This window comes from Panulirus ornatus, chromosome 56 (assembly GCF_036320965.1).
Source record: "Panulirus ornatus isolate Po-2019 chromosome 56, ASM3632096v1, whole genome shotgun sequence".
Lineage (NCBI taxonomy): Eukaryota > Metazoa > Arthropoda > Malacostraca > Decapoda > Palinuridae > Panulirus > Panulirus ornatus.
The window spans coordinates 19,946,675-20,018,763 of NC_092279.1; the positions used below are offsets into that span (position 1 = coordinate 19,946,675).

Sequence of the window (72,089 nt, forward strand, 5' to 3'; positions counted from 1 at the left end):
TGAAAGAAATGTATATGCTCTGTGGAAGGTATTAAGAATATATGGTGTGGGAGGAAAGTTGTTAGAAGCAGTGAAAAGTTTTTATCGAGGATGTAAGGCATGTGTACGTGTAGGAAGAGAGGAAAGTGATTGGTTCTCAGTGAATGTAGGTTTGCGGCAGGGGTGTGTGATGTCTCCATGGTTGTTTAATTTGTTTATGGACGGGGTTGTTAGGGAGGTAAATGCAAGAGTTTTGGAAAGAGGGGCAAGTATGAAGTCTGTTGGGGATGAGAGAGCTTGGGAAGTGAGTCAGTTGTTGTTCGCTGATGATACAGCGCTGGTGGCGGATTCATGTGAGAAACTGCAGAAGCTGGTGACGGAGTTTGGTAAAGTGTGTGGAAGAAGAAAGTTAAGAGTAAATGTCAATAAGAGCAAGGTTATTAGGTACAGTAGGGTTGAGGGTCAAGTCAATTGGGAGGTGAGTTTGAATGGTGAGAGGCTGGAGGAAGTGAAGTGTTTTAGATATCTGGGAGTGGATCTGTCAGCGGATGGAACCATGGAAGCGGAAGTGGATCATAGGGTGGGGGAGGGGGCGAAAATTTTGGGAGCCTTGAAAAATGTGTGGAAGTCGAGAACATTATCCCGGAAAGCAAAAATGGGTATGTTTGAAGGAATAGTAGTTCCAACAATGTTGTATGGTTGCGAGGCGTGGGCTATGGATAGAGTTGTGCGTAGGAGGATGGATGTGCTGGAAATGAGATGTTTGAGGACAATGTGTGGTGTGAGGTGGTTTGATCGAGTAAGTAACGTAAGGGTAAGAGAGATGTGTGGAAATAAAAAGAGCGTGGTTGAGAGAGCAGAAGAGGGTGTTTTGAAATGGTTTGGGCACATGGAGAGAATGAGTGAGGAAAGATTGACCAAGAGGATATATGTGTCGGAGGTGGAGGGAACGAGGAGAAGAGGGAGACCAAATTGGAGGTGGAAAGATGGAGTGAAAAGGATTTTGTGTGATCGGGGCCTGAACATGCAGGAGGGTGAAAGGAGGGCAAGGAATAGAGTGAATTGGAGCGATGTGGTATACAGGGGTTGACGTGCTGTCAGTGGATTGAATCAAGGCATGTGAAGCGTCTGGGGTAAACCATGGAAAGCTGTGTAGGTATGTATATTTGCGTGTGTGGACGTGTGTATGTACATGTGTATGGGGGGGGTTGGGCCATTTCTTTCGTCTGTTTCCTTGCGCTACCTCGCAAACGCGGGAGACAGCGACAAAGTATAAAAAAAAAAAAAAAAAAAAAAAATATATATATATATATATATATATATATATATATATATATATATATATATATATATATGTATATATATATATTATAATAATAATTATAATTATTATTATTATTATTATTATTATTATTATTATTATTATTATTATTTTATGAAATAACGTATCCAACTGAACTTGGGGCGTACCGTTTTGGAAACGAAGGTAGAGTTAAATGATTTGGGTCAAGATTAGCAAGAGGATTACCGCATATATACATACATATATATAGCGTTAATGGGATGGCCTTGATTGCTCTAGGTCATCTGCTGCCCGTGCCGTGCCGTCTCAGCTAACACAACAAATTTCGTTGATATTTCATCTACATATCGCACGCGTGGCTGGGAAGTTAAAAAGAAAAAAAAAAAATGAATCTGTGTTGTGCATTTTCTCTCCGTGTCTCCTGTCAGACTCGTCCGGACTTTCAACACCTTGTTATTGTAAAATTTCGTCACCTGTTTCACGGATTTCTGTCAGCTCGGATGAAAGTGGTGCATTATTCTTTAGAAAATACCCACATTTTTAATTCTTTTTTTTTTTTCTCTTTCTTTTTTACACCATGGCCCATCCCTGGGAATAGAATGATAATCCTAGGATTAAAACGTTTTCACATTTTCAGAGTGTTGTGACGTCATCGCCCACCGTTGAGAACCCAGCCCAGCCCTCCTCCCGCGTCGTGCCCCCGCCGGAGGCGTGAGGTTAGTCGTGTTCATTTAAAGTAGCTGTGTACGCCATAGGGGACAGTAGTTTGGCCGCCTCGTATGCCGGCCAGTGCGTTCAGCACGCCTATACTACGTCCGTAGAATCGAGTAAAGGTTTCTGAGAGGCTACACTTGTGATAGAAGTAATTTGGTACATCTATTGGAATTTTCTGTGTTTAGAAGGACGTGCTTAAAGTAGACACCTGCCAGCTTGTGGCAGCTTACTTACACCGTGGCTGTTTTGAATTATTTCTATCTGTGGAGCCAGTGGCATAAGTGCCTATCTAGTGTTATATAATTATTTTCAATCAGTTGATAAACATGTTTGATGTATTTTACTGACTTAAGATACGAATGTTCGTCATCCTCCTCAAAAACTAGTACGCTTCATAAAATGATATGAACGTTTTTAGAAAATGTAGTGGGGAAGAGGTTGTCCGATTTTTTGGGATAGAGTGGTTAGTTGGGGGAAGGAATGTTTTGAAACGGAAGAGAGAAAAGTATACAGATATATCGCGTAGGCTTTTCTGTTTGTGTGTGTGTGTGTGGGTAGCCTGTTGGAAACGTATTTCTGGTGCTTTATCTTATATCCCCAACAGACTGGGAGCATGTGTGTATAGTCATGTTTTTGCTTGTTTATCTGGGAGGGAAAATTAGATGAAGTACGATATGTACACCCATGGCTGACTAGCAGTTTCTCTCTGAGCACCGCGGTTCCCTGGGACCTAAGGAAGTTCTACATTTGTACTGTTGTCGAGGTCATGTGGTCAGGTCTCTTAACTTGAGTCGTTGCTCTGTTCTGTGCCATACTTTCTCACATGCTTAAGTATGTGCCTGTTACTTTTATCCCCACTTCGTAGATTACAAGATAAAAAAGCTTCAAGATTTTTTTTTTTCCTTTTCAAGATAATTTTCTTGATCATTTTGTTTTACTGTTAGCACTGGGCCCTCATATGAGTACTGAACATGTTCTACGTTAGAATGCGTTTTCTTCGGTGAACAAGCCTTCAAACAGACCCTTCGTAATTTGCTTATTCTTCTCTTTAGTTTTGATAGTGGTACACGTATTATGAGTGTCATGTGAGCTGTGGCCCGGTTAACTGCAGTGGCTTTCCAGCGGCGTAATTAAAGTCTCACATACAGTAAATCTGTCTTTTTTTTTTTATATATCATTAAGCGCTTCAAAAGTACTCTATTTCGTTTCTACTGCAATAGGTTGAATCTTTTCAGTACAGTTCCACGATATTGATTTGCAATTAATTTGAAGCCATCAGGGGTTTGCTGAGCTCGTTGTATTAGGGTTTGGTGCATCGATGTCACCATTGGCTAAATTTTGAATTCGCGTTTCATTTCGGCCTGAAGTTTAGATTCAGCGTGTATACTGGTGAACACTTGAGTGTATTCAGGTGCAAGTTCCGTGCATTCTCACAGTCCAATACTTGTCCGAGCGTTGTGCCAAAAGTTGAACCTGACACCATTATGCAGTTTATAAGCCCAGTCCGTCAGTTCTCCAAGTGATGTCTATAGAAGTGAAGTCATACATCCGATGGTATGGACATGATCTGCGCCATAGGTGAAAAAGTTTGTTAAGAAAAGCATCTTGTGTTGTATGAAGATAAAACATCGTTTCGAATTACAAGTTTATTCCATATTAGATTTTCCGTGAAATGCGTGAGATTTAAAGCTAATTTGAATTGAGATCGACAAGCCTCTATGAAACAGTGGGATTGTCAACTGTAAGTTAAAAAGAGAGGCGGGTATGTGGGGTTATACTTTATATGAACACAACGTAACAAATTTTTTTCTCCTTGATAGGACCAAAAACTCCTTTGCATGTTGGGTGCCTATTTGGCTGCCTATATGATATTAGATTATATGATATTCATGATATTACGAAAACTTGGGAATATTTCTCAAGTTACTTTGAGAAACATAGACGAAGAAAGGCCGTATTCACCCACATCCTTTCTCTTGCTGTCATGTGCAGTGCGCCCAAGCGACAGCAGCTCCCTACCCGCAGCCGGTCCCCACACATCTTTCCATGGTTTCCTCCGGCCGCTCACATGCCCTGGTTCGGCCCATTGGCAGCACGTCGTCCGCTGTATACCACTTCGTTCCAATTCACTTTATCCCGTGATAGGGTGAATATATATATATATATATATATATATATATATATATATATATATATATATATATATATATATATATATATATATATATATATATATGTATAAACAATTATTTTGATCGTTTACTTAACGTCTTTATAGTTCTGGCCGTACATGCTATTTTTTTTTTTATTTATCCATCTGATTCATATACTCTCGTTTATCTATTTCTTGCAACTAGCGTGTTATTTCGCTTTAAGCTGCAAATAAAAGACTATACCACAAATCATATGCTAAACACTGAAGGATCTTGTGAGCATTTGTTTTACTTAACGTGGAATTTATCCTCATTAAAACGGGAGTCGCTACTTTCTACATAGACAGTTGCCAGACAGAAATATCCCGCTGCAATGTCCCTCGCGCTACCTATATATCTTTCTCCTGGTTTCCCCCCAGTCAACGCCAATGAGAGGGGAGCATCACGCGCTACACCCCAGGTTGTGGCTGCTAATGGGTAAGGTAGGAAGTAACGGTGGCTGAGTGGAGAGAGAGAGAGAGGCGTCGGTGACACGGAAGAAAATGTGTAGGGGGAGGTGACTGTGGCGCAGAGGGAACCTTTGAGAGATGTTGGGGAAGGGGCGAGATGTAGGAGGGGAGGTGAGGAGTGGCATTGTGGGAGTTGAAAGACTAAGGGGAGGAAGGAGAGGCGTCTAAACTGCCGCGATAGGCATGGGTGACGATGTCCCCGGAGCAGAGTGAGAGAAGCGACTGGAGTGATATCGAGAGCAAGACTTTAAAAGAGACGACGGTGGAGAGTGAGTAATGAGAGATATATTTCCGCGTCAGAGGAGGGAGAATGAGAATGTAGTCATGGGAAGATCAGAGGGGCGAAGGAAAGCTAGGATAAAGCTAAGAGAAGCACCATTAGTGTGGTGGGGAGAAAAATGAGAGAGAGAGGCAGGGGAAGGAAGGAGCGTGGGTAAACACATACTGTACACCAGGAGCTCACGGAATTGTGCCCCAGAACTCGGAGTATTTGCACACGTGCGCCCCATGTTCGTTATTAAGGTAATATTGCCCGAGTTTATATATTTACCGAGATATTTTATGCTTCGCCATGCTCTAGGGAGGTGAGGTTATAGTAGTTCCTGTGTGCGAACATCCTCTGTTACCCTGAGTAGCCGATGACTTCGGATTCATCGAGATGAATTTCGGTAAAATTCTATCGATTCGGTCGTTACTCTCGCATGTGGAACGGAATCGTTTGTCTGCACCGATGTCCACAAATGGAACGATCGCTCCAGCATATGGTTCCTAGGCTTGTCATGTGTGGTTTGTGAGGAGATACACAGGACTTGACATCCAGCATCATATGTGTTAGTAAGCTTCCATGGGGTTTGTGCACACGAGCTGGCGCCAAGGTGAAATATCTACTGGAGTGTGTGAGTAGAAGATTACCTGCGGGGGGTGGGGACCTTCGACGAGGCTATGCCATTCGTAGGAAGAGAAAGAAGTACCATTACAAGTTAGTTTTATTTCGTAGGGATATGTATTACAGTAGCCCAAGAAACTACGAGTGTGCATGACGTAGAAACATAGTCGCGCATGTAAATGGACTGTACACTGGAGCCTCGCACGCGTGTTCATGGGGCTAGCGGTGCTTCAGGCAAGAATTTTAAAGCTAAAAGAAGTGGTGTGGTATTTACAGCTTCGTAGATCCTGTGAGGGGGTATTGTTCGAGGCAGTTTATAAACACCGTTGAATTCTGTAGCCGAGCCTTGTTTATGGTTTTGATAAATGAGTGAATAAAGAACGGTTTATTGAATTCAGGCAGCCATTCGGCTGGGAAAACACAGTTGGGGACTTTATACAGTGATGGTGGTCATGATAGTAACAAAATAGCATACGATCAAGGAGTGGCCTTAGATAAACACATGAGTGAAGTCTTATTTTTTACATGATACTGGAGGATTTACAGAGCAAATTCTATGGTTGATATGCAATGCATTTAGTGATTAATTGAATATTAGGTGATGTGAAGTTACATATAGGTTTAATTGTAATGAAGCTGTGTTGATACATTATGTATTCAATGGTGAACATTACGTTATGTAAAGTTACATACTTGTTGAATAGCAGTATGACTGTTGAAATCTATTATGTAGTTAATAGTGAACATAAGTGATGAATATTTTCGTGTTCGTTGCGTTACAGTAATACAGTAGTTAACATACACATAACCATGGGAAAATAACTTATTACCCTCCTTAGGTGTGCCCTTGTTCATGGATTATCTGTGTTTTTCAGTGTTCAAAAGTTTGTCCTCAACAGAAAATGGACCCCGTCCACAACACTGTGAGGTGCCTGCTGTCTTCATTTTCTTGTCAGTGTCTGGATTACCGTACAGAGGAACCCTGACAGCAACAGACCACTGGATGGGTCCCTCTCGAGAATGATCGTGTGGGTGGGGGAGATCAGGAACGCAGGCCTTCCAGTAGAAAGAAAGAAATGCAAATAAATTACTTAAGGAGAAATGCCTGTGATTTTTTTTATTTCATTTATTCATTTATTAATTTTCACTACAGTGGCGTAGATAGCATAAGTCGTGGACTTGTGGCGAGGTCTGTTTTTAAACGTATTGACAGCATCGTCTTCAAATACTCTGGTTTGTATTTTCATTTATTAGCATTCCTGTAAGAAAAGGATTGCATTTTGCATCACCCACTGTAGAATGCGTACCTTCGAATTGGTATCCATTACTACGGGTGTGACTATTATATTTATAAAAAAAGGAAAACATTCGTTTATAAAGCCTCATCCATATTATGGTTGTGTTCTTCAAGTAATGACCAACTGACTGGGTAATGAATCTTGAATTAAGCTTCGTAATGACGTGTACTCTTGCCGTACAAGATTTCATTCTTTTTAACGTAACTTAAACGTAATCTAACCAACTCACTTGATCCCCTTGAGTTGCTACTACCGGTATTTTATTATTTCCTTTTAAACAGACGGTTCTTCATTTAAGGCTTATATTTTACAGTTTTAGCTCGGGTATACGAAGCAAACCTACCGCTACATATTGGTGCACAGCATTTGAATGACGCGCGTCAAAACTAACTAGTTAATCTAAGACGTGTATCTTGAAATTCACTTTTGACGCAAACGTAGATTTGACGTGACAGTTGGAAGTAATGAGTGCATTGCAGATCTAACTTAGATTTGGTTGTTTTGACTTTGTCAAGCATGACCATACGGCCCTTACGTGTATGATGGCGTGACCTTTTGCCCCAATTCGTAAAGGGGTTGGCTGCAGGCCGGGTCCTTACGTCCAAGGGTCATTACCGTCTTCTTCAAGGGTCGTACCGTCGTTGTCAAGGTCGTGCCGTCTTGCTCAAGAGTCGTACCGTCGTGCTCAAGAGTCAGTACGCAGTGCATATCTAGACGCACAAAACATTGTAGAAAATAGACAAGAAACAAAGGCAAAGAAGAGTAAGAAGAATGTGAGCATAGACGAGAGACAAGGACACAAGATGTAAAAGAAAAGAAAAGATCAAGGTAAGAGAGAAAAGAAATAAGTTGGCCTGTATCAAAGGCACCATTTTACTGAATATCCTCAGACCGGCGATCCCATTCAAATCATGAGTCCACTGCGGCAGCCCCGCACATCCCACAGGAAGCTGTGGGAAGACGGCAGGATCCGTCCAGGGCAGGAAGGACTGAGGGGAAGAGGAAACGAGAGCCACAGAAGGAAGATGAATGTAAGGGGGAGATGGAGTGTGAGGGGGAGGGGAGGTGAGATGAGTGAAAATATTAAAAGGCTGGAAGATGAAGGGAACGACTGAGTAAGAGAACAAGTTGAAGGAGACTGAGGAAAAAGGAAGGCGGAGTGAAAGAGAACGAGATGCGTAGTATGAAATAGAAGGAGAATTAGGAGAAAGAAGTAGAAATGGTGAAGGAGAACGAAGGCGGCTCTATGACAGAGCGGAAGAACATGGGGAGTGGCCTGGTAGGCAACATCGGCTCGACGGAAGTGGTTGTGGCGGATGTTGTGGGCGTCTTTGGCACTAAATGGTACTGTCGCCGCCACGCCCCTTGGCCTCGTAACTCACTCTGACGCGCGTGTGTGTGTGTACACTCCCAGGTCTTCATCTTCTTTCACAGTGAGGATATCTGAGTGAAAAAAAGGGGATGGGTTGGTTTCATTTGATCCGCCCCATGTAAATGGAAACGGAGCGTCGAAGATTTATTTTTTTTCCCTCTCTCTCTCTCTCTCTCTCTCTCCCGTAACATGTGTGTATCTTTGATACCGAGATATTAAGCTCGAGATGGAAGGGGTAATCCTCAGGCTGCACACGAGGCGAGACGAGGCCGAGCTTCTGGGAGATATACCCTAAAGGTCTGTTTATGTTTCCTTTAGTGATGAAAACCTGACACGTCTGTAAAATTGCGGAGGAGGAGGTGGGGAAGAGGACCGTGTGGTGTGTTCTCGTCTTCACCCAGCCATCATAACATGTCTTCCATCACCTGTCGCTCCCTCACTCCCTCTTTTTTTTTTTTTTTTTTTGAACTCTCCCTTCTCCTACTTCCCTTTCGTCTCGTCTGAGCTGCTCTTGCGTCTCTGCTTTCCTCCTCTCTCCCATTATAACCGCCGTCATTGTCTGCATATTTTTCCCCCCACTTTTCCAGATCTTCTGAACCATTTTGTTCTGTCACAGTTCCCTCTTCGTCTGTGTGTGTGTGTGTGTGTGTGTGTGTTAATCCAATCACCGCGTCCTGATTTTTTTGATGTTTGATGATGTTGTCTTCCTGCTTGTTCTAACGGCCGTTGCTCATCAGCACGTCTCTCTATCCGTCGCCTCGCAATTTTTCTTGCGTCCGACGTCACTAGTTTTACCGTGCACTCTCCGTTTGTTCACACCTGTTTCTCGTTACTTTATACAGTTTTTTTTAGTATTTTGTTCAAGCGAGTTTTACGTCTCGTTTTGGTTTTTCTTGTCCTGAAGTGAGACCTCGCAAAATGGTTGTGTGCATCCATGATACACATTCGTGTCACACTGTGATTTTTGACGCTACGGGTCTCGCCGAACTCTGCTGACGCTGGGAAAGTCAGTTTTCTCTTTTGTTCTACTGTACATTGTATCTGGTCGACGTACTGTACCGCTTCCTGATTCTGTCTCACTTGACCTTCATCTTGTTGATAGACTTTATGTCTCACCACCACCTGGTCATTTATCCACTACCAATGATTATGTTCGTCAGAAATAAGAAAGTCTGCGGTGCAGCTAAGCTCTGTGATTCCTAGAACCTGAGAGCACATGATCCATGCCCTGGAGTGAACTGTGGTGCTTCAGGTTATTATATCGGAGGTCGGGGATTACTGTGGTCCTAGAAAATGCGCTGTAATTTTCAGTGTTGTTTGCAGTTCAGCATTTCCATAAAACCTTGCTATTACATCCGTCATTTCTCGTGCATTATGTGTATATGTTTCTTTCTCTCCTCTTCTTCACTTTCTCACCTTTACGTTGACCTTTCTCGTACCTCTTCATCTTTCTTGGTTCCTCTCTTTCATCTTGCTTGCTGATTATCATGCTCTGTTATCAGTGTTATCTTGCTTGTCATCGCTTCTCCATCTCTCTTTTCCACCATCCGCCACACTGTGTTTTCCCTTCTAGTTGATCACACACACATACACACACACACATTCCCTCTCTCGTAATATATTTCCAACAACGTCTCATTACCATTACCTGCACTTTCCCTGCCCCCCCCCCCCCCCTCTCTCTCTCTCTCTCTCTCTCTCTCTCTCTCTCTCTCTCTCTCTCTCTCTCTCTCTCTCTCCCTCTCTCTCTCTCTCTCAGTCTGTATATATGAATTGTTGTGCTTCTTATCTATTCCCCTCACTCTCCCCTCACTACTCAATTAGGTTATGTTTACTTACTCATTGTGTTCATGTCACTTCCGCCAGGTTTCCTATTGTTGACTACCATCAACACATTTTCTTCACCACGTTGATGGTTATGTCCCTTCGTTTTCTTATTTTCCGGCTCCGTTTTATTTCTTTTTTTCTTTTACCTCTTGTCTTATCTCTCTCCCCGTCTCTCCATTATCTTCTGTATCTTTCCTTCCACTCCTCAGTGCTGGTTTAGAGGCGCTGGTAAGTAGACTGTGATCTTTGGAGAGGAAATGATTGTAAAGAAAAAGCGTTCTCTTGACTTACGACCATTCTCTTTATTGTCCACATTCACTTGTTATCTTTATTATCATTATCTTCACCTTCCTTATTCTTCTATCGCTCACTTTACATTCCCACATATCATTGTCACCCGCATCTGCTGTTCTTATATATTCCTGGTGGCGGTGTCTATAGCCGTCCCCCCAAAAAAACTCCTTCCCCAACCCCCTGTTCCCCTATACCTCTCCGACGGAAACAGATGAGGGCGCCACTTGCCTCTCCCTTACAACCACAACAAACCCAGGGGCGCGTCTTGGCCCAGCTCCTCGTCTTACACACGTCTCCGCTGACTCCAAACCTTCCTGACAGCCCCTCCTCTCGTCTCATACACCACCGTGTGTGTGTGTGTGTGTGTTTCCGGGCTACGACTACGAGTGTCAACATCGCTAGTGAGAAGCCACCTTCGTCGAGGCTGTGTCATCCTTAGCGAACTTATGTGTAAACGAAAAGAGTACACCGTTCGTCGGGGACCTTTTCGCTCCAGAGAGGTCCACCTCGACCTGCTCCTGTGTGGAGAGCGACCTCAGAGGTGCAGTAGCCACGTAAAAAGGGGTCCTGGGTGTAGGGGTATGAATATGATTTTTATGTGCCAGGTTTTATACCAGCCGGAGGATATTGTTCTGCGAATTCATGGACTGACGCACATCTCTCCATAAATACTTGAAAGAATATGTATGTCGTTTAATTTCGCTAAGGGACTGTGTTGGCGGCTGTCCCTTTCATCTGACCCACTCCCGCTTCCTTAAGCGGCCTTTTATGCTAATATGCCAGTTTTCATATTTCAGGACGCATAATTTTGTGTTGTCGTTCATGCGTGTGACCTGCTTTCCTTACCCAACTTATTTTTTTGTTGATATTCTACTCTAAAATTGATGAGACCGCAGTGCGAAACTATATATGTAACTCAAGTCTGACTTTGTCTTTCTCATCATAATGCGTGTAGTTAGAATCAATGTACTGGTACACACCAGAACTAGAGAGCGACGTCTTTTTAAGGGGGTCCTTCGTCTGATTGGTGGAACTGCTTCACATATCGCGTGTGGTGATGTTGTACAGTCGTGTGTTGCTGAATGCCACCAGTAGGTGTCATGTCCTACGCTGCTTCCTGTATCATCATCAGCTGTTCCGCCACTCTCCGTCTCTCAGTTGCTTCCTACCTTCAGTAATCTGTGCTGTCCTTTCAGTCCAGTCTTTCTGCTCCGGCATCTTCCCTCCTCTGTCATGAATGGTCGGGATTCCTCAAGCGTTTGCCCTTTACATCCAGCACAGTCACATCCCTCTAGAGTCCTGTCTCCAACGCCTTATTCTTAATTTCTCTTGTTTCCAGCACCTTACTCACTCGTCAGGAACAGTCTTCTCTTCCTCTTCAAGCGTCCCACCTCCAACAACCTCCTTTGGGCACGTCTTATTTCCATCACCTTCGACCACCATCAGCAGTGTCTGTTCCCTCCAGAAGTCTATGCTAACTTCATCCAGTGTCTAATCTCCACCCACCAGAATGTTCCTATTCCTCACACAGACTTTCCCTGTCTGTCTTGTACCAAAAGCCCAGTTATAACCTGTATCTTCGAAACCCTGTAACATCATACCTCTCCAGACTGATTATATACATTGTCATGTTGACCAGCTCATTCCTCACATCCTACAAGGACTGATGTATGAACAGAAAGATAGATAGGGTACTTGTGAACTCGCAGTACCCAGTTAATATGTACTGGGCCAGCGTTCAAAGAGGTGGAGGGCTTGATACTATATACAGAGCTGATAATTTCACCCACTCCCAGCAAGTTCCTTATCCAGCTCCACCCACTGAGGGATGTGCTATATTCTCATGACAGATGGCTACGTACATTCTAATGCTTGGAGTTCATTCTGTAACTCTCGCTGAACATCTCATACCAGCTCTAGTATTCTCTCTCTTAAGAGATTGCCCCAGCCAGAAGCCGCTCCTTCCTTTCTTCATTCCCTGCTTAATGAAACATTAAGTATTGCCTTGAATACACACACACACACACACACACACACACACACACACACACACACACACACACACACACACACACACACACACACACACACACACCCCAAGTTCCATGGATATGCCCCTCATGTTAGACGTGAGCCTCATACCCACGATGATGATGACCTTGTCGTCTCCCGGGCCCTACCGCCAACCAGATTCGACATGACTTAACACCACAGTTATATTATCAACTATATACCTTCAAGAAACACCAGTGTGGGGAAAACATAAAAATCACACCAGGCCCTGTGATGCTATGGCTGCCATGAATACCCCTGGTGGCAAGGCGCGAGGCGCCATGCTCACTGGCAGTGATATTGTTGGCTCTGCATATGGTATGTCTTCTGTATGAGGTATTTTGACCTTCCTCTGTACTGCTGCCATCATACGTTGTCAGTCCCGTGCCCAGCTGCACACCTGATGCACAACGCTATTATAAAGCTTTCCTCTCTTTTCCGATGGGACGAGGTCTCTCTACGTCCCGCAGGCCCGCCTCCCACCCTCCCTCGTTGATATACACCCACTCCACGCTGTGTGCGTTCCTCCGCCTGTAGACACTCCTCACTCATACTGTCGCACAAACTAGTTTACTCTGCGTCTGCTCAGAGAAAGTATTGTGAACCCAGGGGCAGACGTTTCTCTCCATCATACCCAAAGATTTCCCTTCCAGATCCCACATTTGTGCACGCACAATCACCAACACATCTTTCCGACGGCCGCTGGCCCACATCAGATGGTGAGGGCTGGCTGGTGCTGCTGGCCATCATGTGGGTCAGTGTCATTCGGCCACTGTAGTGTGAACTCTAGTTAGCGCTTTACCATCAGTGCTGTCATGCCATGACGGACATGTTTGTTAATGTTTATGGTGGTTGATAATGACATTCTTTAAGACTCTAGCGTAAAATAATGCTAAGAAATAAAAGGACTTTTTTTTAGGGTAATAAAAGATATCAAACTTTTATCAGATTTACTTAAGCGTAAGCAACACACAAGCACAAAATATAGACGCCATAAACATCTGCATTACATATATAATTTTTTTTTTTTGAATGGATGTGTAACATTAGGAACTTTTCGAATTCTACTCGTCTATAGAGCGTAGTATAAGGAAGGTTATTTATTGATTGCATCACCATGACTGGAGGGAGATGATATATATATATATATGTATGTATATATATATATATATATATATATATATATATATATATATATATATATATATATATATATATATATATATATATATATGCTGAAGCTGCTGTACTCACAACTAATGGGAGGCAGGCTAGTGGTCTAGAAGCCTACGCTAGTTCACGAGCGTATCATTACAGTCTCCACATCATCATGGAGTAAAGCAAGTTCCTCTGAGGAGGAAGAGACATGTTCAAGCCTTCTCAGTCCAGCGCACGGCTGGCTGGAGGAATTGCATGATCAAACAACACGGGTGGCAGAGACAACAGTTCAAAATAGCCGAAAAATACCAAGATTGGAGATCCTTGAAGTAGATATATATATATATTATTATTTTTTTTTATCAGATTTTAAACTGTATCAGTGGAACAATATATACTACTATACTACTGGGAAAAAATATAAACATATATCTAATAAGACCTTGAGGGAAGGTCTTGTTAACATCTTTCAGATGAATTTGAGAATTACAATACAGCAGTGTCGAGAACTATTCTAAAAGGACAGATAAATATATATATATATATATATATTTATAATCTTTACCTAACAGGCCTCGAGGAGGAAAGGGTGGTGTTTCTATGGTAAACATTAGGAAGACAGTTCTCCGTCCGAGAAAAATTGTAAACGCAGAAAATTGCTACGAAGCTGCTACATTCACATGTTGCTTTCATATTTTCGTTTTTTTTTTTTTCCTTTTAATCTCTACAGAGGAACTAGTTAAGGTGGCTGCACTGAGATGCGGGAGCGGTGGGTGGGAGGAAGAAGAGCAGGAGGAGACGTCGTGTAGTTACGGCGAAGTGAAAAGGTAGTTCTATAGATGTGAGGGTTTTTTTTTTTTTAGCCTTTCGAGGTAACGCGACGGTTGCGTGGGTATCCCTAATGATCTAACCTTCACGAGAACTCAGCGGCAAGGGACGCGCCGTTGGGGCAATAAACCGACGCACACACAAAAAGGGAAGTCTTGTTTATATTGTCCAAGCGGCCCCGAGCTTCAACCACCCATCCCTTCATGTACACACACACACACGTACATCACAAGCACACACACATATACAAGTGGGGCACTACGAGTGTAGAACTCCCTCCCCGTACTATTAACACAGGTAGGAAGATACGTATATCAAGTAAAAACGAAGAAAATGGTTCAATGATCGTTACTCTGATGGTTGGTGGGGGGGAGGGTTAGAAATAAGATTAAGCTTTACTCTAGCAGGGAGGAGGGGAAAGAAGTGAGACTAAGCTTAACTTTAGTTGGGAGGAGGGGAAAGAAGTGAGACTAAGCTTTACTTTAGTTGGGAGGAGGGGAAAGAAGTGAGACTAAGCTTAACTTTAGTTGGGAGGAGGGGAAAGAAGTGAGACTAAGCTTAACTTTAGTTGGGAGGAGGGGAAAGAAGTGAGACTAAGCTTTACTTTAGTTGGGAGGAGGGGAAAGAAGTGAGACTAAGCTTAACTTTAGTTGGGAGGAGGGGAAAGAAGTGAGACTAAGCTTTACTTTAGTTGGGAGGAGGGGAAAGAAGTGAGACTAAGCTTTACTTTAGTTGGGAGGAGGGGAAAGAAGTGAGACTAAGCTTAACTTTAGTTGGGAGGAGGGGAAAGAAGTGAGACTAAGCTTAACTTTAGTTGGGAGGAGGGGAAAGAAGTGAGACTAAGCTTTACTTTAGTTGGGAGGAGGGGAAAGAAGTGAGACTAAGCTTAACTTTAGTTGGGAGGAGGGGAAAGAAGTGAGACTAAGCTTTACTTTAGTTGGGAGGAGGGGAAAGAAGTGAGACTAAGCTTTACTTTAGTTGGGAGGAGGGGAAAGAAGTGAGACTAAGCTTTACTTTAGTTGGGAGGAGGGGAAAGAAGTGAGACTAAGCTTAACTTTAGTTGGGAGGAGGGGAAAGAAGTGAGACTAAGCTTAACTTTAGTTGGGAGGAGGGGAAAGAAGTGAGACTAAGCTTTACTTCAGTTGGGAGGAGGGGAAAGAAGTGAGACTAAACTTTACTCGGGGGGGGGGGGGAGAAAAGTCAGATTAAACTTTAGTTGGTGTGGGGGAGAGAAGTGAGACTAAGCTCTATTCTAGTTGGGATGGTGGGAGAAAAGTGAGATTAAAAGCTTTACTCTAGCTAGGGGGGGTGGGGGAGGGAGAAGAAGTGAGATTAAGCTTAAGTCTTTTTACGCTAAGCTGTCATGATCCGGTGATGATAACGTTAAGCCTACGTCATAGCTGCCTCGACGCTGTATTATATCGGAGACACGTATGAGGCGTGGTACCGGTTTCTATTACAGCGCGTGATATGACATACACACGTTCGTCTCTTATCTGTTAAGGCTGTCATGAGAAAGGAAATACCTTATTAGAGTCTTTATACAAAGCAAGGCTTTTCAACTCGAAGACACCACCACAGCACCCCACCCCGCAGAACAGGTTTAGTGAGCGTGAATGTTGGTAGCGGGAAGCGTGGACCAAAGAGGTGTCGAAAGGACTTTTTTGTGTGTGTTCGTGTGCGTGTGTTTATTTAGATTTACGTTCGAGGAAATACGGCGGATTTAGCGAATTTCAGGAAATCGTCAGTCTCCTGCCTGTCGCTTCCCCCTACAATGCTGAGGGAAAACATCTGCAAGCGTGTAACAGAAAGGATCTTTTTTTTTTTTTATGAACGAGCAACATTGTTTTACAACCAGCGGCACACACGATGAAAGACAAGAAAGTAAACTGCATGTGGTTGTTCTTTGCTGAACACTAACGTACTCCGATGTTCCACGTCCAAGCATAAAGATGTGGGTCGGTGAAAAGCTTTCCATCACAGATACTGACAGATGGGTTTTTCATATCGCGGCCCCACTGTGTGTGTGTGTGTGTAGGTTGTGGTGAAGTCATGTTTGATGAACACAGTCCACATGTACCCTTGACTCTCTTCCTCTTCCGCAGCGTTACCGTCTAAATATAAGTTGTGGTCTGTGATGACATTTAATCCTCATGCCTTCGTGTGGAATCTGGGCAGGATGTTTTGGGGGGGCGATATATATATATACTGGGAGATGAGACACGATATGTTTGCTTGGAGCGTGAAGGGTGCGGTCGCGCTCGCCTCCTACACGGGGCAGCTACGAGACTACGATATTCTGGGGGTGATTGTGAGGGTGGGGAACATACGGCTCTACATGGTAACACAGACGTTGACACGTAGAGACACACGACAAGAATGAGGCTGCGAACGTAATGCCGCATTGGCTATAGCCTCACTAACGTCTACTTAGGCTAAAAGGCTCTAAAGTTCTACGACTCCTCCAGTCCTGGGCAGGTCTCACTAGAAATTGGCAGTGTTAAAGACTTGCATTAACTTTGGCAGTAAATACGTGTGTGTGTTCGCCAGGAACTGGAAACTTGGCGTTCTTGTTCACAGGTCCTCTGAATTACCTATCGACACTTGTCACACACACACACACACACATCTGCTAGTTCGCTTGAATATGAATTATCACCCGTCGCCATATCCTAAGGTCCTCTGTCATCACTCGTGTAGGTTCTGTTTTTTCCATCTCTAAAAGTCATCTTGTCCACCTGTCGACTCTTCTCACTGCTGCCATTGTCCTCTGGTCTAACTGTCATCACTAGATCCTGCAGTTCACCTGACACTGTATGTCAAGTACTCCAATCGGCCCTCTGGATTTACTCGTTAACACTCGGCATCACCTATATCCCCTCTGTGTGTCTGTCGACACGTCGTCTTTCCTTTAAGTCGTCTGGTTTACTTGTCGACATTTATCCTCCAAGTAGGTCCTCAGGTCCTCCGCTATAACATCATAAATCCTGCTCTACCTGTCGATACAAATCCTACTTATTATCCTACAGGTATGTCCTCTGTCGCACAAGTCTGACACTTATACTTAACCTCCTACAGGAAGTTAGGTCCTTTGCCCTAACTGTCGACACACCTATCTTACTTGTCATCATACAGATAGGTCCTCTGCCTTACTTGTCGACACTTTAACATCCTACAGTGAGGTCATCTACTCTGCCTGTAGATACGTATCGTACTTATCATTCTACATGTAGACCTGTCCTCTGGTCCACCTGTCAACCCTAGTATACCATTTATCATCACCTATCAGAGTCCTTCATCAACGTGGCCACTCGCGCGCACCACCACCATCACTCACAATCGCCGTCTCAAGCAACTAGCAGACACCATAACTGATCATCATGTCAACACCACACCTCCCTCTCACCATATCACTGTGCGAACATCAACAACTCTCACCATCACTTGATGTCACCGCGAACATCTTCACATCCTCCGTTGTCACCAGTCACCAGAATCCATCCCTTTCGCGCCCCCTTCATCATATAGTTATAAGTTATAACCTAAACTTACGCTATTCTTGGGATGTTTGAAGACATCACAATCGCGGCCGAGGTTACCCAAACCACTGCCGTTTGTACTTTGCATGACACGCGTTTGTGCCATTCTGGCTGAGAGTCTCCAGACATTAAAAGGGCTAGTTGATCATCCTTAATGCATATATATATTCATGCAGAACATGGGGGAATCATATGTTGGTTAAAGACATAAAAAATGACAATTCACTTACATTTTAGGGGCCACTACACTAACAAACACATATACGTATCTACAATCCAGTGTTATCAATACAGTGTAATTAACAGCTGGTTTAAGTAGTCTTTTCACCATACTTGTAACAGTAATGTCAAGACCTAACCAAAACGGAGATGGTTTCTGAATTCATTTCATCCAACTATTATAAAAGAGAAATGCAATTTTTTTTTAAGGCCTAGTTGTGGTTTGGGCCTACGGGTAAACATAAATACAACGGGTTGATTAGGATTTTGCGACGATAATTATAATCATTTGGATACCCAAACACAGGTTGACCATTCTGCACTGTGAAAGACATGGAGCTTTTGTGTTACCGCCTAAGTAGTATCCCATGGTAAAAACGATCGAAATAAACGGAATTTACACATCTAAGAGGCGAATAGAACCCCTCGCTTAAACCCTACAAGAAACTCCTACCTTAACCAGACCTTGTCCTCAAAGCACCCTGGCTAGCACCACTCTACTCCCCCAGGAACTATGACGCCAAGTTGGGGCGACCACTATCCTAGTACAGCACTGTTCTAGGAATCAGCGGTCGCAGGACGTGCCAGCAAGCGGGCCTGTTTGATAGTTTTCAGAATATTGCTCAGAACGTGGATTTAACTGACACCTGTAGCGGTAGTAGGGTATTCCTGAATGTACATATGTAAATATTACAGTTACCAAGCACTGAAGTGAGAGTTGGGGTGGATAGGAAGTAAAGCAGGTATCTTTGTCCTCGCAAAGACATGTTTCCTTTGTGAATCTACCAGTTCATAACCTCTACGCCCCACCTCCCTAACTTCAGTCGGTTCACTTAAGCACTATAAATACCTCCCTAAACTTTCAGTCGGTTAACTAAAGCGACGTGATCAACCCTTAAAAGGGTGTACGTTGTGTGACGAACCACACTGAAAATAATGCTTCTGTTTTGAGTGACAAGCAAACACTGACAACTTTCACTTAAACTTTGTTTAATATCAGGGAACTCGTTAAACTGCAAAACACATCGGGTAGGCCTTCCGCCGACAAACGCGCCATATAAGCTGTATACAGATTGAAAATTCATGTTTGGTAGAGAACGAACTTCGCTCGGCCTCGGCATTTGGCTCGTGATGTTCGGTTTCAGTCTATCTACAAGCGCATTACGTGTGAAGACTTTATAAGTAAACTAATGTTAAATGTTCTACGAATACAATGATACTCTCTCAGAAAAGCTCATCATGTGTTTTTAAAAGATTATGAGAATAAAATATAATTCACGTGATATGGTAACTCAGTATTAACATTAGTATTGCTCTATAATATTAATCATATATCTTGTACTTTTAAGGAAACAGGAGTGTATACAAAGACATGATGTATGTTTGCAGGCACACCTTTTGACCTTTGCATAGCAGACAACTCGGTCCGGTTCCAGCATTATTTCTCCGATTGATTTTGTAACCCGACAAAGTGGCTAAGCGTTCCTAGTAGTCACCAATTTAAGTTTTCACGTTCGGTTTATACCGTATCGAACACCAACACACCGTTACTACAGTAAGGCTGTACTTGTAGGTCGGGAACCCGATTCTCAAGTGATTGGTAGATATTAACTGGCCTCTCTTAAGTATATGTTCTCGTTCTCTCTGAGAAGGAAAGGGAGGACGGGATATTTTTTTTTTTTTTCTTACCGTCAAGTGAAACATTTTAGCTACAAGGGTCGAAAGTTAGGATATCACGGTACTCCATCCGGAAAAAAAAAGCAAGCGTAGTTTTGATTCAAGCGCAAGAATAGGCTGATCCTCAGACGCAATGAACAAAATTATCATATCATGTCAGTAATTCTTTGCATGTAGACGTTATACATCGTACCTTTAAGTCTTTGCATCTCTGTTGCTTTTTTTTTTTTTAATGTATTGCTCTTTTGGATGTCGACCGTCGGAGAATTGGGCCGCAACCCGAACTCCCAGATCCATCACCGAAATTACAGCCAGTTTGGCCACGTCCGCCAGACGCTACAGTTACGGTGACCAGACAGACACAGCGAGACGGTTTTCATCGCTCAAGTTAATGACCGTAGAACACAGTCTTTCCTCTTAAGATGACGGGCAATCAGAGAAGTGTGTAGCGGTATCATACAAAAGCACAGAGGATAATGTAATTCATTTACAGTCGATACTCTCCAATCGACAGTGTCGTAGCCTACGGTTATATCAACACATGGTATTATATTGTTACAGACAGACACACACACGCACACATATATATATAGTAATACATATTTCTCAGTGTTTCCGTACAGAGTAAGAAAAAAATCTTATATAACGGAGCCCATATATATATATATATATATATATATATATATATATATATATATATATATATATATATATATATATATATATATATATATATTTGAGGATATTCCCTCAAAGGTCCAGTCCTTTGTTCTTAACGCAACCTCGCTAATGCGGGAAATGGCGAATAGTATGAAAGAAAGAAAGATATATATTTAAAGATATTTCTCAGCCTCCTTACAATCAGTAAAAAATAATTCTTACGTAAGGGAATCCTTATATTAATGTTATCAACATTTCTCAGTTTCACCATACATTAAGTGAAAAGATTCTTACATAACAGAGTTCCTGTTTACGGTTATACAGTATTTGTCCCCCTCGTTTTAAGATAAAAAAAAAAAATCTTACTTGACCGAGTTCCTCTAAATAGTAATAAATATTTCATTATTCATTAAGTAGAAAATAACTCTGATAAAGGGAATCCCAGTACCAATCGACCTCGATTTGAAATAAGTTACTGAAGGGTTTACAAAATCAACCTCATACGACAGCTTATGTAACAACGTCCAGCTGCCATGTATTGACAGCACCCTCTAGTTCCTCCAATGTTTTCAGTTATATCTCGCATTACGGAAAGGACAATTTATTCTTTAAGAGTTTTACTTCATTGAAAATCATAGCACCTAAGCAGTGGCTACTCATGCAGGTAATTTGGTGTCAATTTTGAGTTCTCAAAGTAGTTGTGAACGTTTAAAATGACTGAATGTAACTTTTTGCTTGAAATGAGAGGTCAAAACCACAACGATTCCCATGGTGGATCAAAATTTCCACATCGCGTCAAGACAAAACAGCCTACACGCCCAGTGTTGATTTATCAAAGTCCCTCCTGCCGCGATGGTCATGAAGATAGCTAAATGATAACTGAATGTCCTATGATTATTGATCTTATAATTCCCTGATGAATCCTTTTTGTTAACTGAATGTCCCATGATTATTGATCTTATAATTCCCTGATGAATCCTTTTTGTTAACTGAATGTCCCAAGATTATTGATCTTATAATTCCCTGATGAATCCTTTTTGTTAACTGAATGTCCCAAGATTATTGATCTTATAATTCCCTGATGAATCCTTTTTGTTAACTGAATGTCCCATGATTATTGATCTTATAATTCCCTGATGAATCCTTTTTGTTAACTGAATGTCCCAAGATTATTGATCTTATATTTCCCTGATGAATCCTTTTTGTTAACTGAATGTCACATGATTATTGATCTTATAATTCCCTGACGAATATTTACTGTGTCCATTAAGAGAGATTTTGCGCGTTATTCTACACAAACACATATATTAGCCTACAAATAACGTGATTGTATTAGTCAAACACCTGTTAGGAACTATCAGCTAACACGTACATGTACCAGTTTTAGTTTTCTTAGGAGTTGTTGGTGAAACAGAGCCATTTTTCAGAGAAAAAAAAAAATCTTAGTGATATAAGCGCTAGTTCGTTTGAAATTGTAGTTTGTTGCCGCCTTTTTTACAACTAAGCTAAACATTGTTTAGAAGCTACACATATCCAGTTTAGCCATCTCCAATGTAGTTTACATACAGCTTAACTTTATGTAATGCTTATTACTATTATTATCTTTATTATATTTATTATTATTATTATTATTATTATTATTATTATTATTTGCGTGTGATTTTACTGTGATTCAAAAGAAAGTAATGCTTATGATATTATTATTATTATTATTATTATTATTATTATTATTATTATTATTATTATTATTTGCATGTGATTTTACTGTGATTCAAAAGAAAGTAATGCTTATATTATTATTATTATTATTATTATTATTATTATGTGATTTTACTGTGATTCAGAGTATTCCTAGAGGATTTGTTCAAGAAAGACTACGAGATTCTTTAGTAGATGATCGAAATGATACGTATGAGAGTGAAAAAAGAAAGTGATGCAGACTAATTTTTTTTTTTTTTTTTTTGCAAAATTCCAAGACCGAACATGAATGAACCGCCTGTTATGAAGCTCCCTCGCAGCTTTTAAAACTTAAAAGCCTATCGACATCGTGTTTATGTGCGTTGCTCCAGCTTCACCGACCATTGGAGACGCAAAACTACCATGTTTTATCCTGCGTCTGACAACATTTGCACGTCTCCATTACGTGTGAAGGAGCGAGAAACCTACCTATTTCCATAGCTGTTTGTGCTGGATGGAAAAGAGAACCCGACTTATATAAATGTCCAATGTTATGTTGTGTGAATGAGAGAGAACCCAACCTAAGATGTCCATTCCGATCATGTGTAAAGGAAAAACGAACTTACTCGATGATTAACCATCTTGTGAAAGGTCCATCGTTTCTTGATTCAACTTGCGGTCATTTAATTCGCTTGTTTAACAAGTCGTGATCCCCACCGTTACATTCTCTGTAAGCCCCTTCAACGCGTTTATTCTGAAGTGCCAGACCCACCTTTTCCAAAGCCTATTTTGATCATCTTCCATACCTTTAACCACCACACACACCCCTTAAACCCTCGTCCTAGTCTTTTTTTAACTCTCCAACATCAAAAACCCCGAAAGCCCATTACCCTCAAGTTTCAGAGCCCTTCAGTATCTCAAAAGCCCCTTAATGAACTTACGAAGCCTTATTACTTTTTGAACTTCACATCCCTCGAGCATTTCGACCCCTTAGGCTCCGAACTCAACAACAACTTCATCCCGTATGACATCTCAGCTCCATAAGACATGCCATTCCTTAACTCGCGTTTCCCAGCCTTGCCATCTCCAGTTCCCCAAACTTTAGCACTTCATCCCTGTTGTGTATAACTTCGAAGATCCCAGTCCCTTAGGTATCCTAGTATCTTGATCATTTACCGTAACTCGCCCCACTTCCCTAAAGCCCTTAACCTCCCAACATCACAGCCTTCAGACACTCCGCATCCCTCACAAGGAACGTCCTTTTACCTTTTTAACCTCTAATATCACAATTCTCGACATTCTAACATGTCAGACTTTTTAATCTGTGTTGTCAAACCAACGGTCTGACCTCTTTCACCACTGACATCACAGCCCTTCAGCGTCACAGGCCCCTCAACCTTCAGTATCACAACTCCCGTCTTAGACATCACAAGCCTTTCGAAATGAATGTCTCCAGAACAACGTACCTAAAACTATAACTTCCTGAGTCGTTTTATCTGTCAAGTGCAACAGCATACAGGTGTCAGTTTATCTCTTAAGTGTGTGTGTGTTTTATTTTTGTAAAGTTAGTTACAACTAGTTCCAAGTCTTAAACCTACCAAGAGCTCCTGTTGAATTAATCGTGTGAAACTATCCACACAAGAGCCAGGAAGATGCTCTGTGAAGAACACCTATAACGTCAGAAGTTGGATCAATTATTGATATAGTTTCTCCTCATACCATGTGTGTTGCCATTCCTGAATCTGCTGGCATAATACTACCCCTTAAGGTGTTACTACCGCAGACACCTGCTTCTCACTGAACACCGATCACTTTTTTCTCGTTGAGACCAGGTTTTTTGTATTAATATTAGTCCCAAATATTTTCTCAGTTAGAACCTGAACTACCAAGCTTTCTGGCTAGTATGAGAGAGACCCCCTATTTCTCATCTAAGACCAGAATTCAGATCTTATTTAATAAAGAAACTTGGTACAGTGGACTTTTATATGTCTCACCGTATGAGACAATTTTCTTATCAGCCCTCATACAGAGAAACCGGGGCATCTTGTCCCTATTTTTTTTTTCTTTTCGGTTCGTACCAGAGCTGACCTGTTTTCATTTGACCCAGCTGGTACCAAGCGCGCCACCTGGCGGAGACGTAACCCAGGCTTGTATTTCATGCCTGGCCTGCTGATGTCTCGTGAAATTCGCTTGATCTTAAAGTGATCTCCTTTGATATTGCTGCAGATCCAAGACACTTACTGTGCTAAGCGTGTTCTTGAGGTATATTATAATTAACTGTGCATATAAATGTTTTAAGCTACCATGTGGGAAATATATCATCATTCAAGACATTTAAATGAAAAATTATTGATATGAACACAGACGATGATGGTGCTGTATAGAGGGTCGTGGTGTATATATATATATATATATATATATATATATATATATATATATATATATATATATACTTGTTTATATATACTCAATTTGCATACTGATATCCTTAGAGTAAGGAAGAGGCGCTGCTGCAGAACGAGGCGACTATTCTCAAGCAGCTGCTTCCAACCAAGTCGTAATGATATTATCCTCATCCTAACTCTCGCACTTACAGCGAAGACCCAAAGGCTTTTATAATATTATCTCTTTTTTTTTTTTTACACACACATATATATATATATGTACCTTTAGATCGACCTATCAAATAATGAACACTTTAGTAGTAAATGAATATGGTTGAGGACACCCAACGTCGCCCAAGTCCCGGAGAGAGACTATAGACCAAAAGTCGCCAGGACTTGTTCGTGAGAGGACACATGGAAGCCCGAAGTGTTTCCGAAGCTATACGCCGACGACAAACCACAATCATTAGCGGAGTGAAAATATGATTCTACTTTTTTCTGTTTGTTTGCTTGTTTTTTTTTTTTTAAAGCCCAGACTAGAACAAATGAAGCTGTATTTATCGTGAAGTTGTTTTTATCTCATCAAGAAGAGCAAAATGTCTTAATCAATTTTTTTTTTTCAACACATGGCATTGAATGATACGAGTTTTTATATGTAGTTTTTTCTTATTTTTTTTTTTCTTTTTCTTACCGTGAACGATTGTTATAGGCAGTGTCACATTGATTCGCTGGCTCTGTTACACACAAAGGGTATCAGAGCTTACAACACCGTGTTATTCTATGCCATGTCTTAAAAAAATATATATATACATATATCGTTAATAGATGGGTATTATGCATTGATATTATTAGTTATTATTATTATGATTATCGTATTATTACTATTATTATTATGGGATGTACCAGTCTATGTTTGTAGGAAGAATCTTCATGGAACGGTCGACTGGATGAGACTCTCTCTCTCTCTTTCCCTCTCTCTCTCTCTCTCTCTCTCTACGGCTTGATCACTCCTGTGGCTTGTCGTCGCTACTCCATCACTCCAGCGGCCTGATCTTGATGAGGAGCGTCTTCAGGGAGTAGTTGGAGTCCTTCCAGTGCCACCAGGTGATGCCTCGCTCGGGCCCCTGGTAGCGTCCGCGGCGGTACTGTCCTGTGGGCTGTGTGCACGCGCAGCGGCCCCACCACCAGCCGCCGCCGCCGCGTCCCCGGGCACAGCTACCCCCTGCAGGAGCCACACCAGGAAGAACCCTTAGTCGGAGGTGATACGCTGGAGGGAGATACTGAAATTTCAGCAGCCATAAAGGAGAAGGAAAAATGTGGGAAATGGGTAATGCCCAGCTGGAAACCCTTTTAGTCCAGGATGGTATGGAAAGAACATTTAAAAAAAAAAAAAAAATATTCCAGTAGACATGGAAAACAATAGAAAAATGTGAGATTATCACCACAGGGGTATATCCTTTAGTTCAAGGGAATTTAATTCAAGGAAATCCAGAGAGTGAAACTTCAGTTAAGTACGTGGGAGAAGCAAGAATGAGAACTACACCCGTCAACTTCAGCCTCATGAGTAGTTGTATTTTGCTGTCATGCAAAGGAATGATCATCACCAACAGGTGTTTTAAGTACGAGGCGTATATTAGATATTATACATTGACGGCCTCAATGACCATGGCAGTTGGTAGGCCAAAAGCCCAACCAACCCGAATTATAATTGGAAATCCATAGTATTACACCTCTCTGTCTATCTATCTATATCATTCTCTGTCCCTGTCGGTCTATATCATTTTCCTGTTTCTTATACCTTTATGCCCTTCATCTCTCTATTACCTTTGTGTGTTGCATCCTTCCTTGCCCGCCCCCCGTGTGTGTGTACTCACAGTTCTCCTGGTCGTTGTCCTGGTCGACGGTGGAGAACATCTGGAGGTGGGAGTGCCTCATGCTGTCCCCTGCCGTGCCCGTGTATCCGGAGATCCTCAGTCGGTACTTGTCCTCAGGACCCGCCACGCTGCAAAAACCCCAAGACAACAGTTACATCAGAAACGACGATTACATGTGATAACAATTGCTTATAATAGGGATGAAATGGAGATTGTTGTTATGTGTAGGTCTGGAAGAGTTGAAGAGATTGAACTACTGTCGTTCTTAAAAGACTTTTGTTGATATATCGTGATCAGACTGAGAATCGTTATTATCTGTGACGTTGAGGAGGTATATTTTCTGAATGAATCCTGCACATATAGAGAGATGTGTGGTATTGTAGTATTCAACAAACCTTTGTTACAACATGATGTACCAACTTGCCTGAAGATGGTCTCTGAGACAAAATATATATATATATATATATATATATATATATATATATATATATATATATATATATATATAATAGAATTGCAAATAAAGTCCTAGAGACTGCAGCTATTAAAGTCATACAATGTCAATAAGACACACTGCACCAACATTGAAGAGTAAGACAAAGCAAGAAACTAGCCCAAGAGGAAGTGGATGTTGACTCTGTAACAACAATGACCGAGATGCTCATTGCCTAGAAAGACTCACAAAGGAATACAAAACGAACGCAAACAGTAACAGACCACTGGGTCCTTTTGAGACCATCTGTGATGATGGAAGAGTCCTGGAACACAATGCTTAATGTGAAGAAAGAGAGAGAGAAAGAGGGGAGGACGAGGGAGAGAGAGTAGAAATGTAAATAGTTGAGAACGGAGAAGTGACCTGGAGACTCGAGGGTGATATCTGGAGGACAGTAATGTTTGGGAGAAATAGAGAGACAGAGGGAAAGCTGTGGAGTTCCTGTATGATACGGGAAAGCTCGTGGAACTATTGATGCGCAGAAGGAAGGATGAAAATATGAACTGAAGGGACAGACGGGAAGAGCTAATGCTGTACGTAAACCCGCTATAATCATGGTAGGGATGAGGTATGAAATTAATATAATGGTGGTGTACCTTAAAAAAACGATATGAGGGGACTAAATCGTGAGAAAGCGACGTCAGAAAACAATGGGCAGGGTAGATAAACTGAGCAGGAGGTGTAAACTCAATAGGACGAGAGAGAGAGTGAAGGAAATACTGACACGATGTGAGTGGCAGATGAATCTGAGGATGGACTGATAGGATGGAAGAGGGAAAGCCACAGAGACGAAGGTGAGGATACTGACGTGGTGGAAGGATGAGAACCAGGGGAACAAAACTGAGGATACTGACGTGGTGGAAGGATGAGAACCAGGGGAACAAAACTGAGGATACTGACGTGGTGGAAGGATGATAACCAGGGGAGCAAAACTGAGGATACTGACGTGGTGGAAGGGTGAGAATCAGAGAGACAAAACTGAGGATATTGACGTGATGGATGGGGGAGAACCAGGGAGGGTAAAACTGAGGATACTGACGCGAAGAATGAGTACGATGCCCAGGCGGTGTTGCCCTCCCAGTCTTCCATGTCGGCTCGCAGCTGGTGGGGTCGTCCGCTGGTGAGGGCGTGCAGCGCCTTCAGTCCTGTAGGTGGAGGCAGAAGCAGCCGCGTCAGGAGAGGACGAGGCGCAGTGACGGTGTGAGAGGGTGTAGAACAGTGCGATTACTGACGATGGTGAGGAGAGAATAGGGTACAGTGGCGATGGTGAGAGGACACGGTTGGGCTGCGGTTGTGATGAGAATAGGACACTGGTAGGACTTACAGTCGGTAGGAGAGGACTGTGCGGTGACACTGAACGAGGAGAGGTCATGGTAGGACTACAGTGGTGGTGAGGGGAGGATATGGTGCAGTAATTGCTGTGAGGAAAGACTGGGAGCCATAACGCAGTGTGTGTGTGTATGCGTGTGTTTTCATGTATTTGTTCGTGGTCGTTGAGAGTGTGTTTGTTGATGGTGTAGCGCTTGTTTGTGGAGGTGTGTTCGTAGAGTGCTGACACAGACACACTGATTCGCTTTTATAAACTTTTCAAATAAATTCTAAAGAGAGCTGAAATACAATTCTCGCTAAGGATTATGAATTAACAACTGTTTCGTAAATCAATTGTACAGAAACCGATTTGAAAACTGCGCTACCTTTAGCGAAAAAAGTAGCTTTTTTTTTTCATTATATAAAAAAACCCATCTCAGATAAAAGAATATCCGAAAAAATAGTTTTTTCCCCATTCTCTAAAAACTACCTCAGATACAAATATCTGATGATAGTGGATACATACGATACAGCATATGCTGTACTAAATTCCTTCACATCGAGTCATTATTACTGGCAAATATATATATATATATATATATATATATATATATATATATATATATATATATATATATATATATATATATATATTTATATATATATATATATATATCAATTTACGTTTTCTTTTTTTCTTTGTATGTTATGATGTAGGGTATGAAGACCGGCATGATGATGACATTTAGCTGTAGACAGAGCTGGTGTACATAGACTGGATACCTTTGTCAAATTTCCACCCATACCTTACGCTTCGCATAGCCAGTGAACATAACCGTCTCATGTGCTTGTATCCTCTGGCCGATCTCAATCCCTCTCTCAGTGCCCCTCAGATTTAAAGCAAAACATTTTAGATTTTACTCAAATGACTTAAATTCTCATGACCCAAAACGTCTTTGATTTTACTCAAATTCTCATGACCCTACACTGAGTATACTGCTACATAGGTGCAATATAAAACAGCACAGAGCTCGAAACCTGATTTCCAAGTTGATAACTTGTGAAGATACATAGACCCACCCCTTACACGTCCTCACACCACTGTGGACGAATGGAACAGACTCGGTAACAAGTTGCACAGTTATAGCTTTATGCTTCTTCATACGCTCTCATTTGGCGCACTGCGGCTTCCACAGTCCAGCCTTGTCGTCACTGCTCGTTCAACCACTCTCACACAGGGCTATTCTTTGTTGTTTTTCATTATTTTTTATCTTTTAGGACTTAAAATTGTTCAAAACTTTTGATTCACTTACACAGGAACTGTGATATATATATATATATATATATATATATATATATATATATATATATATATATATATATATATATATATATCCCCCTGCCTACCGATTATAATAATTGAACGCTTTCCCAATACCTTAACGATCGTATGACATGCAAATTATATTTCATGAATAACACATAAGACTATGTGTAACTGCCATTATATTCGTGGAGCCGTTTCATTATTGTACGACACAGGCACTGCTACTATATAAACGTTTTACGACACTAATTGCCCATTTTACTTTGCATAAAAGTTACGTGTTTCATTATAGTCGTGAACTGTCGCCAGCTATATGCTTCTCTAGCCAGGGCTTAGCAGGAGTGGTGTATTGATTGGCCACATAATATGATGACCTAGTCTTTGACCAGACCCATTAGGGTCATATATTCATATATATATATATATATGACCATTCTACAACAACACTGCTGCCACGGGTAGCTGGTAACACATCGCCGACCACACAGTTCGGGACAATAATCTTATAAATCCCTTCAGGGGGAACTGTTGTAAATCACATCTTTACAAATCAATTTAATGATGCGCAGTTGAAAAAAATATATATATACCCGATGCATATATATATACCTTTGAAAAATATAAGATAAAATAGAAGTAATTGTCCTATTATTTTTGTTTACTTCCAATAAAGTAAAGAAATCTTCTTAGGGTTAAATATCAAGAGACTATAGCTCATGTATCAAGTGTTAGGTAAATGTAAACATCAACGCAGTGATACGGTATCGGACTGGACTCGATCATACATTGAACACTATAATGGGAAACTAAGCAAGTCATGGAAGCATTTAGGCTATTGTGGTTAACGCTGAGAAATGAAAATTGTTTAATGATATATATATATATATATATATATATATATATATATATATATATATATATATATATATATATAATGAGAAAGATAAGATAAGATACTTTATTCGTCAAATTGTTATACAAAATGTAATACAAAGTGAAATTCTAGCTGACGAAGCTAGACTGATGGAGTGTACCTGAGTTAAACAAGTTTTTTTTAAACAATTTCTTACTTCACATCTCTTACCTTCCCCCCCTCTCCCTAAGCCTGACCCCACACTATACCATCATGTCTACACAACTATGCACACACACACACACACACACACACACCGCACATACCAGAGCTCAGCAAAGCATACCAGCGGCTTCCCTTTACCAACCACGATTTTCATAAGAGAGGTTTGAATTTCCCGTGTTGAAGAAATATGTCTACTTGTTTTTTAACTTTCAATCTGTATTCAGTTAAGGTAGATTTTTAATTGATTTTATATTTCATTACTTCGGAAGACATAGAGAATTATTTCACTTTGTTAATCAAATACTTTTATTAAGTTATGATAAAGGGTTTTATTCTGTTTGCCGACTTACTATTTATTTTTTTTATTTTGTTCTGCATTATTTCATGATACTATGATATAACCAATGGGAACTGCACCTTATTGAACGATGGGAAATGGTGAATGATGGTCGTAAGTAATGATGATAATGTAACGACCAGTTTATCTCGAGAGGAGCCTCAATTTGCCCACTTGGCAGTTGATGTTATCCAGCTCTCGTGAGACCAACAAGTGCAAGACAGGAACTTTTACAAGTGTTCCCTCCGGCAAGCTCTTACTCTGGAGGCACACTTGATAACTCCTGTTACATTATATAACAACATATGAAGAGGATGTTGGACTGACTGCAGTAACGCTATTTGGAGAGGGATGATGGGATCTTGCACCTTACACTTATTGTAGAGGATCAGATCTCAAGATCACAAGCGTGTTAACATTCACAACAACCACACTTTGCAAATGTACACTTTATACTAGAGCATTAAGCCGTTGGATAGTGTAAACAGGTTTCGTTAAAACCAGGAGAGAAAGTAACATTTAGGTGATCTAAGAGTATAAAAGAAATATATGATTTTCAGTTGAACGTTATGTTGCTATATCGTCTTTGATCTACGTAATTCATGCATTCAATGTTTTTAGATAGTGTTCTGTCTTTACTTTAGCCAACCTGTGAATATTTCGCAAAATACCGCTGAAACAAGTTGATAAAATACTTTGTCATACGGGATGCGGACTTTATATTTCTTATGGGATAGAGGTTTGCTTCATAGACTTGTAAAAGACACAGAGGCAAGCAGACAGATGGCTTCTCCCACTTAGTTCATATGTTATTATAGACGACACCACCACGACCATCCATTCCCACCGCCTCTACCAAGACGACGGCCACCAAAGCCAGCCATCTTCCAGGGATCCGTGCCAACACAACCTGAGTCTGACACCAGACACCACCATATATATCCCTCACACACACACACCCACACACACATATTTCTTGACTTTTGTTATAAACCCCAGTCTGTCCTTCACAGACATTTCTAATTCGGTTACGTGACTCGTCTCACTCTACACACGTCCCTCTCATATCCCCTTCATCGAGTTCGTTTTGTTTTAGAGATAAGAACAACATATGGTTCCCTAGCTCGTCCACCATCAGTGGGGTCAGGAGGTACGCACCGCACCGTTAGGTACCACATCCCGTGTTCTCTGTAGTTATGTATGGAACTAGAAATACGTTCCAGCAGAAGGGAATATCAGTCAGTATTTTAGAATTCCTTTCTTTTTTATGCTTTTCATACCTGATCGCCGTTTCCCGTATTAGCGCCAGGAACAGACGAAGAAAGGCCGTATCCGCTCACATCCATTCTCAAGCTGTCGTCCGTAATGCACCAAAACCACACCTCCCTACCCACAACCAGGCCCCGGAGGCATTCCCACGGTTTACCCCGGAAGCTTCAGTCCACTGATAGCACGTCGACTTCACTATACAACATCGTTCCAGTTTACTCTATCTCATGAACGCTTTTCACCCTCCAGCAAATGCGTTCAGGCCCCGATCGCTCAGAATCTCAATCGCTCCAACCTTCCATCTCCAATTTGGTCTCCCATTTCTCCTTGTTCCCTCCACTTCTGACACATATATCCCCTTTTTGTCAACCTTCCTCACTCATTCTCTCCATATGTCTTAACCATTTCAACACCCTCTTTCGTTCTCGCAACCAAGCTCTTTTTATTACCGCACTTGTTTTTCATTCTTTCATTACTTACTCGATCAAACCACCTCACCCCCACATACTGTCCTCAAACATTTCATTTCCAACACATCCACCTATCTCCTCACTGGCTCATCTACAGCCCATGCCTCGCAGCTGTAAGATATTGTTGGGACTACTACACCTTCAAACATACCCAGGTAAAGTTATCTCCTTCCACACATTCTTCAGCGCTCCCAGAACTTTCGATCCCTAACGCACCCTATTATTCACATCTGCTTCCATGTTTCCAATTGCTGCCATGTCCACTCCCAGATATCTAAAACACCTCACTTCCTCCAGGTTTTCTCCATTCAAGCTCACACCGTAACTAAACTGTCCCTCTACCCTGCTGAACCTAATAACTTTGCCTTTACTCACATTTACTCTGAAGTTCCTCTTTTATACACCCTTCCAAACCGAGCCACCAATTTCTGCAGTTTCTCACACGAATCTACCACCAGTGCTGTATCATCAGCAACCAACAACTGACTGCGTTCCCAGGCCCTCTCGTCCCCCACAGACTCTTCCCTCCCTCCGAGACTCGCATTTACCTTCCTCACCACCCCAACTATAAACAAATTAAACAACCACGGTGACAGCACACATTCCTGCCACAGACGAACCTTCGCTTGTAACAATTCACTCTCCTCTCTTCCTTCTCGTAAACATGCCTTACACACTTGTGAAAAACTTCTCACTAGCAGCTTTCCTAACATTTGCTTCTTCCTGATCCATAAATGCCACGTACAAATTCATCTGTTTCTTTATATATTTCTCACATACATTCTTCAGAGCAAACAACTTATACACACATCCCTTAACCACTTCTGAAACCACACTGCTCCTGCTCAATCTGATGCCCTGTGCATAACTTCACCCTATCATCAGTACCCTCCCATACAACTTATCAGGTACATTCAACAACCCCTATACCTCTGTAGTTTGAACATTCACGTTTATCCCCCCCCCCCCCTTTGCCTTTATACGGTGGTACTATACATGCATTCCGCCAATCCTCAGGCACCTCACCTCGTACAAAATGTCATACATAGTTAAATTCCTTGGCTGATTCTGCTTTTAAACGCAAGGAACCCACCTGAGATTGAACTTCGTTTCTTCTGCCGGCCAGTTACGATGGCCTTTGTATTTTACATGTTTCGCCGAACTTAGGTTAATTTTCATAACTATCAATGACCGTAGTAGAAAAAAAAACATAAGCATACATAATTTTGATTATTCTAGTGTAAGGTCGAGATAGAGAAGCATAACAGATTGCCCAGAAGTATACATTATTACACCTATCTTTTATATAAAGATAAAAGTCCACAGGCCTTTCAACTGGTGAATCTAAAAGTAGAATTATATCGATTACCAAACAAGAATTATTTTTTCCCAAGGTTTTCATGATGTTCTTAGAAACATCTAGGTTTAATATATCGCGGGAAATAGTGAATAGTATGAAAAAAAAAAAATATATATATATATATATATATATGAGCTGACTGTTGTATTTCTCTCTTGTGTCTCCCCTGATGACGTGATTATTACACGAAAGTGCACTTGGGAACTTATCGTGTTTCATTTTCCCCGTGGACTCATAGGAATATATATATATATATATATATATATATATATATATATATATATATATATATATATATATATATATATATATATATATATATATATATAGTGTGTGTGTGTGTGTGTGTCAATTTGTCTGCATTCCTCTGTCTTCTCCTTTGTTCATGGATTTGTATGTTCGTCCAGACTTTGGTGTTCATCTATCTACATATTTGTCAGCATACCTTTACACATCCCCCTCCATCTCTCCTCCCTAGAAGGAGAAAGAAGTGCGTGGTTCAAACAGCAAAACAACACACAAGACAATCATCATCAATAGATACCCTCCTCCTCCTCCCCCAACTGACTTGGTGAACTGGTAGCAGAGGCAGGACAGAGTGCACTCTCCTCGTAGACTTAAAGGTCAACAACATCTGGCCAATTTGACCTCCTTAGTGTGGTAGTGGCGTTGGCGAGATCACACCCGCCCACACTCTTACTGCAGCAGTAGCGCGGATCGAGTGTACTCGCTTAATTGTTGCTCTTAGGCACACACAAACACTCATGAGAATTAAGACCCATAGGTAGACAAATCATTACTAGTGCATATGTAAAGATACATATTGTAAATTAGGATTATGTAGATGTGACTAACTTACACTTGTCTATACACACATCCACACACACACACACACACACACACACACACACACACACACACACACACACACATACGCACACACACACACACACACACACACACACACACATACGCACACATCGAAAACCAAAAAGCGATCGGACTGCCAGACTGACCTATCCAATATTCCTTGTTGGGTTCCCCGAAGCCCACCTCGTACTCGTGCCAGGAGCGGTTGAAGGAGATGTGTCTTGGCAGCTTACGGCGGGCCACCATCACTGTCCAGCCGCCCCCGGCCGTGTGGTGGTCGCAGAAGACCTCCCTCGAGGACAGGCCCGGCGGCTGGATGCGGTACACCCCGTCTTCCATGAAGCCCAGGTCGAACACGTCCTTGCAGTCTCGGGGCATCGGCGGGTACTCGAGATACTTCTTCCTGTCGTCGTTGCAGTCCTCGGGCATGGTGGGCAGGAGGGTGTCCTCTGGGGAGATGTCCTCGCTCCCCCAGGTTTTGTCTCCGTCCACCCCTCTTGGCAGCCCCGGGAGCGAGTCATTGAGATAGGTCCTGTTGAGGGCATCCAGTCCGAGTTCGTGCGTGTCGAGCGGGGTGTAGGTACAGCCGGGCAGAAGCCTCTCGCCGTAGTCCTCGCTGTTGTAGGTTCTCGGCTGACTGAACCTCCTCGAGACCACGTCCATCATCTTCTTGTGCTCCTCCGAGATGAACGCCAGGTTGTTGTTGATTTTGTACAGCTTATTACGCAGGTCGCTAACGTGGCACACGAGCGTCCCGTTAGTGGCATTTACCTTACGTAGGATCAGGTTACCCTTGTCCAACACCTCCTCTCGGGCGTCATAAACGCTGTTCCTGACGGCGAAGAGCTCGGCCTTCTGCGATCTCAGCTCGCCCTTGATGTCGTCGTTCTGCGTGCCGACCCGCCGCAGTCCCCTCTTGAGCTTCTTCTTGAAGTCGGTCATCTCGAGGGCAACCTGGTCCACCTTGGCGCTCATCTCCTCCCTCTCCTTCGTCAAGGCCTCCTTTATGTTACGGATCTCGCACGTCAGCTCGTACTTCATCGTGTCCATCCGCGTGTGAACCTCCTTCCTGATGTCGGTCACCTCCTTCTGCAGTAACCTGACCAGGTGCTCGAGGTTGTCCATGGGCGAGGACGGCGTGTTCGAGAAGGTCTGGAATTGGACGCAGGCGCCCAAGCCGGGCACAAAGGCCAAGAGAGCGAGAACCAGAGCTGAGTTCCTCATCTTGAGCATCCTGGGCGTCGAGGACTATAAGACTGAATGACAGTGTTCCATGTTTGGCCCCTGCTTACTTATGTGATTCAGGTTGTTCGCGTCATCACACGTCATGTCTATCGTCTCGTATTGTTCGTCTGCCGCAAGTCACTGACGGTGCTGTGGTGATTATCATCTTGTTCCCTCATTAAGTATTGCTATGCAGTATACTGAGACCTGTTATTGATAACCAGTGGTATATGGAGGGGGAAGAAGTATATTTACATTGGGGGAAGAAGAAGTATAGTTAACATTTCAAGTCAACGGGAAATATATGGGATTATGAATCACATATGTATTTCAGTGTGAAACTTATCACACATTAGAACATAGACCGCGACTGGTTTAATTTTACGATCGCCTCTTTCTGGAGAGATGTACGCCTTCATGAGGCCAAAGACCAGGCTTATCTGCTGGCAAACACACACACACACACACATACATACGTGTACGCATGCATGCTTTAACCACAGACGTTTATTTACAAGACGTATGCATACCCTTACGTCTAGACGCACCTGTGTGTATTATCAGACACGACCATTCATATTTACAAGCAGACACATGGGGAGGACCTTTAAAAAAAAGATGTATCGGTACTATAAGGTATACACATACACATACATACAGTCAGACACGTGCCACAGGACATATTTGACGCAAACGTTGAGTACACAAATTACCTGGAATAGTTGAGGGTAAACAAACAAACCCCCCTTCGCAGAATGTACTCGGATTCCTTCCTCTTTACCATGCACTCGCCCCAGTCCACTCACGTACATACTCATACAAGCCATGTACGTGTACACATAGGACACACACATACACACACACACTAGCCCACACCCATAAACAGGCACGCGCCCGCGCACACACACCCTTCCCACCCGCACACCACCTCCCCCTCCACCCACCCCCACCGAGAATATTCCAGCGATCTAAAACGAATTAACTGTTGCTTACTGTGGCGGTGGTACTCATGGGTGACCGTTAAGTCTTCCTGAAACACATAATTCACTTAATTCACTGAAAAATCAAAAAGCTTACTAAACACAACATGCAATGACTGTTATAAGGAGAGAAATAGTACAAATTCTTCAGTATCCTCGTTCACGTGCGAATCGAGGTAAAGTTAAACTTGACACATATCTTTTTTTTTTGGGGGGGACAGACGTGATCGGAGATTATTTTTGTACCCATTGTATAAATAAATCCTTCATATATGTATAATACTGTTAAGACCCCATATGTTTATTTACGCCTTTTTTCCCCCCCTGGAAAGAGTAACTCCTACTAGGTCGCACATATACTACGTCATCAAGGGCGCCGCTATATAGGTCAGGGAGGGCCAGGCACTCGACTTCGGTGTAGGGGAGTAGGCGGCCTTCAGCTGGTCCCATAGTAGGATAAGTCGCCATTACGCAATACCATGCATGGGATGCACAACCGCCTCCTTGCCAGGGGCCGCCGGATGCACGATCTGATCGCCTCCCGTAGCCAGATATTTTCCATTTTCTCCAATTTTTCCCCTGAATGGCGGGGACAATTTTCAGTACCACAGTCACACCGCGGCGAGTTGCGAGCTTTTGTATTTACCGGACTGGGGAATAAATCAAACTGGGTTATACGTCCCGAGGATCACAAGTGCGCATCACCGAACACAGCTTCCAGCGTCCTCCAGCTGGGAGCCACTGCAATGCCGACCCCTGGGAAGGTGCCAGACAGGCCCATCATCATGCACAGTTGCCGGAGAGACAACTCGCTCCCACTCCCGCCGCTTTATCAACCCTCTCGCCCTACCTCAGGCCGGATGACCCTCAGCTACGGCTGCTAGTTTGGGGGGAAATAGCAGATCAAATACTCCACACAGGGATATTGCGGGTTGAATCTCAAAGGACAGAAAAAACATCGCCGGTAACTCTAGCCCTTGGGCCCCGTGGTTCAACAAACGTGTGATCGCGAGTCCTAACTCGCTTATTCCCCTGCTCTCCTTCTCCTGCCTCCCATGATGAGTCTGTCGTCGATAACCTTCTCTGGAGGAGCGGAGTAGCCAGCAATTATAATTCGGCCGGGTCGTCCTCAAGAAAACGAGTCAAAGACTGTGGGAAATTCCGAGAGATGGGTGTAAGGCTGAGGGGAATCAGTTTGACCTTGCGGGGAGCGAAGTGGCAAAATGAACTAAGCGTTTCATATTTCTTCGCCGTGATGCATGAGCTGGTAAAGAAACTAGAGACTATTGGACACGACGGCAACTCCTAGAGTTTTTTTTTTTTTTTTTTTTTTTTTGTGTGTGTGTGTGTGTGTGTCCCGATAAGGATGTACCAAAATACAAAGACTTTTTTTCTTTTCCTAATTGTAAAATTTGCGTTAGAGTCTGGAACGAGATATACGACACGTCCCTCTGCCCCCTTATTACAAGCTGTAACGTCCAAAATTACAGTCAAAACTTATGTGAACACACCGTCAAAAGTTGAGTTACCCCTCATCATCAGAAACTGATTGGTAGTCAAGTTAAACCTGATCGGCACTGGAGGCGGAAGCATCTCTTTTTTTTTTTTTTTTCTTCCCCCCCCCCCCTCTCTCTCTCTCTCAGATGGGCTGCAAGGGAACGACCCGGCCCGGCCTGGCCCTTTGAAGTTCCTCATTGGGTTCAACATTAGTGGGGTTTCCTGCCGCGAATCAATTTCGGATATTGGCTGAGCTGTAGACTCGCCCTTCACTACAATCTGCCCCTCTGAAAGGATCGCTTTCTATGTTCTTGGTTAATCATCGTTGGTATAATGTGATTGATATAATGTGATGGGAAAGAAGCAACAAAACATGTCATAATTATCTAATGATTAGAATTTTATGCAAGTTGGTATCATCCTTTTGTCTTGAACATAAAAAAAAAAAAAAAAAAGCTTTGAAAGCTGCATTTTTTCTCTGTAGATAGTATACGAGTAAAAGTTGTCGTCTAATGTAGTGTTACCACTAAATACATCTTCCAACATTGAAAATATATACTCCGTTAAAACATCAACTTCATACATGTACAATTACTCAGCACATTAATAATGTTTATAAATTCTTTTATCGTAAAATGTACTACATTCTGTAATCAGTTTGTAGATTGTATTGGCGTTTGAAATCTTGCTCTTCTTAATTAAGGTTTTTCAAAAAGGTGTTATTGTGCACCAAGTTAAAGCCAACAGTCGTGTAAGGATAGGATTTGCGTAATCATTCATTCATTCCCAAGTGACTTCAATATTTTACTTCAGCAACGGTAGGACTGGAAACTTGCGAATGTAACCGTTATTCGGGGGAAAAAAAAATAGTAAGTCCTTGCTCGAAATTATCGCCCGGGTTGCTGGGCGTTCTTAGCTGGTATATATACACATTGAACCATTATTCGAAACAAGACTGTATATCATTTAGAGGATAACTACTAATTCATCAACATTTCGCGACTCAACCCTGTTTTTTTTTTTTTCAATGATAAAATCAACATGTCTGATCATGGTAAAACGAATGATGCCATCGATGAAGTAATTATCATGGGTTTATTTTAATCATTCTCGATTAAGATTTTCGGAGGGCATTCTATAAAGTACGACATCACAAGATTATCAGCAAAAATTCGATAATATAGAATGGATTGTGTTGTATTTTCGGTAGTTAGAAAACTGGTTGACTAGCCTTAACACAAGAGTAATAACGAACGGTAAAACTTCAGAATGGTAAGCCACAGGGATCAGTCATGGAACAGGTTCTCTTCCTCATAACTGTTAATGGCACTGACTGGAGATGTGTTGTCAGATATCAGAATTCGTTGGATAATAAAGCTACTACAGAAACTTGAGTGTATGCAGTTGGAAACTGACACATACGAACTAATCAATGAGGCTAATAGGAGGCAAATGAATTCAGATATCGATAAGTGCAAAGTTATACACATTGGTCGTAAAACAATGAAGCAAGATACAGTGTGAATGCTGTTGAGCTACTTAAGGTAAACGAGGAAAGGCTTGAGTAATAATAATCGATAATAATAATCAAATAATAATCATAATAATAATAATCAAAACCCAACATAGTAATCATAGTAATAATAGTAATCATAGTAATAATAATCAAAACCCAACAAAAGAAATAATTTCATAAATGCAGCATTCAAATTCAAGTCTGTGAAGCATATCTCCACTATTCATGATTCACCGAGGCATCCCCCACTTTATTATGTTCAGGTTTAGTCACTTTACATATCGAAAAATAAACGGAAAACAGAATACAGCGGCGAGCTACCAAGATGATTCCCGGACTGAGATAAAATCCTTTGAGAGTCGCCATGACAACTTAAACTTATTTGGTGTGAAAGTGCAAAGGTTAAGAGGTGATCTGATACATGTATTAAAGATTATCAAGCTCAGATAATCTTGATTTACGTACCTACCTAAAACTCGATTTGTTTGTTTTCCTCGAACCATTAGATACATATTCATGGGCAAACGTTTCACTTTGAATGATTTAAGATCCTTCTTCAGGTGGATTGTTGACTTAAGGGAATAACTTATCCCACAAATGACATTACTGTTTGCACGTTCTTAGTTATACATAAGTTATTTCTCCTCAAAACATGTCTGTTTTTCTACACATACCACACAATACACCCAAATTTATGATCTATTCTACTGTCACAAACAGCCTAGAAAGGATGCGGTGGCTTGTTTGCAATATATTGTATTCTCCACCTTCAGGAGAAAAAAAAAAAAAAGACTAAAAATCTCTCCCATTTCCTTGCAGTGGGTAAGACTGTGCCACTGCGGGCTGGCCGCCTAACCTAGTTCTCTCGCACACTGTGAGGACTGTTTACTCCAGCTTATGGGTACGAACTCCAGACCCAAGCGTACCGCATTCCCTATCCGCATTACGTGTTAGGGTGATCGTTTATGAACGCGTCGCAACGTTCTACTGTTGCGTTGGCAGATCATGGATGTAAGTAGTTAAGATAGGAATGCACAGGACGGTATGCGACAGAGGTATACCCAAATATATCAGGTCAGCTTGCATCATGCAACTCAACGACTCCGCGGCTCACACCGAGTGAGGTGAGACAGCCAATCGGCGTCGAGCTTTCAAGCAGGGCTCTAGGGCAGCCATTCACAGCCCGCAGTAAGAATATTCTCGGTAGTAGCGTTGCTCTGAGCTTCTTAAAGGGGTACTGAGGCTTTGTGCTGCCTGCAGGAGAGGTAATTCTAGTAATGTTATGATTCTTTCCAAAATTGAGATCACAGCTCCCTCAAATGCTTTTGTTGATTGCGGAGCCGAAGACTAAGGTTGTCACTGGTAGCCAGGGCTCGCACATATTTCACAGCGTACTGGACTTTAGAAGATTATGCTTTGTGTATACCACAAAATCAAGAAAAACAGAACTAATTACAACGAGATTCGATACCCATTTTGATGAAATATTCATGGATTTTGACTAACGATATGCTGTAGTAAATTCTGTAGAGATACAGATTTTAGTATTTGATTTGAAATAGATTTATAGATATGGGTAAGAAAAATCTCAAGATATTACAGCCTAATACATGAGATTTTGTAAGCATCATTTGTTGTGAACAATTTGTTTTTATGACAACTATGAGATAAGGATGCACAAAATATGTGACAGCAAAACGATTGACTGTACCATATAACTGAAATAGGTTAATACGTTGCTGAGTATACCTGTACACAACTAGCAAGACTATTTTAGATGTAAAAAAAAAAAAAATCAAGACCATTTTAGATGTAAAAGAAAAAACTACAAATAAGACTGCGTTATTTGGCTACATACAAGTATTAAATGAAACAAACATAGAATACAATGTAACTGTATAAGAAATGCCTCTTATTCTTTAAAAAAAACAAAAAACTATACAGTGCACAGGATTTGTAAGTTGTTTAGGTGTATGAAAAGGTTGCACAGGCTGACTATATTTGGGCACTGACTGAACTGAATATTATATAAATCTTGAGTTTATGAGGAGTCATATGACATGGCTGTGATAAAGTAACAAGTGTTGCAATGGACACTTCAAATTTAATAATGATGACAGTAGTAATGATAATGATAAATGGTTTATTGAAATGACCGTAGTGATTGGCTGAAAATTTGGAGGACAAGCATGCAACAATAAATAGTTGGGCTTTAAACATGGGTTGTTAAAGTTTTGGATATAATTTTTTTAATATTAGTAATTAGTGATGGTATTTGATTGTAATTTTAATAACAGAAATGGTAATATTGATAATAGTTTTCAAAGTGTAATATATATATATATATATATATATATATATATATATATATATATATATATATAAACCCGGAGTAAAACAAAATGCTGAGTCGAGAAAATAACGAGAAAGTAACTATAAAAGCTGGGCTTAAATAGGCTATGCATATTTGTGTGTGCATATAATACCGGTATTATTTTCTGCCACAGATTTTCTTGATCGTAGAGCAAATGCAGTTAGCAGCAGAACAAAAGGATGATTGTCTTATTTAAGTTGAGGCTGGGTAGAGTGAAGCTGATGTGTTGAATTCTGAAGAATGCTTCTCATTACATCATTTCGTAGCATTTTGTTGGTATGGAAGTGAATTCCAGGGAAATGATTTTGAAGTGTTGAAATCGGGTCAGAGGCATTTAAGATGCGAAAAAGCCGTAACGGAAGAAGTAGCAGTAAATGTACATTATCAGTGATCAAATATTACCATTAGTATTATTAAAATAACAGTACCACTCGGATATTGTCTTCTTGTAACTAAACCGAGACAAAATACAGCCTCTTTAGCTGCCAGAGATGAATATGTAACAGCGAAACCAGTTTGTCATGGTACTCCGTTGTGCAGCATTTTTATAATCAGTGAAAATGTGCGAGGCTGCATTATTACAGCACGTAGACCTGACTGAACAGCGACAGTAGTGAATTGGCTATGTTACCAGTGTGGATGTCACTGATGTACCATGAACTGTATCACAGTACTTTAAATATTGTGAAATTAACCTCCTTTCACTTGGCTTAGGATGCCGAGTATACAGAACAGCGCGTAGTTTTTTCTCTGATTTGTAATTGCGCAGTGTTAAGCCTCATCATGATATATAAATTAGCTCTCTACTATCCACATAAATTGTAACCTCAAACTTACCACAGAATGATAACGGAACCTTAAGATCATAGCTCCACTGAATGGACGTCATCCGTTAACTGCCCATCCTCCAAGAAAACGTAACTTTACCAAATAGAACTTTCCCCTCATATCTTCATAAATCACCAACACTTTATCTGTATAACGAACCATCACAGAGAACACAGATAATGCATCTTTACGAAACGGTCGATTCTATTTTTTCACTTTCACAAGCAGAGATTCGCGGAGCATCTTTCCTTCTTCGCCATATTGCTTTCGTACTTGAGTAGTCGTCTGTGATTGGCTGTTGTGGAAGGGTTTCGACCAGTCAAAATGCGCGAGACAAAGTAGTCAGCAACCTACGTAAGAATTCATCAGTTATTTGTGTTGAGAATTCTTTTTTTTTTCTAATATTCCCTCGCCAATTGTGACCGGTGTATACTGACAACATAGAATTTCTGTAGTCATCTCTCCATTATTCACCGACTTGGAAATGCAGCGCAGCGCAGGTCTTGCAGTTCGAAATCGAGATACGCTTAAATTTAACCTGTTCAAACACAGCGTCGTGCAATTCTTCTATGTAATTTGAGATGCCCTTTTTAAAGATGATTCGTGGTTTGAATATGGGCTGGATATATTCGAAAGCCTCGAAGCGCGCAGATTTGAGATTTGTATGAATTTAAAAAAAATACTGATTGGAAAAATGGTAATGCATTCTTTCTTTCCACGTACAACTCTTCTACATAATTTGATCATGAAATATTAAAGCGATTTAGGTGATTTTTCAGTGGTATTTTGCCCATCAGAAATTTTGAACCGGAAAGGCCGGCAACATGTCTCCTTCCATGTACACCATAGCTATCTTTTGCACCAAGCCTCTTACATTAGTTTGAGAATGCACCGTTGAGGGATCCCTTTGCTAAGTTTAGGCAACACCCAGGGTGAGATAAGGATTAGGAAGAAACAGGACCCAGGGTGAGGAGAGTCCAAGGTTGCATCAGCACAGGTTGAAACTGCTAAACCAAAGATGGTCAGAGTGAGGCAAAACTCTTGGGACAGGCAACACAAGGTATGGCTAGGCTCAGGGTGAGGCAAGGTACAGGGTGAAACGAGATAAGATCGAGAATAGATGCAGGGTTTCGACCCCCATATTTTAACCAGTGTATGGGACGTGAAGAAAGGAGACTTTGTGCTGAATATCATCAACAGTAGTTGAAATGAAATGGATGAGTGGCAAAAATTCTAATTTTCGTTTGCCTTTGACCTCTGTAAAAGGCTAAATATGGTTGTCATTACTTAATACCATTATATGGGATATGCAAAGACAGTTTTGTGTCATACTCTATGAACATTGGCTTAAATATGACTGAGTAATAGCTCTTCACCCCCCAAAAGAAATACTTTTTGGTGATCTTGACCCTAAAAAAAAATAACCAGAAATGGTCAAATCACCAATCTAACATATGCATAGTGTGGGACATATAAAAAGACAGTTTCTTGCCAAATTTCAGCAGCATTGGCAGAAATATAGCCAAGTAATGGCTCCACAAAATAAAAGTGTCTTTTCAGAGAGCTTTTTCCCCTATAAGATGGTAAAGTGGCGAAGAAGCAGTTTTAGCAGTGATACCTTTCGTTACCTCATGTTCAGCATCGCAATTATCTTCGTTGGCTGAGATCTTACTAACATCGGAATGCCCTAGTAAGGCTAATTTCACTTTGGACAGAACTATTCAATCATGTTTTTATTTGCGTATCTAAGGAAAAAGTTGATTGAAATGGGGAGTTTTAAAGTATCCTTTTTTTTTTTTTTTTTGTGATCATATCTGAAGATAGAAGAAATTCCGCAATATTAGCGCGTAATATTACATTACGATTTGCTAAAATGCCATACTATATAAGATATATTTTTGAAATATGTTACTTGTACACACACCCATAAGGTTAAACAAGTTTAGGTTTCTGGCAGAATTGAAAAGTTCATGGGAATTGGGAGATTTATATGGAAATATTTACAGGAAGACCCTTTTCTGTGTTGAAAGGTGATCTGTTTACTTCTGTAACATGGGTGTGGTGTAGTTTTTCTGTCTGGCGATTTGTTTTAATGAGTTGTTTGTGTAAGCCAGAGATCTTAGGGTATTAGTAATAGGTACAATGGTAGGAAGATTGTTGATACACATACACCACATGTTTTAGATGAGAACTATATTTGAGAATTGAAATTAGTTCAACTGAGTACCCCTAACGGCCTAGGCTTACAATTCTTGCACTTTATATTCTTGTACATAAGGATTTTTCATTACCATTAATCTAATTTTTTTTTTTCGATTTTCATGGAAAATTTATAGATTGTCCTAAATAGTTCATTTTCAGTTTGATGAAATAAAAAGAGCGCTACGTAGAGATTGATGAACTGCATAGCATATTTGGAAGTGAAAGGATGTGTGTGTGTGTGTGTGTGAAGTCATTAGAAACGGATGAAAGTCGTTCAGGAGAGTATGATTGAATATGAAGTATGGCAGAAAATATATACCTGCAGAGTAGAAAGTGCAAGGAGGAGAAGCAGACCGCAGAAGAGGTGGATAGATGTAGTGAGAACATTGAAGATGAAGTGAAAAGAACGCCCAGAGAGGGAATGCAATGAAGAGATTTTGTGTATGAAGTTAGATATGAATGAGGACATTGGTCCCACTTGAAGAATCAACTTAGTTTGTAAAGTGAAAGAGTTTGAAGTACTTTTATGATTGTTCCATTTTTATATATTTATTTGCTTCACTGTAACTTACTGGGCATTGGGTGAGGATGTGTTTAAGTAATGTTGTGGAGGCTGTATGTACTTAATCCAACCACATTTAACTGGGAGTGAAATAATGATAATAGGTAGACGGATGAATGAGGAAAAAAACATTAATTATGTCACCATTAGTGTCAGACCTGGCATTATTACATCCAGTAAAATATTCTGTAGCCTGAAATATTTTCACTGAATATCGAAGCAGTTAAGTTTTTCATAATGTAGTTTTGATAAGTTAGCAGCAGATAAAATTCTTCATAGCTTCTTAGTGGAAATTAACAGCTTTGATTCAAAAGATCTTGAGCGTAATGATACTAAATATATCCATTTAAATGGATTTTCTAAAGTTTAAGGTTTAGGTCCATTTGAGGTTAATCTCACCCAAGCCAGGGTGGCATTACAAGGAACATATTTAAATGCATTAATGTACCTAGAGCTGAATACTGTATTGAGTTGGTTAGAAGTCTGAATGTTGTTATTAGGAAGGAACCAACAGTGCTATCTGAAGCAAGTAGATGACCACAGGTAGATACATTTTTCTTCACAATAGAATGTGTCTATTAAAAACGTGTATGGAGAAAGTACCAAGATAAGAAAACTACAAGATATTTTCATTGCTATATTACGGCTAGGATAAGCTAGGCTATAGGAAAAATTGGCGCTTTAACCTGTCTGGAGACGGTAATCATTTAAACCATAAACTATGTGATCAAAGATATGGACACACATCAGAACTTTGTAGGAATAGGTCCAAACAGAAGTCCCATTTTGCTAATGATAAGATAGCTGAAATTCTTACACTGTATCCACATTTGACATCTATTAGATTAATTTATTACACATGATTGTATACCTGTGAAATGTACCTCCTTTTTTTACAATTTCTTTCATAATCATCTGGCCAGTGGGGTCTGCGAAAGACCCACTGTGACCTCGGTAATCCTAGTACGCTGACGCTCACAGGATGGGTATAAACATTAAATCAATCGCTGATAGGTACAAAATCTAAAATTCTAACGTTATCCTTTTTGGATAGGAATCTGAAAATCAAATATCCAAGTTTATCATCTCACACTCTTTAATTGTAGTCAAAACTGTGTTGGTTTTTGTGGTATTGTAGGAATGCTATGGTCAGCGGTGATCTGTTTTCAGTGTGTTATTACAGTTTATGAATAAATGAGGAAATTTTGTAAGGTACCAGTTTAAGGGCACCAGTGAAATAACCAGTGGATTAGATAAAATGCATTTCAGTGAACTTCTTATAATTCAATTAATTGATTTAGAGTAAGGATACTGAGATATTTCCATGGGTAACACGTTTGGGGGCTCACAAAATAGGCAGAGCTCTGAATTAGAGGGAACTTCAAGGATAAAAGTAATCAATGCCAATTGATCAGAGTGTAAAGAATCCATTGGTAAATGTTCACTAGAACAGGAGGAATGCCTATGGCGTGCCAAAATAATTTTCGTATGTTCCTGCGCGTAGCTTTGAGGACATTCGACAATGCCCGTTCTGCGCACAGCCGAAGACAAACACTTCCTTGGCGCTTATCCGGTTTCTGTCGAACCTTATTCTATTTGTAAAACATAGTGATACCCAAGTGGTTTGACGAATTAAATCATATTCAAACAGGTAGTATAAATGAGTTTGACGAGATCTTGTAGAGCGTAAGGAAAACTCTAGACGTCTCACACACCCACGACATTTGCGTTCTGTCGTCGGCGAGATAAGAGAATCTCTCGCCCAAAAAATAGCTAATTACATGAAATTACATAAATAGGGCAATAAATGCTTATCAGTCAATCTATTATTTCGAATATTTTACAGAAAAAAAGAATATTGAATCCCACGTAATAGTGTCGGCATTTATGTATTCATTTATATTTGACGTTAGCGATCATATGTGTAAACGTCAGGGTAAACAGGAAAATAAGCGGTTTGGGAGAACAATTGAAATTTATGGAAATACTCTACGAATTCATAGCGAAGTTAGTCAGAGGTAAGAATTTTTGTCCCTAGGGAGAAATCAGAGGATAAGGAAAAAGTTTCATCAGAAGAACTTAAAAGATCAGTAAAGATAATACTGGGGAAGTAGAAAGCAGTAGGCTGTCCCCATAGCGGAGACGATGTTGCCCTATAATCGAATACAAGGAAGAGAAATATACATTTTCTTTTTAATTCCTAGGTCGATGAATCTGTTTTGAAACCATATATAACATTTTGGTATTCACTGGATGACAAAAAAAAAAAAAAAAAAAAGTGGCAGGGTCGTTAAAAAAGACATTCCTAATTTATGATCTTAATCGTTATAACTTATGAATTTCTACGTACGTATACTGCAACAGCTTTTTATTTCTTAACCCCCATATTTTCTCTGAAAGTCCTAGCCCTTCCCTCTATCCCATATTTTATTATCATAGGATGAAAAATAATGTTGCAAATCACCCTTGTCGTCTCTAAATTACATACCCTAATTATAAGGGATTCATTCATATGCGTTTTATCGAAATCCTAAGTTATTTCAGTGGTGCCCGTCAACTAGTTTTGAAAATTTAAGGAAAGCTTCTAAGGTTCGCTAGGAAGGACTTTGTGCAACTGTGATTTAAGGATATGATACTAACACCATTAACATGATTCAGTATGTGTTTTTCTCACTTGACGTGATGGTATAATTGTATCAACCATTTTCTTCAATTCTCATGTTTTATGCCAAATATTATGCCAAATGTAACTGTATTGAAGTTCTAGCGAAATTCATTATAACACCTTAGGTAAGAGGTTGAGCTGCTGTTCAGAAAACTCCTGCCTTTGGGCATAAACTATGTTGCATTCTTTCTTCCTAACCTCAAAACCCACATTTCTTGTATTTTTGGTTATTGCAGTTCAGCCCTTAATACACCAAAGGATTAATTAAAGCTCCATTTATAATGGTAGCTTTTCAGCGATGCAGATGACCTTCATATTAATTTGTCAAGTTGATACTGAACATCATTGAATAAATATATTAACGCGTTATTGTTGATAGATGTATGTCAGTCATTTCAGTATTTACTTTTTTTTTTTGTTTTAAGGGAAATAGCCGGAATACTAGGTGTTTATGAATATAATGATATTTTCTGTATTATTCAGACCCATTCCTTTGTGAAGTTCATTTGATTCTGATCCATTTCTGTGTGAAGTTCATATGATTCACATCCATTTCTGTGTAAGTTAATACCATTCAGACCCATTCCTTTGTCAAGTTCATTTGATTCCCATCTCTTCCTGTGTGAAGTTCATATCATTCACATTCATTCTTGGGTAAAGTTCTTATAATTCACTTTCATTCTTGGGTGAAGTTCATATCATTATGATCCATCTTGTGAGAAGGTCGTTTCATAATACTCCAGATTTTCTGGTGATATTTCTACCTGGAGAGTTACTTCTTAGTCAAGATGGAAGCTTTTAGATATGTTTCATCAAAGAGAAAGTTATCATTAAATGAGTTATGTTTGATTCTCAGCTTCTTATTCTTATTCTCAGGTGCATTAGTTATACAAATACTTCTTTTTCGATATTTTGTATGTTCTATATTTTTTTTTTCAGTCACTGTTTGACGATTATATGACGAGGATCAGTGTTTCTCTCTGACTAGATGTTACATTGTTAACACCAGGAAAGTGTAATGAAGGTACAGATGAATGATTTATGAGGTGATTTCGTTTTCATGAACGCCAAGGACTTATGAGAAAAACTACAAAGAAACGGTATTTGGAAGCTAGTTTCAGTAACAATCTCTAGTGATGGATCATTGGTGTGGAGTTCACATATCTCTATTGAGGGGTCGTGTCTCGTTTTCTACTATTATGGATTTTCTTGGTTCCTGATATCAATGTTTTTCCACTCTTGGGAGGCTGAGGTTAATGGTATCTACCGTTTTCTGATGGGGCTGTGTTCTCTACTCTGAAGAGTTGGCGTATATTACGAAGGGATATCTTATTTTCATTTGTTGGTTATGTACACTTTACAGGACCCTCAGCAGATTCAATTATATACCATATGGTTAGGTCTGTGTCTGTTTGATGATTCTTCCAGAATTTGTTTTTGCAGGAGGGACAAAGGCAGGTTTCAACTTCGCGTTTCTTGTCTTATAAAGGAACTCACTAGGGAATGTTTTGAGTCACTGGATCCCAAGAGTAAATCCAAATGCTTTTCTCTTTTGTCATGCGTGTAACATGGAACTGTCAGTGTATTTGTAATATCTCACCCACTTAGTTTGAAAGTCACCCATTGCATATTATGTGTGCAATACAGTTTTTAATTAAATGTAATCTGACCCATGTTTTGATTATTGTTATTGTCAAGTAAGAATGCTTCACTGTTTCTGTCGGGCCCATCCATGTCGACATATTATACCTACTGTATATATGCTTCGTACTTGCCGCCACCTACCTAACCTTCATGTCTGTAAAGAAAAGGAATATTGAAAATAATGTAATGAATATTTCTGTTTTGTAATCTTGGATAAAACACTGTTGAAAACGAGAATTTAATGACTCGATGAAATGGATTCTAAATGTAAAAGGATTTTAAAACAATATGTATCTGACACAAGATCCCAGCTTGTTACAGTATCGTTCTTTTATGGTGGATGTCTGGCGTACAGTACATATATTCTAGCTTAAAAACCATTAGCAGTTGTTAGCAAGTAAACCATTAACTAGTTATTATCATGACTCATTTCTCTGATATCTGTAATAAATCATATTTGTAAATTTAGCTGAATGGTTGCCTAAATTCAATAAACCTCATTATAATTATTATTATTATTATTATTGTATTATCATTATTATTATTATCTTTGTAATTATTATTCCACATCTATACAAGGTTATGAGATGGGGCAACACGAGTGTAAAACTCTCCTCCCCCGTAACACACAAACGCTAATCACATACATACATGAATAAATGATAGCCAGCAGCAGAGGAGATTGACCATAAAAATATTATGGGCTTCATCAGCGAGCGGAAACAAAGGGTAATACTGACACGCCAGCCATCCTTAGTATTCATAGTGAAGGGCGGACCGATGATTCATTACACGTATATGCATATACTGTGTGTGTGAGAGAGAGAGAGAGAGAGAGAGAGAGAGAGAGAGAGAGAGAGAGAGAGAGAGAGAGAGAGAGAGAGAGAGAGAGATGCCCCCGTAAAGGTTATTAACCCGTATTTCCCCCACACGCATGTCTCACTAATTCACATGCATAGAAACCTCGTGCCACATGCAGAGCTCCAGAAGGGAGGAGAAAGGCTAGACGCCGATTGGGCTGCACCCCGATGTTAACGGATCAGGGAGTTCAGGTAGAGTTTAGCTGAGGTTCGAAATCTGTCTCGCGTCCTTCGGTGTTTCGAATATACATGAATCAGAGTGTTCAAGCAGAGTTTATTTGAGGTTCGAGACCTGTCTCGCCTTTCTCGGTGTTTTGAATATACATAAATCAGAGTGTTCAGGTAGAGTTAAGTCGAGGTTCGAGACTTGTCTTGCTTCTCTCAGTGTTTCGAATATACATGAATCAAAGTGTTCGGGAAGATTTTGGCTGAGGTTCGGAAACTGTCTCGCCTCCCCTCGTTTGTTAAACACCTTTGTTTACACAATGAATTTCGCCATATTGGTATGAAGATATCAGATAGTCAAGCAGAAATATCGGTAAAACTGGTGTTGATAATATGTATTACTTTTTCTTATACGACTTTTGTTGATGATATATATTACGTTTTCTTATACGACTATATGACCACAACAGCCGTGATCCTGAGCGAGCAGATGAATGAAGGGACAAAGAAATAGTATAGATTTTTTTTTTTGCGTGGACGGTGGTCCAAACACAGACGCGTGTGTGTGTGTGTGTGTGTGTGTGTATGTGTGTGTGTGTGTGTCCTACTTGGGATGCCACCTCAGCAGCGTCCTCCTAAATCCGTCTCTTCCTATTGAAAGCGCGGCGTCTCTGCTGCTCTCACATGGGTCTCCAACACCAGGAAGGATTTGAGGCTGGAGGGAAAACACAAGCCAACATCTGCCGTGGTATTTTATGTTGAGGAGCGAGGTGTTGCGCGTCTAGGGTGGGGTGACTGCTCATGTTTAACTAAAGATTAGTTCGAACAAGTGATCCAAATTTCGCGTGTCGTAGCGAGGAAATGTCTTAACAACCCTCTTTAAATAAAATCAGCGTTTTGAAGAGAGATGATGAATACGTGACTCCGTGCTGAATAGTGGTGAAGTTGATAAGGTGTGATTAACTGTGGCAAGTTTTATACTTTGCGATGGGCTGATTAAAACAGCTTGATCATTGTAAATCGTCATTAGACCCGTTCAAATACGATTTATGGCTAACTCTTCCTCCATCTTTGGGGCGTGGCAGAGGTAAACCTTGAACCGAGAGGAGGATCAGTATTGAACGATTAGACGAATGATAACAGCAAGACGACTATGACTTGTCTACGTCTTCACCTGAACCCAGATGTTTGGGCGATGCTGGTGAGGGAGGAAGAAGGAGGGGGTTGAAAGTGGGTAATGGCGAGGGGTGGAAGGTGAGAGAGAAGACTAGGGGTAAAAGGGGAGGGGGTGGGCCTCCATGTCTGTGTCTCCGGCCCTCGGCGGCGTCGTCTCCAGGGAGGAGGGGTCCTGGAATCACCCTACCTCACCTGACACACAACTAATCAAACTTCCTCGGGGCCTCTCCCTCCTGCAGCCTCTGTGTTTAGAAATATGACATCAAATGTAATCTCCCTAGCCATGGGTGAGCTGGAAATTTAATCTAAGTAATGACTCTCCGTTCGTAAGGGGGGGTTGGATGAAAGCCAGTCTAACGTGAGGAGTCTTCAGAGTGGGGGCCCTAGGTTTCAGACAAGACCACAGTAGGTACTGAGAGCGTATACGGTGGTGTGGACATCTTAAACACCTGAAGAAGGAGGTCGAGATATTTTTCTCGATTGTCGGTTATATAACTTCACTTCAACGGCCTGAATGACACCTGACTTATTGGGCCTAAAGTCCAGGTGAATAACCTACAAAGCCTTGAGGATAGAAGACGTGAAACACCATTGTTTATCCGGATAAGAAAAGCTGAAGACTGTCGTGGAGTTTGGACTAGTGGCTCGTGAAGGAAGCTCTCTGAGACGACCCACGCGCTTTATCCACATGATTAATATTGGGGAAGGAGACGCCAGAATAATCACCCGTCACAGGAAAGGGATTAATTGGCATGCGATAAAGAAGTTATCACAATAAATGATAACGATGATATGGAGACACACCCAGTCAACCTAACCTGTACCAGATGTGCTACTTCACGGGCTGTCCTCAAGGTGAAGCATTCTTTGTTGCCTCAACCATCATCACAACAGCACTTGGTCGCCTACGGCAAATTTAGGTGATGATCATCCTCTCCTAAACCAGATGAACATCATGGATACGTACGTCGTGAGTAGAATTCACCTACATTTCTTAAGTAGATATTCAGTAAAACAACCCGTGAATATAATTCACATATTTGTGAAATATATTGAAAAACAACCCTGGAAGTCATGTCTTGAAGTGTTTCTGCAGAAATAAGTATTAGATTAATCTGTTGTGGAAGTTCCGCCTCGGAGTATATGAAATGGGGTTCATATTACGAGTCATGATAAAGTATGCGATAAGCCCCTTCAAAATTTAGGGAGGAAAAGCTGGAAATGCTATCCATTTAGCCTTTCAACACGTACGACATATCTTGGAAGAAATTGCTTTCTCTGGAAACATGCAAATCAAAACTGTTGCTCATGGAACAAGATTACTGTGGAAATTGACGACAAACAAGAGAATAAGACAAAGAAGAGAAAAGAATAGATGAAGAATTTTAAGAATTGATTTGGTTTGGAAAAAAATCTGTTGTTTCGTCTGAACCATCTTAGGTGTTTAATTTTACCCTTATCATCTGTAATTTAGAGCAAATTACACATTTTTGGTCTAACGTTTCTCCCTGAAAATAGAAAAAACAAAAAGAAAATCTAGACTGGCTTTAATAAACAAGGGAAATATATATATAGAGAGAGAGAGAGTATTGGACTGTAATGCGAGAGTGATTTAGCATTTTGTTGCTGCCTTAAAAGTTTTGCTGTAAAAAGCCGTCTTAGTTCTCATTGTTTCGTTCTGTCAGTAATTGAAACAGAATAGTTGTACCTTTAAATGGAAAACGGTTAATTTCAGTATTCCTGCGTTCAAAGTTTTAATTGTTTTGATGATTTGAACAGCCATATTTAATCACGTGGATAAAGGAGTGATGGTTATAAAATGTGTACATGTATACACATAGGCTCGCATATCATATTATATATATATATATATATATATATATATATATATATATATATATATATATATATATATATATATTCATATTCCTATGAGTCCACGGGGAAAATGAAACACGGTAAGTTCCCAAGTGCACTTTCGTGTAATCATCGCATCATCAGGGGAGAACACGAGAAATATAACAGTCAGTTGATATACAACGAAGAGACGTAGCTAGGACGCCATTTGGTAAATATACTTGATCACGCGCAGAATTGTGATCCTTTCCAATTATATATATATATATATATATATATATATATATATATATATATATATATATATATATATATATATATTATCCCTGGGGATAGGGGAGAAAGAATACTTCCCACGTATTCCCTGCGTGTCGTAGAAGGCGACTAAAAGGGAAGGGAGCGGGGGGCTGGAAATCCTCCCCTCTCATTTTTTTTTTAATTTTCCAAAGGAAGGAACAGAGAAGGGGGCCAGATGAGGATATTCCCTCAAAGGCCCAGTCCTCTGTTCTTAATGCTACCTCGCTAACGCGGGAAATGGCAAATAGTATGAAAAAAAAAAAAATATATATATATATATATATATATATATATAGATAGATAGATAGATAGATAGATAGATAGGTAGATATAAAACTACAAAATCTTGATATATCTCCATCATCTTCATAGTGAAATAGTCGGTCATATTCCCGTAGAATGGTAACACTGATCGAAATGAACGTCCTTCGAACCCTGGAATCGGAGACGAAAAATAGTTGTGTGGGTGTCGTGGATAAAGGTATCAGCGAATAAAGAACTGACGCCCAGATGTAATTGACGAAAGAATGAAAAAAAAAAGAGGCAGAAAGAAAGAGAACATTAATTGAGTTCTGTGCCAGAGAGAGAGAGAGAGAGAGAGAGAGAGAGAGAGAGAGAGGCTCGATCATGGCACACCCAGTCCATTGCAACGCAATGTGTCGCTGACTTTATGCTTTATTCTGTAAATAGCCGACGGTCATAGAGCGAGAAACGAGTTTGCAGACGATATCAAATCCCTTCCTGGCTTAAATTATGTATATGAACACAGTATTAACGTCACCTGCGGGCAACGTGAGCTTATCAACTGAGTACAATGTCCTTATGACGCTTTCGCCCCCCATGTCTGCCCCTCTAGCGGCGTAATTGGGAACTAAGGCAGAATAGGACGTTCAGTGTCAATTCCTCTCTAACGTCAGCTCGCGGCGTTATCCAGCATCTTAACGGGTGGCGGGGTTCGTAGTACCGTGTGCACCTTAGAGCGTACGCTGAGATGCGTATTGTGTTTGTGTGTGTGTGCGTATGATTTAAGTCCCGTTGTGTGCTGCAGTTAATGATAAGGCGAGGCCTACGTCTGCAGATAACGCAGAAGGGGTGAGGGGCTTAGGATATCATTGTTCGTGGGGAATTTCTTGAGGTATATGGCAACTGTCTCCTAGCGTCAGGCCCGGCCGTTAGATTTTGTTTGTTCTTCCTTATTGTGGACTGTTAAGGATCATACGACAGTGTTAATTCAAGATGGTTTGTCAAAGAAGTCCTTACTGATGCAGGAAAGAGGTGGACTGGCGCTGAAATGATTTAGCTTTTTTTTAATTTTCTCTAGTGTTTTCGATGTATTGGAACAAAGTCCTTGATATTCGGGGATGATCTTAAAGTTTATACAGGTACAGACGGAATGTTAAACTAAGTTCTGGGTTATATACAGAGATGGAGATTATGCGTACTATAGGGAATGTTAAATTAACTTTGGTTTTTTGTTTTTTTTACACTAAGACAGAGATTGTGCATATTGTAGATGGCAAAAGATGTACATTACTAATCTCTGTTTGTGATCATACATATGTGTGCGAGTTTGTATTAGTACAAGCTTATTGTGATGAAGACAGAAGAGGATTAAATCGTTGTAGTTTCTACCTCCCCAACCACACTTATATTTTCCACTTAAATTTCTGTAATCTTACTATTATTCACTCGCTTCCATCTTCATCTTATTTCGATATACTTGCTTTCCTTGATTCTTTTTCATTTGCTACTTATGCTTCTGTAACCTTACTATTACTCACTTCCATCTTTATTTTGCTTGTCTACTCACTGTAATTGACTCACTTTTCATCCCTGGGTTTACGCCCTCAGTGTGTGTGTCATCCCGTGCATCCCACCACCTCATCATCTTCCAGGGTCCACATGCACGTCTTCGCCAGACCCCCGACCTCCTGCCGCACTTTTCCCGTTGCTTCCGCTTCACCATAAAGCCTTACTAATGTCCCTCCAGCCATCCCGCTCTTAACATAAATCCCTACCTTTTTTATTTTGTCAAGTAGGGGGGGGGGGAAAGAATAAGTTGCTCAACGAAGATAAAGTGGAGAAAGAGACAACAGTTGTGAAGACGTAAGGTGCAGGCTTGCTGAAGCGTGCGAGTGGTTTGTTGAATATGTATTTCTGGTGCCTTGTTTATGTAAACCCCCCTCTCTCTCCCTCCTGGCATACTGTGTGTGCGTTTGTGTTTGTGTATTTGCGAGAGAGAGAGAGAGAGAGAGAGAGAGAGAGAGAGAGTAGCGAGTGGGTTAACCTTGTAAGAATGTAACGAAGCTGAATCCTTGGTAAGAGGTTTCTACGGTGTATATTGATGGATGTGGCTCCAAGGGAACTAAATATTGGCTTCCTGTACTCCCTTCCGTCATCTGATAAGTCACCCGCTCCCCTGCCTGTACTGTATTACCTACTGACACCCTACCTGTGACCTGTCCTATGACCCCCCCCACTCTACCTGTATGCCTCCGCACCTCTTCAGTGTCTCCCTCACCTTACCTGTATACCTCCACACCTCTCTTATGTCCCCTTCACTCTACCTTTATATCTCCACACCTATCTTAGGTCTCCCTTACTCTACCTGTATATCTCCCCACCCATCTTGTGTCTCCCTCACTAGCTGTACACCCCCGCACCTTTCCCCATCTCCCCGTCACTCTTCCTGAAAACCACACAGACACGCATCTCCCACAAGCCTATGAACCTGTATCTGTGGCTGTCACATCCCCTACTCCTCCTCTCCCTCACACCCTATCGTCAGGCTCCGGCATCGGGTCCCCTCACCAGCTCCCCTTATCGGGTTCCCTCCTCGGTTTCCCCGATGAGGTAAACACAGGGGACTTGGGGCTTGGGTTTTACCGTGATTACAGCCTGTAGCCTGCAGGAGGGGGAAGCCGTTTGATGGCCTGCACCCGGCTGTACCGCCTCGTCCTGCCTGCGTAGCGCCCTATCCGTGTCCATTTCCTCATTTGCCTCGGCTGCTCTGATTAGCTACTGACTACCTCGTACTAGACTTATCATTATAGCGCAAGTCAGGTTAAATAGTTCGATGCTTTTGTGTCTTTCCACAGGGCAACATTATTTACTTCAATTTGATTATTGTGTTCGACATTTGTCAGTAAAAGAAATCGCTTAATTAGCTTCATAATATTTATTCTTTCTCGCATATATATATATTCTAACATATTTGCAATATCATTATCATTTATCTATATGAATTTAATGATTATTTTGTTAATCAATTTCTCTGTCTGGTGGTAGATTTCCCCATGTATGTTACGGTTACGTAAGTCGAGTCTTTGGGATTTTTTTGTATCTATTTTTCCTTTCTCTCACCTCTAGGCTCGGTCACTCTTACGTAAACTGAACGGGGAATCGATGGTATGGTTGATTGATCACCCGCTTTGTGTGTCTGTTTGGACGGCAGAAATTGCCTTTCGCCTTCTGGAAGCGGACTTCTCTACCCTTGTGAAAACTTTAAGCTTTACCGATTCTCGTGTTTATCTCGATCTTGTGAGAGTCTAAAGTATTCTCGTAAAATAAATAACGCTTCAATCTTTTTTTATCGTCCCTGAAGTATTAGACCTTGGTCTTGTAACTCATGCTTTACTTTAGAATATTGGGAATGCACGTTGAAATAATTTTGAAATATATTTGAGATAAAAAATACAAAAAGCAAGCTCATTTGACCATGACGTCATCATTGTAAATAAACAAGAACGCATCGGGCCGCCGCAGAGCCACCCTCTTCCTAAATAACATGGTTACATCAAGTCATCCGTAGGGAAGCGAGTTCCAAATTGCTCTCATTGAATCAGTGAGGGGGAGACATCCTGCTATATGGGACTATGGAAACGCTGACTACAGAAGAAAATCCCGAGGAGACAGTGTTACCAGTGTGTCGAAGGAAGGCGTACTTTTCTTCTCTTTTTTGTCCGTTGTAACAACGGTTTCGACGATTATATTTTGAGTGAAAGTTCCTGTGTGACCGCGTCTTTAGATGCGATGTTACCGTTCATTTATAGGCTTTTTTATACCGTCAAGAAAATGGACTATACTCACTCCTGTCGTGTCAGCGCGGTCCGTGTGCTGTCGTCGCTTCTGCCTTATTCATGCTATGGATGATTCAGATGGGTTTTGGGCTTCCATCCTCCAGTGCTGGTTATACCTTGAGAAGGTAACACAGTATTCATGTGCGGTTTATGCGCGTGAACACAGTCATCCAGCACGCCCCTTAGTTCTCCCTCCTTCCACCCAGAAACGTTTTAACCCCCTACAGCACGACGGTGCGCACCTTGGGCACGACGGTACGAACCTTGAGCACGACGGTACGACCCTTGCTCACGACTGTTCTGTATAAGCGTATGCTTTGACCTTATTCTTATGAATTAGGTCAAAAGCCAGGCCATCATGCCTAAGGATCGTACACCGTCTTGCTTAAGGAACACGTACGTTCGTGTTTTGTGATCGTACCTTCATGCTCAAACAGTTAAATGCAGGTCAGAGTGCAGGTACAGTGTCACTCGTTACACCATGATTTCATAATTCTAAAAGTGCATGACTCGCACAGAGCCCCTTGATTTCAGTGATTTCATAAACTTAAGTTCCCATCTGTAGAACGATGAGTTCTGTAGTTTCCCCAGCCCAACGAATCATGAGCGTCTACATCACCTTTGGTGGTTGTGTAGCTCATCTGCCACCTAGCCTGGGGACGGCTCGGGATGACCCATGGCCTGCACCTTGATCATCCTGAGGGAGGTCCACCTTATCGATGTCTTAAAGATGTCGGGTCATTATACCGTATTGGGCGTAGCGGTTCTCGGGGTCATGAGTGTTGGGGTGGGCTGTGTAGAGTTCAAGTGCTCCCTCCCTTCCACACCACCTTCCTTATGCCTCCCTAGCCTCACACCTCACCATTGTCTCTGTACACCTGACTGAAGGTTTGTGTAGTGCAGCTGTACGACTGGTCCCTTCCCAAATGGTCTTAGGCTTGATTGTGCAGTACACCCCCACTTGCATCGTATGCGTTGAGACCATCCGTTCAGATCTCGTAAGTGGATCATTCTGGTCTTCTCACACTGATGTACATCATTTCACGATTTGTTTTTTTCCCGCCCCTGGGTTGATATATTGGACTTTTGTACGTAACACGGGGCGTGAACCTTTTCCCCTTCAGCCTCCCGGACTTTGAAGATCAAGAGAATATAGACAACAGTGATCTTGAAGAAAGTTGGTAGACTTTGAGGTGCTTGTCTAGAGGTCTTTGTGTAGCAGTCGTACGCACACTGGGAACTCCTGCAGAAGTGCTTCTGGTTGGACATAGTCATGTGTTGATCGGCCGTACAGTCCGTGAAATACAGTGCCTCTTTTGTATGATCGTACGTATTACACTAGAACTCTCCGTGGCTAACCAGAGCGGCGCCGTACCATGCGGTCGTGCTACACCAAATCATCCATCAGTGTACCACATCATGCCACGCTAGATCACTTCTTTAACATAGCATTTCCACATCATACCATGGTATTCCTTAGTGTATCATATCATTCCAACGTACCACGCCATTCCTTAGCATACCATATCATTCCAACGTACCACGCCATTCCTTAGCATACCATATCATTCCAAGTACACCATTATTCAACATTATTCACAACACGTGATATATTATGACGGACCATCATACCTTTGTCACATCATACCAGATTATACATGGTGCCGAGGTGTATCATACCATACGTTCCTCTACCATACCACCATACCATACCCTGGACCCCCATACCATACTATACAGTACCATACCCTGACTCAGCACCATACCACACCATATGACACCACCTTAACACCATTCCCCGTCGTACACCGTACCTTATACACACCACAACGATAAGCCAGAACGCACTGTAACATACCACACCATACCATTCCGGGTCGTACCGTAAAATACCACACCATATCAGGGCTGAACACAAGTGTTATTATGTTGATTAACATAGTCGCCTACCTGTTAAGATATACATCATTCACTAAGTACGTTTTAGGTAATATCTAGATGTAAGTTATGTGGGACGCCTGACATTTTCTCACTCCTTTTTCATTAGAGGTTGTTCTGCATAACGGTACGACTGTTGAACGACCCTTGGGTATGATAACCTGGCTTTTGACCTGATTATCAAAAAAGATAATGGATACGGGAGAGAGAGAAAACTACCCACTTGTCTCCTAAAAGTCCTAGAAGTCTACTAGGAGGGGAGGGAGCGGAAGGCCGTAAATCTTCCCCTCCTGTATCATCACTTAGAGAGAGAAAAATACATGAAAAGGAACCAAGTGGGAATTTATCCTCGGTGGCTCAGTCGTCTGTTCCTAATGCTGCCTCGCTAAGGCAGGAAAGGCCACTAGGAAACCACACACACACACACACACACACACACACACGCGCGCGCAGAACACACCCTATATATGTGTTGTGTGTTTGTGTGTGTGTACTCCCCCTCGTCTCCCATTATCTGTGTGCGTCTCTATCCCTCGGGGATATACCTAGCCGGCCCACTCCTGCATTCTTGTGGTTTTTGTTTCATGCATCATTCATTCCTCTTGTTATTTGTCCCTTTTCTTCTCATCTTCTTTGTCGTCTTAATTCTCCTTATCTCTATCTATAGTTATATGAATGTTTTTCTTCTCTCTCTCTCACAACCGTATATATCTGTGTATGTCTCTATATTTCATTGTTTCTGTATCTTCCCTTCACTTAGTTACGTAACGTAATCGGAAGATTTCTCGGACGGAATTACATCTGTCTGGTTCAGCTACATGTACAATACCTCTAGCCTCACCACATCTGACCTCACCACCCCTGCCTTCACCACATCTACCCTCACCACATCCTGACCCCACCCTAACCTCACCACATCCGCCCTCACCACCTCCTGACCTCACCACTTCTGCCATCACTACCATTGTCTTGACCCCTACCTTCACATCTGCCTACCTCCCCAAAAACCATGGCAGAAGTGTCCTCCCCCCTCCCCACGGTCAACCTGTGTCTGGTCCCTCTCTCTCTTCTTATTTCTTGTGCATGTTGTCTCCACACTGTCTTCCCACAGCCCATATCTCTCCGTCTGTCTAACCTCCTCTTCCTGCCTGTGCCTCACCTACGGAGCACAGCTGCTATACCCTCTCACCTTTCCATCATCGTCTTTTAGTGAGCTCCCTTCCTCCTCCTCCTCATTCCCCTCCTCCTCCTTCCCCGCTATCCACTGCACTCCCTCTCTTATGGTTTTCTGTTCTCCTCTCTCCTTCCCTATGCAACCTACCGTCTGGCATCCCTTTCTCCTTCTCTTCCATACCACTGTATCCTTCCTCTCTCCTCCTCTTCGTTCTTCCTACTTCCCCTCTTTCTCCCAAGGGCGCCATAAGCTTTACCCAGCTCAGCCCCCCTCTCCTCTCACCCCCCTCTCTCCCTCCTCCCTCCTTCTCCTCTCCCCTACAGCAGCAGCAGCGAGCCGTCTGGGGTTCCCCTTCCGCAGCTCGAGCTGTGGGGAGTCTCCCTCCTCCCCCTGCTGCAGCTGCAGTATCTCGCTTGCTTCCCTCGCCGGTCTTGATGCAGGAGGGTCTACTACTCTACTGTAGGAACAGTAGCAGCAAGTTCCTCGACTGGTCTCCCTCGCCAGTTCAGCTGCAGCACCGTGTTTGGTCCCATCACCGGTCCTGTTGCAGGAGAGTTCCTTTCCCTGCAGCAGCTGCAGCGCTTCGCCTGGACCCGTCCCCCTCCTCACGGGTCCATCTGCAGCACCTCTTCTGGACCAGTCCCCCTCCTCACGGGTCCATCTGCAGCACCTCGCCTGGACCCGTCCCCATGCTCACCGGTCCACCTGCAGCGCCTCGCCTGGACCCGTCCCCCTCCTCACCGGTCCATCTGCAGCACTTCGCCTGGACCAGTCCCCCTCCTCACGGGTCCATCTGCAGCACCTCGCTTGGACCCGTCCCCATGCTCACCGGTCCACCTGCAGCGCCTTGCCTGGACCCGTCCCCCTCCTCACGGGTCTCTCTGCAGCGCCTCGCCTGGACCCATCCCCCTCCTCACCGGTCCACCTGCAGCGCCTCGCCTGGACCCGTCCCCCTCCTCACGGGTCCAGCAGAATGAGAGGGGTGGCGGGGGGGCATCACGGCTAGCTTGAGACGATCACTTTCGCAGCCCCGAGCGACGGGAGGCAGGACGACAAGCGGGGAGAGAGAGAGAGTGGGGGAGGGGGAGACAGGGGGTAGAGGGGAGTGGGAATCTTTGCTCCTATTGTACCTGACACTCATTCTTGTTCTGTGTCCCCTATTATACGCTAGGGAAAGCCTGGCCCCCCTGCTGGCCTGGGGGGGGTACCATTCATTCTCCTCCTCCTTCACCTTGCTTCGTGGAAACGCAAGGTCTCCACTCCCTTCTCTCTCTCTCTCTCTCTCTCTCTCTCTCTCTCTCTCTCTCTCTCTCTCTCTCTCTCTCTCTCTCTCTCTCACTGGGGTTAAACTTTCACTCTGGGCAAAATATTGGTTTTCCAGAGCACGAGTTTATTTTCTCCAGGCGAAGTTTCTTGCGAAGATATACTCTCACTCACCTCCTGAAGTTTAGGGGGTTTACTTATTTATTTTCCTTCCAGGACTGTTTCTTTTACTTCTCTTTTTCCCGCTGAATGTTGATTTTAGGCTTAGTGTTATTTCCTAGAGCCATGTACTTCCTCTTCTTATTCAAAATTAAATTTGCTCGTAGATACTTTCAGCTTCATAGGGGAAAAAAAGTTGAACTTCCTCCTACACTGTTTGTTTTATGTGAATGAAATTCATTATTTCTAAAAAGAACTTCCGTTTTCTGTTGGTTAGATTTTTGCTCCGAATAACAGGTTAATCGTCTCTCGTTCTGTTTTATAGATTTTATGGACCTAGTGTCAGTGATTAAAACATTTTTATAATTTCCTCTAATAAACCTTCACATTCTGATATTCAAGATCATTCCAGTAAATTTGAATTTCTCGTGAGCTTTATTTTTCTTATTCAAAACCAATTTTTTTTTCTATATTTTTTCTACCATGACAATTCGCGTTTTCGATTCAGTATAAAGAAAAGGTCCGATCTGCCTAAAGCTGCATTACTAACTGTATATCTACATCATCTTTATTCGTATACAGATAATAAAATTCCTCCAACTTTACTCCTAACGAGGGGGAAAACCTCGTTAGGTTAAATATTTGTTAAGATTAAACTTATCCTTTGCCAGATTAAATCTCCATTTTCTTTGGTTAAAAGCGAGTTTCATTTGCTTCAACTTAGGTTTGGCCAGAGTTCGTATACGTTTACGCACTTGTGAACTTGGTTGTCTGAGATATTTTTTTTGCTGTTAAGTTTATCTGCATATATATATATATATATATATATATATATATATATATATATATATATATATATATATATATATGGGAGCGGGGGGCTGGAAATCCTCCCCTCTCGTTTTTTTTATTTTTTTTTTTAATTTTTCCAAAAGAAGGAACAGAGAAGAGGGCCAGGTGAGGCTATTCCCTCAAAGGCCCAGTCCTCTGTTCTTAACGCTACCTCGCTATCGCGGGAAATAGCGAATAGTATGAAAAAAAAAAAAATATATATATATTTATATATTTATATATTTATATTATATATATATATATATATATATATATATATATATATATATATATATATATATATATATATATATATATATATATATATATATATATATATATACTTTCATAGTTATGTGTTTTTCCCGCATGAGCAAGGGAAAAAAGTAGCGTCCAGAACAGATGACTGAGCCTCTGACGAGAAAGAGGGGGGGCAAAAATCATCTGGCTCTTTCCTCAGTTCATGCTTTTGGCGAGTAATACAGGAGAGGATATCCAGCTCCCGCTCCTGCCTCCTCTTAGTCCTCCTCTAGGATACGCAGAACATTCGTGGACAGTGTTCTTTCTCCTCCACTCCCCGGCTCTCTCTCTCTCTCTCTCTCTCTCTCTCTCTCTCTCTCTCTCTCTCTCTCTCTCTCTCTCTCTCTCTCTCTCTCTCTCTCTCTCTCTCTCTATCTATCTATCTATCTATATATATATATATATATATATATATATATATATATATATATATATATATATATATATATATATATATATATATATATATATATATGTGTGTGTGTGTGTGTGTGTGTGTGTGTGTGTGTGTGCTAACGAAGACCCTGTGATGGAGATATTGAGGGATAAGGTGTGGAACAAAGTAGAGGAAGATCGAGGAATCATTTGAAATGAAAAACGTTTGGAAGAGGAAACGTTTCTTGAGGAAACGAACCGAAATGAATTTTTTTTTTTTTTTTTGGGGGGGGGAGGTGGAATTGTTTTAGAACAAATGTTTTGGGAGAGTATTTTTGCCCAAGAAACGTTTGTAGGGAAACATTTTAGTAGTGAATGTTTTTTTTTTTTTTTCAGCCTTTGGGGCACATTTTATAACCGGGTTGCCGTTCCCAGATAACATTTTTTTTTAGTTTCCTTTATCTTCTTGGTGAATATAGATTCGGGTGGTGTAAGCACTGTCTCGTAGCCCGGGTGTTGTTAGTAACACTGATGGCAATATTTGAGTAATATTGGGTTATGTTATTCGGGTGGAGACTCTGTCCTAAGCTCCCCCTTCCCAATTTTTTTTCTCGCTCCTTTTTGTTTCCTATGTTTTGGTGTTAATCAATATTCTTTGTCTGTTCCATTTTGTTCATTTCTGTCTGTCTGTCTGTCTTTGTACTCTGCTTTCACTTTATTCCAGTCTCTTCATTAAATCTCTCTCTCTCTCTCTCTCTCTCTCTCTCTCTCTCTCTCTCTCTCTCTCTCTCTCTCTCTCTCTCCTCTCGTTACTTCTTTCTCTCTTGCTCTATCTCCCACCTGCCTCCCTGTTCACTGCAATTGCTTGCCCATCATCCTCATCCACTTCAGTGCCTCTCTGGCCATCTATCCATCTACATCTCTCTCTCTCTCTCTCTCTCTCTCTCTCTCTCTCTCTCTCTCTCTCTCTCTCTCTCTCTCCCTCCCACGTCACCCCTTCTTCTTCCCACGTCAATTACGTGTTCAAATCACTTACTATTGTCTTTTTTCCCCCCCCCCCCCCATCCCTTGGAGGGGAGGAAATTCGTGAAGAAAAGAAATGAATTGATTTCCTTGTAAATAGGAGCGCTCAGGGGAAGTTGACTAATGCTGGGCATTTGCTGAACCCGCAGTCGCATTTGACTGAGTAATTTGTGGATTAATCGTATATCTATCTATCTATCTATCTATCTATATATATATATATATATATATATATATATATATATATATATATATATATATATAGTTCCGTACCTACCAAACGGTTTACTGCACATTAACCAATTAGAAAATGGCTCACGTTCCGTTTTCTCTTGATGCACGATGAAGGATAAACTCTCTCGTTCAGACGCGGGGTCTTTTATTATACTAACTCATTCACGGGAGCACCGCATCATCATCGTAGACCACGAATAACGGAGAAACGCATAAAGGAGGAAGAGTTGTGTTAAGAATGTGGCAGTCCAAGTGGAAATGTCTTTCATTGTGTCCCAGTGTCGTTGTTGTCTTCCGCTACATGGGGCAAATTGGCAACCTCTTTTTTTTTCTTCCCCTCCCCACCACACCCCCGCACAGCAACTCCCCCTTTTATATAGCGCACAATAGTAGCACCTTTGTAGTGATGATTAGAGGTCATTATTCTTCTTTTTTCCTCTCTCTCTCTGTGTAGGAATAGAGAGAGAGAGAGAGAGAGAGAGAGAGAGAGAGAGAGAGAGAGAGAGAGAGAGAGAGAGAGAGAGAGAGAGAGAGACTGACTCTGCTACTACGAGACATCATCCACAACAGCTATTCAACATCCGGTCAATAGAAGTGTTATGAGCTAGAGGGGTAGAGGGAGGGAGGTCTTGTATATGCGTTCTGTGACCCCCCCCTACCCCCCATGTACAAGCCTTTTGTGTCAGTTTTCTATTGACTCTCTCTCTCTCTCTCTCTCTCTCTCTCTCTCTCTCTCTCTCTCTCTCTCTCTCTCTCTCTCTCTCTCTCTCTCTCTCTCTCTCTCACACACACACACACACACACACACACACACACACGTTGAAGAAATGAGACCCCTACGAGTGTAGAACTCTCTCTCTCTCTCTCTCTCTCTCTCTCTCTCTCTCTCTCTCTCTCTCTCTCTCTCTCTCTCCCCTCAGAGGCGACCGGATGAGATCATCCTCATGGTGCCTTTCTGGTTGGTTTCCCCGAGTTCTTTCACGGGAGGCAGTGAGGGGGCGCTAATGAGTGATATACTGTGGCATTTCTCCCCCCATAAGATCTGGCCCGCCTTTTGGCTCGACGGTCCTCCTCTCCCCTCCTCCCTCCCCCTCCTCCTCTCCTCTCCCCTCCTCCCTCCTCCTCTTCTCCTCTCCCCTCCCCTCCCCCCCGCCACACACTCTCTTTCACTCTCTTCCTGACCTAAAAGGAGAGGGGCTGGGGTTGGGGAGGGGATTTTATGACTTGGGTCCTCCCTAGGCCCCATTTAAAGGCTTTGTGATTGATGGAGGCCGTTATTGATGGGAATGGGTCGTTACGTCGATTATTTTCGTGTTTTTATTATTTTTCATTTTTTTTTTTACTTAATCTGTTTACATGTAGTAGTACATGCGCTTTTTTTTATTTATTTATTTATATTTTTTTCTTTTTGCAGGGACGTACACACGTGTACGCTAGCATGGATGTAAGGAATGTGTTTGTGATTGTTGTTTGTATGTTACGAGGAGTGAGTTTGACACTTGTGTATATGTAGATTATCTTTGCTCCTATGCGCGCACACACACACACACACACACACACACCAGCCTAAGCCAGGTACCCATTTATCGACCAGCCCCCGAGGGGAGGATGAACATCTGGGTTGGGTGTAGGTCGACTGCCATACCCAGGGCTGTGACCTGTGCCGAGGGTTGTGACCTATAACCTATGCCAGGACTGTGACCTGTGACCTAGTAAATCCAACACCCCCTCGCCAGCAGCGCCTCCGGCGGGGGTAGCAAGCGTTGATAGCACTGTCCGCTCTGTAGTAATAACTGTGTGTTCGCTCATGTTACCACCACTAGTGTGCGAAGAATACGAAGATAATTCGCGGATATGACTAGCTATAAAGATAACTTGAAATTTACAGTTATAACGTAAGATGGCACGGCACTGGTAAGCCACTAGAATATAACGACCACTTTCAGAATAAGTGGTGATTATGAGACTTTATGAGAGAGTTCGGTTGACAGGCGATGTGAGTTGCGAGAGTGGATTAAATCTGATGAACTCTTGACGGGTTGAGAGTGTCGGGCTCAACTCCTCCCTCTTCTCTAGATGCATATTGCTCTGGTTTATTTTGCTCCTGAGACCTGGCTTCTTGTATATCCTCCCTCCTCCTCCTCCTACCCACCCACACACACACACACCACCACCACCATTAACTAGACCAGGTGATTATTATATTCAGCAAGCCACGAGCGTCACATGGTTACCATGTGGCCGTTCGCCAATCAAGGGTGGGCCGTTGTAACGTCTGTTTCCTTCCTTACACTCCGAAGCTTTGGAAATCTTTACAAACACACACACACACACACACACACACACACACACACAATCCTCATGTCTCTCCTAAGAACTAAAGAGCTGCGACCTTTGTATGAGGAGAAATATTTTCTCCACTTCCTTTAAAACTCTTAGAAATATTTTCCTTTCTTTCCTTCTTTCTCTCCCTCTCTTTAACTCCCTCCATAATTTCATTCATGGGCCGGCCTCAGTGTGCACCTTTGTCCGTGACTGGAACCTCTAAAACAGAAAAAAAATGAAAATACAATTTTTTTTTTTTTTGCTTTTTCAAATAATGAAACAACACTGTAAAATCGTTCAATGATTAAAGTCTTTCAGTATTTATTAAAACACACACACACACACACACACACACACACACACACACACACACATATATATATATATATATATATATATATATATATATATATATATATATATATATATAAAATTTATGAGGAAAAGACTTAACTGTATGTCCACATCTGATTGATGAAAATGGTAATGAATATTTGTAACTGCCCAAAAGGGTATTGCTGTTGCACCAGGGACTGTCATGTTCATAAATAAAGCTATGCCAATATATATGGATTGCTTGATTATAGAATCTATATCGCGGGGATTTGGGATATTAACATATTCCAATTTTCAGCATTTGTTTTATTATCTATAATAAGCTTACAGCGAACAGCAAATTATTCGGTGAAATATTATATATTAAAGGGGAAACAGCCTTCGTTGCTCGCACTGCCAGTTCAATATGCAGTCCAAGATTACCGGGACCAAGGGAAAATATGTGTGTCTGTGTGTCTGGGCATGGGTGTGTCTGTGTGTGTGTGGTTATGGGTGTGTGCTTGTGTGTGTGTCTGGGTATGGGTGTGTGTAATTTCTAATCATATGGTCCTCATGATGTTCAGTTGGTGATGCCTTTCAGTAACATTGCGATTCTTACAGACTTAAAGAAAGAAAAAAATTTCCCCTGCAACTTGTTTGAGCCGTGAACATCATGTACTGGATATATGTACTCTCATGTAATTTGAAGTTAATGGCCTTTTTATGGTTGATTGATGATGTCCCTCGAACTGTATTGCAATTATTACATAACAGTACATATAACTGTTTAATATTTAGATCATCATCTCGTACCTTTATCATTATTATTATCATTATTGTTATTATTATTGTTAGTATTACTGTGAAAGCAAAGACTGTAAAGGGGGTTGTATACAACATAAAACAATGTATGCAAATTAACTCAGATATATCGCTGGGTTCTTTTCTCATCCTCGTCAGTAATGATATATATTGTATACCTACAGCTATGCCTTTGACCTGCGTGGGGTCACCCATGCATTGACTAGGACCTGAGACGACTCGGGGTATGTTATGGGATGGATCGAATGTCCGTTTCAAGTTACACTGCAATGCATCTTTTTTTTATACTTGGTAAAGTCTGGATGTGTTGACCAAGTCAGTGCGGCTAAAAAAAATGGAGATCCCATTATTTTTTTTTCTCTGTTTTACGTTATGATACACGTTTTGTTCTGAGAGGATTAATACTAAGGCCTTCAGCTCTCAACAGACTCGTATGATAAGGGGATAATTTCCGGAAGCAGGGAGGGGGAGGTGGCGCAGTGTAGCATCGAACCCTCTTCCGTCAGGCGCATCGCACCGCGCCCGAGCTGCGCAGCGCGACCCCATATACCACCCACCTCTGCCGTGGCTCAGGTCAGTGCGGGTGTTTCCATATTACAACAAAAGCAACTCCACATCGTAGGTGTAATGCCCATCATTACTGTCGAGTATTTGCCTCGTATTATATAAAGCAGGTAGGATGAGAGAGATTTACTTGTATGAAAATTTCATCTGATTATTATTTGGGTTCTATCACTCCTATGTTTTACGTCCAGTCCGGCGAGATGAGTTTCAGGAAGGCGGGGGTAGGGTTTCAAAGGGAATTTAAGTCTGATCGACAGAGGAAAGCAGAGGACTCACTTTTGGCGCATATAAATGCAAGTGACAGTAATGTGGAAAACTGGATGTTGAAACATCGGTTACGATAATTTTGAACGTTGGCTATATTCAATCCTAGTAAAGTGTCGTGGCGATTAAAGAACGCATCCCGCTGAACTGTTTATACGCATCATTCCTTGTCTTATATATTAAGAAAACGGGTCTTCTGTAGATCATTTATTCATATATTTCAATAAACAGTTGCGACATCACGACATTTATCCCGACATGAGTGCACGAGAGCCGGCGCAGTTGAAGCGCTGGGTACACTGGTCGCCAGATTATGTTTAGTGCCTTATTTACCCCCGCAGCCACTGTTGCCAGGCGACGCAGACCCTAGTGTTATACAGACACTTTAAAGGACAGATATCACTGAATTCCCCTTTCTCAGGGGCAATTTTCCCATTGTCAGTTATGATATTTATTATGACAGTAGGTGATAACCATAAGTGAACTATGATAGTATAGTAGGCTGGGTGGTGTAAAAGCAGGAGAGAGAATTTGTGTAAACAGGAATTTCGGGTAATATTTAGGGCATGGCGAGATGACATGGAAGAGTTAGTAGAGAGAGGAAGAGAGAAGTCAAGTAACAACATAAGATGCCGAAATATCGGCAAAATGGATGGAAAGCGAGAGTGAACTCAAGGTGAGTGGAAGTTGAGTGAACTCGCCATCAATGCGAGTGAATAAAAAAGAATTTTTTTTTTTTAAATGGTTCCGAAAAGTTGAGTTAAAGAAGACGAAGCGTCCAGAGCAGAGCAGAAGTCAAAGATCCGAATAGTTGATTTTTCGAAGCTGTGTTAAGTCTGTCAAAGGTGGAGAGAAGTTTTACGAATTTATTGAATACATGAAATGTAAAGGAGGCGAAAAAGAAATCTGTTGAATGTAAGAGATATACTGGTAGGCAGAAATATTAGCCCCTGGCGCTACTAGAGGCAAGAGAGTTGGCAGGAGTGAAGGACGCGGATGGCAAGTGAGGAATTTTGGTTAATCGACGAGGAGGAAAGAGACGATGATGCAAGAATGGACCAGGTCATGGAAGTGTTGATGTTGGGAGGAGGTTGAAATTGCATCCTAGCTCTTGTATAGCGTGTGTGTGTGTGTGTGTGTGTGTGACGGCCTGGAGGATGGACAGGCCGGTCGTTGCGACATATGGCGGACGCAGATGGGGGAAATAACGTCTTCGATCCCTGCAGGTAAATAACCCTGGGTAAGTGTAAGAGGTAAGGTTACTGCAGTGGTAAAGGAAGGGCTTAAAGAGAGAGGGATCACTGGTCGACCTCCACTGTAAAGGGCGTGATGGGCCGTAGCAGATCAGTACGACAGAAAAAAAAAAAATTTTGGTGAGGCAACTTTATATGGAAGGGAGAAATGCGTGTATCGGGCACTTACTACTAGCATTCCAATACATGTGACACAAGAGTGGGGGAAGATGAATTGTGGAAGTTACGAAGAGTTGAAGTTCGAGGAGAACTTCTGGAGGAACGATCATCTTTGAGTATTAGATTATCCACTAGGAGGAGCAATGAACAGAAGGACTGGTTATAGCTTGAACTAAGAAGTGCATGAAGCTTAAAGTTAAACTAAGAAGTGCATGATGTCTTCATGATTTTATAAAGTATTGATTGATG

The 72,089-nt window shown here is 41.6% G+C and overlaps 1 protein-coding gene across 2 annotated transcripts; it reads right to left on the reverse strand.

Annotated features, from left to right (window-relative positions):
- Positions 1–13,323: 13,323 nt before the first annotated feature.
- On the reverse strand, positions 13,324–37,855 carry LOC139765988 (angiopoietin-2-like). Of its 2 annotated transcripts, none has more exons than XM_071694023.1 (5): positions 37,766–37,855; positions 35,062–36,346; positions 27,936–28,041; positions 26,404–26,531; positions 13,324–25,751 (listed from the first exon to the last, which is right to left on the reverse strand). In XM_071694023.1, the coding sequence occupies exons 2-5, from the start codon at positions 36,146–36,148 to the stop codon at positions 25,564–25,566; spliced, it is 1,509 nt and encodes a 502-aa protein (XP_071550124.1). In that variant the 5' UTR covers positions 36,149–36,346; positions 37,766–37,855; the 3' UTR covers positions 13,324–25,563. The 2 variants fall into 2 exon arrangements, with proteins under 2 accessions (XP_071550124.1, XP_071550123.1); XM_071694022.1 differs by having other exon boundaries at positions 13,324–25,796.
- Between the last annotated feature and the right edge of the window lie 34,234 nt (positions 37,856–72,089).

Bases quoted from the DNA above. Each gene is read 5' to 3' on its own strand.
- LOC139765988 (XM_071694022.1), bottom strand. From the start codon at position 36,148: ATGCTCAAGATGAGGAACTCAGCTCTGGTTCTCGCTCTCTTGGCCTTT. The intron at 28,042-35,061 runs GTCAGTCTGGCA...CTCCACCTACAG, and splicing joins CAACAAGGAATATTGGATAG to GACTGAAGGCGCTGCACGCC. The intron at 26,532-27,935 runs GTCAGTATCCTC...GGGTTTTTGCAG, and splicing joins GCATCGTACTCATTCTTCGC to CGTGGCGGGTCCTGAGGACA.